The 72,089-nt window shown below is 38.4% G+C and overlaps 1 long non-coding RNA gene across 1 annotated transcript; it reads right to left on the reverse strand.

The window, feature by feature from the left end:
- Positions 1 to 9,880: 9,880 nt before the first annotated feature.
- On the reverse strand, positions 9,881 to 36,773 carry LOC145245690 (uncharacterized). Its single transcript, XR_013863008.1, has 5 exons — positions 36,690 to 36,773; positions 35,112 to 35,207; positions 20,341 to 20,424; positions 13,329 to 13,424; positions 9,881 to 11,495 (listed from the first exon to the last, which is right to left on the reverse strand). It is a non-coding gene; the product is annotated as an uncharacterized LOC145245690 (long non-coding RNA).
- Between the last annotated feature and the right edge of the window lie 35,316 nt (positions 36,774 to 72,089).

Below are 72,089 nucleotides of genomic sequence, written 5' to 3' on the forward strand. Positions count from 1 at the left end.
CTTGCTGGACTAAAAAGTCATCAGAGGCAAAAGCATAAATGAGTTTTAGAAATATGGGTTGTCTGAACCTCATACGTCGAAATCGACAGGAGAGTCCATCATATATATATATATATATATATATATATATATATATATATATATAGCGACGCTCTTTGTGTAAACAAATCGAGCGGAGGTATTTCGAACGATATCAAAACATCGTTAAACTCACTACTTGTTCAAGCAGCCGCCAATAGCGTAATGGTTAGGAGCCTTGACTGCCGTACAAACGGTCGGGTTTCAATCCTGGCTTGAGGTAGTTGCCTGTCTAGCCGCACTGATGAGCTGTGAAACAGCGAAACAGTACTGTATGTGGATGACTATAGTGCTCCTCACCTTGAGTTGAGCATATTGAGAAGTGAAACTCGAATTACCATTAGCATATAAGCGACGCTCTTTGTGTAAACAAATCGAGCGGAGGTATTTCGAACGATATCAAAACATCGTTAAACTCACTACTTGTTCAAGCAGCCGCCAATAGCGTAATGGTTAGGAGCCTTGACTGCCGTACAAACGGTCGGGTTTCAATCCTGGCTTGAGGTAGTTGCCTGTCTAGCCGCACTGATGAGCTGTGAAACAGCGAAACAGTACTGTATGTGGATGACTATAGTGCTCCTCACCTTGAGTTGAGCATATTGAGAAGTGAAACTCGAATTACCATTAGCATATAAGCGACGCTCTTTGTGTAAACAAATCGAGCGGAGGTATTTCGAACGATATCAAAACATCGTTAAACTCACTACTTGTTCAAGCAGCCGCCAATAGCGTAATGGTTAGGAGCCTTGACTGCCGTACAAACGGTCGGGTTTCAATCCTGGCTTGAGGTAGTTGCCTGTCTAGCCGCACTGATGAGCTGTGAAACAGCGAAACAGTACTGTATGTGGATGACTATAGTGCTCCTCACCTTGAGTTGAGCATATTGAGAAGTGAAACTCGAATTACCATTAGCATATAAGCGACGCTCTTTGTGTAAACAAATCGAGCGGAGGTATTTCGAACGATATCAAAACATCGTTAAACTCACTACTTGTTCAAGCAGCCGCCAATAGCGTAATGGTTAGGAGCCTTGACTGCCGTACAAACGGTCGGGTTTCAATCCTGGCTTGAGGTAGTTGCCTGTCTAGCCGCACTGATGAGCTGTGAAACAGCGAAACAGTACTGTATGTGGATGACTATAGTGCTCCTCACCTTGAGTTGAGCATATTGAGAAGTGAAACTCGAATTACCATTAGCATATAAGCGACGCTCTTTGTGTAAACAAATCGAGCGGAGGTATTTCGAACGATATCAAAACATCGTTAAACTCACTACTTGTTCAAGCAGCCGCCAATAGCGTAATGGTTAGGAGCCTTGACTGCCGTACAAACGGTCGGGTTTCAATCCTGGCTTGAGGTAGTTGCCTGTCTAGCCGCACTGATGAGCTGTGAAACAGCGAAACAGTACTGTATGTGGATGACTATAGTGCTCCTCACCTTGAGTTGAGCATATTGAGAAGTGAAACTCGAATTACCATTAGCATATAAGCGACGCTCTTTGTGTAAACAAATCGAGCGGAGGTATTTCGAACGATATCAAAACATCGTTAAACTCACTACTTGTTCAAGCAGCCGCCAATAGCGTAATGGTTAGGAGCCTTGACTGCCGTACAAACGGTCGGGTTTCAATCCTGGCTTGAGGTAGTTGCCTGTCTAGCCGCACTGATGAGCTGTGAAACAGCGAAACAGTACTGTATGTGGATGACTATAGTGCTCCTCACCTTGAGTTGAGCATATTGAGAAGTGAAACTCGAATTACCATTAGCATATAAGCGACGCTCTTTGTGTAAACAAATCGAGCGGAGGTATTTCGAACGATATCAAAACATCGTTAAACTCACTACTTGTTCAAGCAGCCGCCAATAGCGTAATGGTTAGGAGCCTTGACTGCCGTACAAACGGTCGGGTTTCAATCCTGGCTTGAGGTAGTTGCCTGTCTAGCCGCACTGATGAGCTGTGAAACAGCGAAACAGTACTGTATGTGGATGACTATATATATATATATATATATATATATATATATATATATATATATACTGTTGAATAAAATATCCATTATATGTCTACTAATTCTTTCATTTTATAACTTTGGCTTACACCAAAGCTCTCATCAGGAAAGTTTAGACAATACTTTTTTCTTACTAGCCATGATGGTGTTGGACTGAAATCTTTATCTTTAACACCTATAGATGCATATGCTTAAATGTTCTGGGTTTTTTCTACAAAGGAGTCACCACTTATCAAGGCCCGGAGGCCACTCGAGGATCAGGGTTAAAGGGTATACATTAGTCAATGTGATTATAGCGTAGTAAATATAAGTAGTGGGAATTTTGTAAATTGGATTACTTAGGAGGGAAGGTTCATCAAGAACTTGTTTACGTTGGACTTGAAGACAATCAGATTGTAGTCAGCTGGAAAGCAGACAAACGGAAGAGAGTTCCACACGGGTGGAGTTCTAAGAAAGAAGCTTTGTTCATGGAATCCATGTTTAGGTTTAGACATAGATAAAGAGTGGGGAGAATTATAGATAATGGTTGACATCTGTGTTTTAAATTTTAATTACTACATGCACGTTAATATAAAAAAATAACTTATCTGGCCTTTGATAACATTTATTTTTTTAATCTATGTGTACAGTAATACAAACCCAAAATTTAATTTAACTTGGAAATAGTATTTAAAATACACGTGCATACACTGCACAAACACCCTTATTATTATCATAATAATAGTGATAATAATAATAAAAACTGGTGTAGATGACATCGACTGGCGCCACACCATCTGGTTGTGAAGGGTCAGGCAGGATGGAAAGACCGAGGTGGGAGAGTACTAACCAAATCTCCACATGAAGTGTGCAGTTCAAATCTAGTACCTTGGGGAGGCATTTTGTCACTCAAACCCCAGGAAATAGCCAATGGCCGATGCTAACAAGAAATCAGTGACAACGGCTGTTGCGATAACATGCAATCATCTGCACAAGTGGTCAAGAGGTGGAGAACACTGGAAATCTGGGGAGACTTGTTGTCTCCAGGGAACACCACAGGTTACTGCCAGTGAGCAATCACTGATGATGGCCTGTGAGACAACTAATACGCTACACATTTTGATGACAAACATGGGGAAAAATGGACATAGAAAACCAAAACTTTAAATATATATTAATTTTTTTAAATGTATTTAAAGTAATAGTTATTTAAATATTTCAAAATATAATCTTGTGAGCAAAATCCAGCTTCCCAATAAGGGGCACTCTGGATAGAAACAAAAAATAATCTCAGTTATGAACAATTTCTTCTCCACCGACCGAGGACAGAAAAGGTAAAGTGTAGCATCAAAACAGATACTACACTGTGATCTTGTTCCGAGGGCCAAAAATTATGTGTGTTTAATATTTCTTTAATTGTTTTTTTTTGTGTGTGTGTTTTTTTATTCAATTTTCACCCCAAACAAGGCACAGTGCCACTTTGAAGCAGGCGGCTACTATCAGGGACTTAATTTGCAGGGGCATTATGAAGGGAGATGAGTAGAAAGATGTTTGTTCACATTACACTTGAACTTCTGCATATCAGTACAGTTGGGAAAGCAGAATCCCGGAAGGGAGTTCCAAAGACCTGCCATTCTGGGGAAGAAACTATTGGAGTAAAAGGCTTTCTTGCACCTAGGGATCTCTACTGTAAAGGGGTGAGACTTAGTAGCTTGTCGGGTTTGTCAGAGTTAGTTACGTCGAAGAGGTACAACTGTTTGCAGTTCGTCAGAGCACTCACCATTAAAGTATTTGTAGAACAGGCAGAGGGATGCAATATCTCGTCGATGGGACAGAGGCTGAAGCCTAGATGACAGTTCAGGACCTATCAGGTTGGCGACTCTCTTTTGAACCCTGTCCAGGAGCGAGAGACAAGCAGCAGATGCACCAGCCCAGATGTGACAACAGTACTCCATATATGGGCGAATGGTGGCCTTATAGAGGTACAGGATACTTTCAGGCGTAAGTAGTTTTCTAGCACGGTAGAGGGAGCCAACCTTCTTTGCACCAGCCTTGGCAATGTATCTATTCCAGTTCATATTCCCTGTAAACGTTAGGTCGAGGAGTTTAAAAGAAGTACTTTCAGGCAATGTGTTCTTGGCCATTGCTATTGGTGGTAGAGAAGGTTTCTTGTAGTTATTGAAGGAAACAAGCTTAGTCTTAGCAGCATTGAATGTGACCATCCATTTTAGTCCCATTCCACTACAGATTGGAAGTCATCCTCTAGTGTTTCTGCCATTTCCTTAGATATGTGTTTATTTGTTTTCCCCTCATATCTGTTATAGAGAGTGATGTCATCGGCTAAATACAAGCAATGTTGGGTATACAGACGGCAAGGAAAAAGAATTTCTCCAGCAGCGGACGAACTACAATGAAGAACCCCTCGTCAGACTCGGAAGAAAAATAAACACGGAGCTGTCGACTTCATACCAAATTTTTAAAAAATTCGAGCTCGACAAACATTTTTCGTGGTTTCCTGGCATTACCCTGCAACAAACGCGAGGAGCAAAATCACTTAGGCCTATATACATTCTCTCCCGCACAGCAGATGCAACAACAAAGAAACAATTACAGGATATCTCTATCAACACATAGGAAGAAGTTGAATCAACAATACTAGTTGAGATGCACCACACACACTGATAAACTCACAACTGGAAGTTTCGTTGACAGCCGGCAACTGGACACCCATTCAACACGAACGAATGCGCAACAAGCGCCCGTACAGACAATGTACACACACTACCACAGACTCACTTGCGAAGACAATGGCAACTACACACCCACTGTTCAACACGAACAAATGCGCAACAAGCGTTCATACAGGCAATGTACACACACTACCGCAGACTCACTTGCGAAGATTCATATCAACACGAACAAAATTTTCCTTCCAAACGAACAATTCACTTCACTGTCCAAGCAACTCGTTGCACATGTCAGCACAATAAAAAAAAACAAATGTCACCCTAAAAAAGAGTAAATACCTTTTCCACGCCTAAGTAAATACTTTTTTATGAACACACTCCGTTTTTTAAGCAACCACACCAACAGCAAAAAAACAGGATGAAAAGTCGATTGCCCAAAACATTACTTATTTAAAAAAAAAAAAAATATATATATATATATATATATATATATATATATATATATATATATATACACACTGTATCTTTTTTGTCCTGGTAAGGGGAGTATTGTGCGAGCTTTTCTAGTCTCACACAAAACACGTGTTCACATTTCAAACCACGTTTCTTGTCATACACATACGGGCACACAAACATACGTACGCGCATACACACATGTAGATATATTCACGTTCATGTACATACACCCACATTCACGTGCATACACACACACGCTAATGTACACACATGTACGCACATATACGCGCACACGTATGCATACATAGGCAACGTCACTTCCCCTTAAAGGAAATCCACCCATGCACAAAGAGCATCGGAAACAACTACAAAAGCAAGAGACCTGAGCTGTTTCCTTCTTTTCGATTCAGCTCCCGAGCTGAGCAGTCGATGGACCAAGTGCTCTCTCGGGGCGCGCACCTGCGCGCCTCACGTCCCCTGCTACTGTGTGTGGAGCAAGAGCCAACTGACAGTACGTACACCTTACATGCTTTCTATCTCCATGGCCTGGATTGACTTTCTCTCTATATATATATACAACAATAGACTTTCCCTCTCATCAGTAAGAGACGCGCGCCAAACTGGATAGACTTTCTCACTCTCTCATTCTCTCTCTCTACAACAATTAACCTTCACTCTCACCAGCTAACAGTGAGAGACGTGCACCAAACTGGATAGACTTTCTCACACACACACACACACTCTCTCTCTCTCTCTCTTTCTCTCTCTCTTTCTCTCTCTCTCTCTCCCTCTCTCTGCGACAATAGACTTTCCTTCTCACCAGTTAACAGTGGGAGACGCACGCCAAACTAAACACGTGCTGTACACTTTTCTTCCATTTGTTTCTTCATGAAATTAATTCTAGTTCGTTTATTTCAATAAACGCGTTGTTCGTTTCTTCCTAAATTCAATTCATTTTTCCTATTCTGTACGGCTGGTGGATATATATAAATATCCATCAGTCCGCTTCAAATTGGTGACCCGAACGTGAGATGAACACGCATTTCCTTCTATACCACCAGTCTTCTACAACATATAAACATACGCATATATATATATATATATATATATATATATATATATATATATATATATATCTGTACATACTACACATATATACACATATATAAAAACATATGCATACACACAGATACATACACATTCAATTTCTTCCTTCGCTAAAACAATAACTTTTTATTCCAATTCATATTAAATGTCGACATGATTCTTGGCTATACACAAAGACTCTTCAAGATGTCCTCTACAAAATTCAGGAAACCGCGCCACAAGTCCAAACACCAAAGACTATTTACAGACAAAGTTTGTTCAAAATTCCAACGATAACTGTTTTGTTTATCATTCAAGCACGACGGTGTTTGATTATATGGTTAAGTACCAGTTTTAGTCATTTAGAACTGCTTTAAAGTTTCATCGCTCACTCATTTTCACCAAATTTCAAACAATTATTACAGTTTATAGATCACTTTCTCGGCTATATTGTGAAAAAATTGTTTCAATTTTTGTTCAGTAAAACAAGTTATGATTAATTTACTGGTATTCAAAATCGTAAAAATTCATAAGGAGGTGAGCGACGGTTTTTATGACTGGTTTCTCTAGCAACCACGTCGCTTCAACGACTAGTGTTGCTACTAATTCACCGTTGTCGCGAAGAGAGAAGTAACAAGTGAATCAGAGAGAATGAAAGCAGACGAGTACCGTATATTGTTTTACATAAGTGTATGTTATGTTCATGGGGACAAAAATAAGACTGACTTTAAACAAAGAACAAGTGAATATACTGGAATCCTGTAAAAATCATAGATTGCAATAGAAAAATGAGAGCATGAAAAGTAATATGGTTAAGCTTAAACATGGAAAAGTAAAGGACTAATTATTAAAACTTGAAAAGAAAAGAAGACATTCTAGTAAAAAATATAATAAATTTATAATTTAAAATAAGAATTAAGAATCGATTCTATAATGTTAAATTGAATTTTTTTAATTGATAATGCTGCAATATTTGAAGTTATAAATTTTTTTTTTTTTTTTTTTTTTTTATTACATTTTCACCCCAAACAAGGCAAATTGCCACTTTGGTGTAGGGGGCTACTATCAGGGGCAACAACTACTGGGGTACTATGTAGGGATTTGGGCAGCAAGGTGTCGGTTCACGTTACACTTGAACTTCTGCACGTCAGTACTGTTGGGGAAGCAGGGACCTGGAATGGAATTCCAGAGTCTTGCGGTTCTGGGGAAGAAACTATTGGAGTAAAAAGATCTTTTACATCTAGGGACCTCTACAGTGTGGGGGTGGGATCTAGTAGCCTGTCGGGTTTGTCGAGGGTGCTCGCGTCGTGGGGGCACAAGTGATTGCAGTTCATCAGAGCATTCACCACTAAAATACTTGTAGAACAGGCAGAGGGATGCAACATTTCGTCGATGGGACAGAGGCTGAAGCTTAGATGCCAGTTCAGGGCCTATCAGATTTGCGACTCTCTTTTGAACCTTGTCAAGGAGCGAGAGACTAGTAGCAGATGCACCAGCCCAGATGTGGCAGCAATACTCCATACATGGGCGAATGGTGGCCTTATAGAGGTACAGGATACTTTCGGGTGTTAGTAGTTTTCTAGCACGGTAGAGAGAGCCTACCTTTCTTGCAGCGGCCCTGGCAATGCCTTCAATGTAATTGTTCCAACTCATGTTTCCTGTGAACGTTAAGCCAAGGAGTTTGAAAGATGGACTCTCAGATAAAGGGTCGTTGGCCATTGCTATTGGTGGTAGAGAGGGTTTCTTGTAATTATTGAATGAAACTAGTTTAGTCTTGGCAGCATTGAACGCGACCAACCACTTTTGTCCCCATTCCACTACAGATTGGAGGTCTTCCTCTAGTGTTTCTGCCATTTCTTTAGAAATGTGTTCATTCGTCTTCCTGTCGTGTCTGCCATAGAGTGTAGTGTCATCAGCATATATACCCATCTCAGAGGCAATGTTGTCGGGGAGGTCATTTATGAATATCAGGAACAATAGAGGTCCAAGGATAGAACCCTGGGGCACTCCCGCATTTATATCATATTGTTTAGATGTGCGACCGTCGAGGACTACCTGGATTTTTCTCTTATCTAAGAAGGATTTAATTATGTTAAGTATTCTACCAGTGATACCGTAAGATCTAATCTTCCTGAGGAGACCCTCATGCCATACCCTGTCAAAAGCCTTAGATATATCTAGAGCTACCGCTCTGCCTTCCCCCGCTTTGTCCAGTGATTGGTATATACGTTCAGAGATCACGGTGAGGATGTCTGCTGTGGAACGGGCTTGTCTAAATCCATATTGTTTGTCAGTCAGTAGTTTAGCATCTGTAAGATGATGGACTAGAGCATGGTTAATTATGGTCTCAAATATTTTGGCAAAAAGTGGGAGGAGGCTAATGGGGCGATAATTTGATGGGTCTGTCCTTTCGCCAGAATTCTTGAATACTGGTACAACAGAAGCAGTTTTCCAACAGCCCGGAAAGCAAGCTTCATCAAGACATTTGTTGTAGAGTTTGGAGAGAACTGGAGCTACTTCGGCTGAGCACTTTTTTAATAGCACAGCTGGGATAAGATCGGGTCCACATGCTTTTGAGGTGTCAAGGTTTTTTATGATAGCATGCACCTGAGCAGGGGTGGTTTTCAGATCGTCTAGTGTGGCGTCTGTCCGCATAGGAAAGTCAGGTAGGGGGTGGTTGGAAGGGTCCAGTGTGGAGTTTGAGGCAAACCGACTGGCAAGCATGTTAGCCTTGTCGGTTGCTGAGGAGACAACCTCGTGATTGTTGGTTAGTGGGGGAATTGTTGATTGCCCATTATTTACTACACTGTTGTAGATTTTCCAGAAGTCTCGAGTTCCTAGTTTTTGTGCTTCGATGCGCTTTTTAGTGGTTTCCGTAAATTCTCTCTTAGCTGTCGCTATTTCTTTCTTAACGTTATTTCTAGCTTCTATATACTTCACTCTGTTTGAACTGGACTTATGTCGGTTAAACCTACGGTATGCATGCTGCTTTTGAGTAATGGCAGTTGCACAAGTCGACGTAAACCATTGGGGAGAGTAGGGCTTACTATAAAATTTCCGCATGGGAACATGCGCTTCGATTGCAGTTTTGAACCAGTCAGTGGTCTCGTTTGCACACTGTTCAGCAGGGAGAGAGAAAATATTTTTCCATGGAGCATCTCTAATTAGTTCCCTGATGGCTTCCCAGTCAGCCTTATTATAATATCTCGTTGTTTTGAGCACTGGCTCTTCAGTTTTGGGACTAGAGTTTAGGGCGATTTCAACCATTATCACTGCATGATCAGCGTTCCCGAGTGGGCTGTGGGCCTTCGCTATGCAGTCATCGGGAACTGTGGTCAAAAACAGATCTAGAAGTGATGCGTGTTGTTCTTCCTGGTCAGGGAAACGGGTTTATTATATTGTTTAATAGAATGTATTGTCCTTTTCTTTTCCAGTTTTAACAACTAGTCCTTTACTTTTCCATGTTTAAGCTTAACCATATTACTTTTCATGCTCGCATTTTTCTATTTTAATATATAATTACAGTACACATACAAACCGACAAATACATTTACCTGTTGAATTAAAAAGAAACAAAAACAATAAGCCACATAGTCAAAAAAGAATTAAAATTTATTTAGGAAAACATTACAAGCAGCTTTTAAAACGATAAATACATGCTAAAATACAATTCTGTTAAAATGGACTGAAGTAGATTATTATATAATGAAAACTTTCAATAATTTGTTTCAAAGGATAGAAATATGGTGCTTGGGGGAGTTAGATATAGAGACAAACTACATGACAAATATAAATATATAGATTGAAGCTACAGTAGTTGGATAAGTACATGTATACGTAGATAAATAAATGTAAGTGTATAACCATGTATACATATAGTTAATCACAGATAAATGCATAGATTTCAAATAGCTAGGGTTTTTACACAAAGGAATATTCAAACATTATCTATATTTCTATAAGAATGAAAATATATGTGTGTGTGTGTCTGTGTGTCTGTGTACATTTACCTACACAATAACTCTATCAATCTTTAGTCTGCAGACTCGAGATATGGGGTATAGACATTTGGGAAAATCTTTTGGATAGGGTTTCGGTCAGAAATTTGACTGTTAAGGGATCAAAGTTCAACGATTTGACCTTTGAGAACTTTACCAAACTCCTCTGCCAACTTTGGGTCAAAACACTTTGAATTTTAGATATACGTTCTTTGGACATGGATCAAACTTTATAATTTGATTTGAGCCCTAAACAATAAATGCTAAGGGGTCAAAATTGGGGTCAAAGTTTTTTAAAAAATTGATCTTTGTGGTCTCTACCAAATTACTCAGCCAATTTTTGGTTTAAATATTGGAAATTTTACATAAATTGTATTCAAACATAGGGCAAATTCTTTAATCAGTTTTTGGTCTAAAATTTGGCTGTCAAGGGGTCAAAGTTCAAAAGATTTAACCTTTGCGGTCTATAGCCAATTTTAGGTTTAAACATTTGAAAGTTTACTTAAGGGGTACTCAGACATGCAGCAAACTTCTTAGTCAGTTTTGGGGCGAAAGTTTCACTGCCAAGAGGTCACGGTTGAAATAGCTGACCTTTGCAGACTCTACCAAACTCCTCCACCAATTTTTTGTCTAAACACTTGAAATTTTAAATGTAGGTTTCATGGACATGGGTCAAACATTTTAATTTGATTTAATCCCAAAAGAATAAATGTTAAGGGGTAAAAACTGGAGTCAAAGTTTTTTTTAAATTGATCTCTGCGGTCTCTACCAAATTACTCAGCCAATTTTTGCTCTAAACATTTGAAATTTTACATAAAGTGTATTCAGACATAGGGTACACACAGAGACAATTTCACTTTTATAGATATATAGATGTGTGTGTGTGTGTGTGTGTGTGTGTGTGTGTGTGTGTGTGTGTGTGTGTGTGTGTGTGTGTGTGTGTGTGTGAAAAGAAAGGGAATGAGAGAGAGGGAGAGAGTTGAAAGGACAGGAAGAGATAGATTAACACATTGTACTTGATGTAGATAGATAGATAGATAGATAGATAGATAGATAGATAGATAGATAGATAGATAGATAGATAAATTAAAAGTGGATTTTTTTTCACATAAAAAATAAAATACAATCTTGTTCTGTGATGAATCCTTTGTTTTTCAGTGACAAAATAACAGCTGCAGATATCTTCTGATGGCGTAATAAGCAGCTGTAAAATAAATAAAATATATATATATATATATATATATATATATATATATATATATATATATATATATATATAAAATAAAAATTACAATTAAATTTACCAAAATGATCCAAGATGGTAAAACTAAAGTATATTATAAATAATAAAGATTTAATATTTATAAAGTAATCTCAACCAGATGTAAAAGCTCGATAAAGCCAAATAGGAGATAGAGCTTATAATAAGAGCAAATAGTTAATAAAACATGTTAGAAAAACACTTTGAAAAAGAGTTAAAAACATATTTAATTTGAAAAGGAAACACTAAATAAGTGGACTATCCACTTATTTAGTGTTTCCTTTTCAAATTAAATATGTTTTTAACTCTATTTCAAAGTGTTTTAACATGTTTTATTAATTATTTGCTCTTATATATATATATATATATATATATATATATATATATGATATCCCATCAACAGGATAAGATACTAACCAACATCGACGAAATTATAGTTCTCCTAAAAAAACAACAAGAACATTTAGAACATCTAAAGGAACCACATATCCGGAATGAAGCGCTGAAAACAAAAGAAAAAAACCTCCAAACATGGAAAACTCTTATTAAAAAGAGAAAAATGGCCTACTACCGTGCAGTCAAATGCAGCGACACCGCCCTAACCTACAGGACATTTTTAACCATGGAGGAGCAGTTTATCCCAAACAAATTCCGAGAAAAAGTCACACCACAAGACACAGAGGAGCAGAAAAAAATTAAAAAAGCCCTAAACATATCAAAACTACAAGCTGAAATCGAAAAAACATGCAGAAACAGTGTAAAACATTAATCAAGAAGTTTTTTCCTTAAAATGTTGGTTGAATTTTGAAGAAGAAAAAACACAATAAAAATCATATAGAAAATGATATATAGGGTGGAACGATAAAATTGTTGCCTTAGAAAAAACGACATGATTCCATTTCCGTTTGATGAAAACCGGTTTTCTTTTTTTGTTGCAGACCATCTCCTAGTTGGCCAGTTGTGTACAAGTCCCAAGAGTGATAAGGGCTTTCTATCATGTCTGAAAGTGACACAATGTTCAATGAGCGAGATCAGAGATGTGCCGCTGTATAACTCATGCTCTCTACTGATCCAAGTTATGACAACAGGACCATTGCCTCAAAATGCTAATCTGGACGGTTCAACACTTAAAGACACAGCTCAACACATTGGACGACTCGGGTTATGTTCTTTAATGTGGTTTTAAGTGAGGGCTACACAATTCCACTTTATATCTTCAAAGTCGGCTTGAAAGTGAACACCAAAGTGTACCTGGATGTGCTGAAGAATCTGGTGATCACCTAGTGCAATGAGGTGGCCGCTGGCAGACCTTGGCTGTGGTAGCAGGACTTAGCGCTGGTCCACAACTTCAAAGAGACCCAGGCTTAACTTCAGGAGTGCTACAACTGTGTACTCTTCTTTCACTGGCCCTCCTCCTCCCCTGAACTGAACTCGCTGGACTACTTCCTTTGGTCATACGTAGAGAACATCACCAACATAACTTCCCACGCTGATATCCGCCGAGTATTCACCAAGCTCCCGCCAGTGCTTATGGAAAAGGCATGCTCCCAGTAATTGACCCGTATCAAGGCAGTGCTTGAGGCTGAAGGCAGCTACATTGAATAGATGTCAGATCTTCTGCATAATCAAGTTACCTGAATTGACATTTTCAATAAAAGTTTTAATATAAATCTGTAGTGTTCTTTTCTTTCAGGCAACAATTTTTCCGTTCCACACTATATAGATATAAGAATATTGACCCCAAAACGTGCTTTTCAATGTGTCTATTATACTCACAGCGAAGGTTGCAACGTTTTTTACATCTGTTACACTTTGAGCTGGGTTGGCAATTATGAAAACACTTCTTGTTATAATACGACGTGCGTTGTTGACCTGTTAAAATATATGAATTAGTGTTGAAATGATAAATCGGATTCAGAAAAATCAAAACTTCTGGGGCTATCAGAATCGGTATTGGAATTGGTATCAGACTCGGTATCGAAATCGGCAAAAGATTTAGCCTAATTTCCGATTCCAAAAACGATACTTTTGCTAATTTATCTACTTATTTATTTAAAACTTAATTTTATATTGTTGGCACAAATGAAAAATATAAAGGCAAATCTTTGAAAGAGTTTATCCAAATCTTGGATATGATACATGAAGGGAAAATATTAAAAAGTTCATAAAAATAAAAAAAAGAAATTATATATTTAACAGTAGATAGTGACATTTTGGTTTGTCCCCTTCCCCATCCCCAAAAATTAAAATTAAAATTTTTATAGTCGGGGAATGAGAATTAAAATCAGAATCGGTAAGTATATCGGAATCAGGAAAAATATTGGAATCGTCCCGTCACTAATAAGAATCGAAATTTCTTTTCGCGGATAACATACTTTAAGAAACATAACCTCAAATAAATGAACGCTTTTACAACTTTCTCTTTTCTTTTCCTTTTTTTCTTTACTGTTTTTTTTAAAGCTACTAAGACTTAAAACTATTTCGAACTACAAAAAACCTTTCTCAACCACCGATTGTCATGATTAATGACACTTTACCTGAGAGTTCAACGTTCAAATTCCTTGGTTTAGCATTCACAGGAAGCATGAGTGGGAACAAATACATTGAAGACATTGCTAACATTGCTACAAAGTAGGTGGACTCTCTCTACCATACTAGAAAACTATGCATACCTATCCTATACCTTCTACAAAGCCATAATTTGCCTAATCATGGAGTATTGTTGACATAGCTGACTTGGTTCATCTAACCTTAACCTTCCCTTTTACACAAACTCCAGAAAATACTCTCCAATCAATCACTATCAACCAAGCTTCAATTTGTTCCATTGCTGCAATGTTGGGACTCTGTACCTGTTTACAAATACTAGCAGAGTGGAGGGGGGGGGCTTTGCCCAGTCGTAAAATACGCTTAAATATGATATTTTAATTTATCGAGATTTCGTATATATTTGTGAGACTAACCGTAGCCCTCGGCGCAAGAGGGTCCGTGTGTGCCTGGCGTGTGGGGTGGTGGCTGATCCTGTGGTCGGGGCAGCGGAAGAAAGAGTTTCAAGATGGCGCCTGCCTGCTTTTATTAGAGACGGAATCTCGCAGAATCGCGCGAGATCTCGCGGGGATGCAAATTAGCTAGGCCATCTTGAGGAATAAAAATCGGTCCATTGGAGGTGCGAGGCAGTCGGGTTCTGACGTTCGTGGCGATTAGTACAGTGACCGTTGGGTTCCGTTTCTATTCGTGCAGTCAGCTGAGCTTTGTTAGTTACCTTCGCGCCGTGGCTGTCATTGTTTGTTGGTTTGCTGTGTGTTGCTGTGGTTCTTCAGTGAAACGCTTCGTCGCCCACGACGAGACCCCCCGTCTCCTACACAAGATACTCTTTCAAGCTATTTCGGCCCCCCCCCACTCCGAACTTGGTTTTCTTTTCTTCAATGGCGGATAGGTTCGATCTAAAGTTGATACCGGAATTCGACGGATCCGACCCGGTACTCAGCTGGGTTGAGAAGGTCGAGTTACATTGTCAGTTGTCCGGCGTGAAAAATGTCGAGCGCGTGATTCCTCTGCGGCTGACCGGCGGGGCCTTCGCTATATATCAGCAACTCAGCGCTGAGGAGAAGTGTGACTACTCGAGTATCAAGGCGGCGTTGTACAGGGCGTTCGCCACTGACCCCGCCACTGCATGGGAGCAGTTTGAGACGAGGTCTATACGCTTGGGCGAAACTGTGGACGTGTATCTCGCCGAACTTAAGAAGCTGACGGTGTTGTTCGGCGGTCTTCCCGAGAGGGCCCTAGCCTACAAATTCCTGTCAGGACTCCCCGCTGGAGCAAAGCAGCTCCTGCGAGCAACCTCTACCATGTCCTCACTACCGCTGAGTGACCTAGTGGACAGAGCCAGGACAATAATGAAGGATGACTCGACGGTGCAGGAACCGGTAGTCGCCGTCGCACAGGCCCCACCAAGTGGCGAAGGACCGTCTCAGGGACCCAGCCCGCAAGGTGATGTCATCTGCTACAGATGCAACGGGCGGGGCCACATGGCAAGAAATTGTAGAAGGCGGTCGACGGCTGTTCGCTGCTACCGCTGTAACAAGACTGGGCACATGGCCCGAGACTGTGCAGGAAACGGGGACGGGGACAAGGTGCCAGTGCCGACCTCTTCCCCGAACAGAAAATAAACAAGGCGCTCCCTGTCATTCAGGTCCGAGTTAATGACACGTTATGTTCAGCCCTCCTTGATTCTGGTTGCTCCCGCACCATAGTGTGTGCGGACTTCTGTTGGGCGTGGAAAAAGAAGAACGTCAGGATAACTACCATTACTGGAAAAATACGAATGTGTTGCGGCGTGGGTGTGGTACACATTCGCACAAGAACTGGGAACTCGGCCAACGTCGAAGCGCTGGTGACACGCGAAAAGCCGCTGAGTTTCGACCTGTTGCTAGGCTACGATGCCATCAAAGCCCTGGGCGGCGTGCGCATAACGCGCGCTGGCGTTGTAAAGTTTCAGGATAGGCCCCCGGTGTGCGCAGCACTAAGAGTCGACCAGCCGGACTTCAGTGCGGAATTCGACGACCAACAGAAGGCGTGGACTGCCACTTGGAGGTGGTCAGAAGACAAGGAACCGGCCAAACTACAAAACAAAGTGGCAGAGTACCATATGCCCGACCAGATAAGGCCTAAATACGAAAGCGAGCTCCGTGAATGGATTAAGAACGGTTGGCTGATTCCATACCCCTATGACAAACTTGGACCCCCCAAGGGCTTGATACCGCTGATGGCAGTTGCCCAACCTAACAAGTCAAAGGTGAGGCCGGTAATGGACTACCGTGAGTTGAATGCGCACGTTGATGCGTTCACAGCGGACGCCGACGTCTGTGCCAGCAAGCTGCGAGAGTGGCGCCGGCAGGGGTCCAATGTGTCCCTACTGGACTTGAGAAAAGCATACTTGCAGGTCCGGATCGGCGAGGCGATGTGGCCTTTCCAGACAGTGATGTTTTCCGGGAAGAGATACTGTCTTACGTGACTCGGATTTGGGCTAAACGTAGCACCCCAGATAATGAAGGCTATCGTCAATGCTGTGTTGTCACAAGAAGAATGGATCAGAAAGGGAACATTGGCGTATATTGACGATATATACGTGAACGAAGATATCGTGTCCTCTTCGCGCGTAAGATCCAAACTTGCCGAGTTTGGTCTAAACTGCAAGGACTCTGAGCGGCTTGAGGATGGTGCCCGCGTATTGGGCTTGAGCGTTCAAGAGGAGCGAGGGATCCTGAAGTGGAGGCGTGGAACCGCAGTTCCCGACGTACCCGACGTTTACACAAGACGTGCCGTGTTCTCCCTGTGCGGGAAACTTGTGGGGCACCTTCCAGTATGCGGATGGGTTCGTGCAGCGACAGGCGTCATAAAAAGGAGGGCAAATGCGGTCACCAAAGGCTGGGACGATGAGATAACCGACGAACTATTGGTTCGAATGTTAAAGGAGACCGTCGCTAGTGTGAAAAAGAATGACCCCGCCACAGGGGACTGGTGCGTGCAGGGAGACGAACTGAGCGTGTGTGTGGACGCAAGTTCTCTAGCGATCGGTGTAGTTTTGGAGAAAGATGGGGCCGTAGTTGAGGATGCCTGCTGGCTGCGACCGGCGAATGATGCTGCCCATATCAACCTGGCAGAACTCGACGCTGTAATAAAGGGCATTAACCTGGCACTTCAATGGGAAGTGAAGAAACTGCGTGTGCACACTGACTCACTTTGCATGCACCACTGGGTGTCGGACACACTCACGAGCAAGGCCAGGGCACGCACCAAGGCAGCCAGCGAAATGCTGATAAGACGGAGGCTCGAGACTGTGAAAAAACTGGTGACGGAGTACAACCTGTCCGTAGAAGTAGTGCTCGTCACCTCGGACTACAACCTCGCCGACAAGCTCACTCGGGTACCACGGAGATGGTATGAGGCTATGAAGAAAGAAGCTAAGCCATTGCCTCTGTGTGCTGCCTCCGTCGAGGAGGACGAAATCAGGAAGATACATCACGACAGTGGGCACCCCGGAGTACAACGGACCTACTACTTTGTGAAGTTGGCTAGACCATCAATACCAAAAAGCGCAGTAAGAGCAGTGGTCAGGGAGTGCCAAACGTGCCAGTCAATCGACCCCGCCCCAGCCAGATGGCGGAAAGGACAGCTGGGAGTGGACGCGACTTGGAGTCGGTTGGGTATGGATATAACCCACTACGGCAGCCAACACTTCCTCACGCTGATAGACTGCGGGCCAACGAGGTTCGCGATTTGGCGCCAATTAGCGAGGCAGGATTCCACCAGTGTCATCCACGAATTGGAATCCATATTCTACGAAAGGGGGCCGCCTGAGGAGATCCTCACGGATAACGACACGGCGTTCTGCAGCAGGGAATTTAGGCATTTTATGGACAACTGGGGGATCCGCCTTCGACACCGATGCGCGTATGTGCCGAGCGGCAACGGCATAGCGGAGCGATGCCACTGAACCGTGAAGAAGATTGCGGCCAGGAAGAAGTGTACGATCGCGGAGGCGGTTTACAGATACAAGACAACGCCTAAGGACACCGTGACTGGCGGCAGTGCGCCCGCTGATGCGATTCATCACTACCACGTGCGCGTCAAGGACGTTGAAGTGTGTCTACCCGACCAACGAGAACCCCAGGGGACGTACCAAGTGGGAGACACCGTCTGGGTGAAGCCACCCGGCGGCCGGTGCACCAGCAGCTTTTGGAGGGGGCGGGTCACCGGCGTCATCAGTGAACAGGCTATACTAGTCGATGATACTCCGCGCCACGTAAGGGATGTCCGGCCCGCTCTAAGCGCTGACCAATCGGCAAGCAGTGGAAGTAGCGAGTCATCCGACGATGAGCGATGGATCCAACCCGTGCCCCACGAACCTGGTGACTCAACTGCGAGCAGTGGAAGGAGCGAGTCATCCAACGATGAGCGATGGATCCAACCTGTGCCCCATGGACCTGATGACTCAACTGCGAGCTCTAATGCTGATGCTGATGCTTCCGATGCCACTTCTGAGAGCTCCGATGAGGAAGTCCCGGCAATACCCCTCCGCAGGAGTGCTCGAATGAAACGGCCACGTCCGCCGTGTCACGCATGTGATCTGGAGATCAGGGGGGAGTGTGAGACTAACCGTAGCCCTCGGCGCAAGAGGGTCCGTGTGTGCCTGGCGTGTGGGGTGGTGGCTGATCCTGTGGTCGGGGCAGCGGAAGAAAGAGTTTCAAGATGGCGCCTGCCTGCTTTTATTAGAGACGGAATCTCGCAGGATCGCGCGAGATCTCGCAGGGATGCAAATTAGCTAGGCCATCTTGAGGAATAAAAATCGATCCATTGGAGGTGCGAGGCAGTCGGGTTCTGACGTTCGTGGCGATTAGTACAGTGACCGTTGGGTTCCGTTTCTATTCGTGCAGTCAGCTGAGCTTTGTTAGTTACCTTCGTGCCGTGGCTGTCATTGTTTGTTGGTTTGCTGTGTGTTGCTGTGGTTCTTCAGTGAAACGCTTCGTCGCCCACGACGAGACCCCCCGTCTCCTACACAAGATACTCTTTCAATATTATTATAGAATCGTGATTTCAAAATTAAAGAAAAGTATTTGGCTGCCATCATGTAGAATCGAAACGGAAAGCAAAACTGTAGCATTCAAAGCCAGTGATGTTACCACAGCACCAACATAACATGCATATGAACTGTACACGGGCGAATGGTATAAATTCTGACCACAAAATGCCAACGACTAATAAATCTAAGACTAGACAGAATATTGGTGCAAGAACAAGGTCCATCTGTTTCTAAAAACATCAAATCGGTAGAGAAATCCCCGACTGGAAATAACGAAAACCCTGTTGATTATGTGGACAGATACTCTATGCCCATTTTTGCCTATTTAAAAGACACACATGTCAACACTGTTCACGTCGAGAGCACAAGGACGGATTTTGTGGTAAAAATAACAGCAACACTTCCAGAATGAATACTGGACAGTCAATAGGTAAAAACCACAGAAAAATGTCGAGACGTTACCAGAAAATCACATCGAATTCAATTTTTGCCACTTTTAACGTACATTTTGAAGCTCGGAGAAAATATATACTTGTTATGATAAACAACACGCAAGTGTATCGGCTTCATAAACGTTCCAAAGCTGCCGGGTAATATTGATCTGTTCATTTTTCTCTGCGTATTGCAATTCAATGATGCATAGATAACATCTAAGTTGTTAACGATACAGACTGGCAGCCTGGGTATGCCAAGTTCGAATCCAGTTCGCGACGCAAAACACTTTCACTTAGAGAATATAGCAAACTTCACATGGTCCCTGCTGTAAGTACCTGGTACTTTTCTAGAAAGATTTCTAACTGGAAAGATATCAGGGAAAGGAATGCCAACAATAATCTTTTTATTCATACAAAATGAATGAATGGTGCTTAATAACAAAAACAGACGATAAACAACACATACAGAAAAAGGCGTGCAAACATGAAAACAAACTTCACATGGTCCCTCCTGTAAGTATCTGATATTCTTTCAATAAAAAATCTAACTAGAAAGATATCAGGGAAAGGAATGCCAACAATAATCATTTGATTCATATAAAATGAATGCTGCTTGATTTCAAAACCAGAGCATAGCCAACACATACAGAAAAAAAAAAACGTGGCAGCATGAAAACAAATATTTTTTCTTTAAAAATGTAAAAAGAAATGTTGACTGCATTCGTAAGAAACCTCAAACTACGTTGTTTTTTTATGTCTTAAATATACTTACAACGAATACCACATTTCGTCGAACTGATTGCGGATCGGCATTTACGAAGACAATAGTTGTATGAAATACTTATCCGTCGGTGACCTGTTAAAATATAAGAATAGAATTTGTTTTCCTGCATGATGAGCTTTAAGATGGGTTCAAATATGCACGACTATCGTCACTAAAATCTATACATAGAATGTCTCCATGTTTTATCTAAACCAGAATACTTTGCTGCTGTGGCCCTGGAAGGTTCACTAAGGAGAATACGAAAACAGAGATGAGTTAACAAAGTAAGTATAATGTAAACAAAAAACAGCATATACAAAAAGAAATTGTCATAGTAAGTAATAACTCTCACTGTTTGGAGTTAGTATAGCTTATTTACCATAAGTAAAAGTATATATATATATATATATATATATATATATATATATATATATATATATATATATATATATATATATATATATATATATATATTGTGTTTTGTGACGGTATCCTCGGGTAGGGGTCTCCTAAGAAGATTCCAATACCGAGAGCGCGTCTTGAAAAAAATAAATATAGGGTGCCAGCTGAAAGTTATTCAGCCGAGATAGCACCTGTCCAAGATCGGATCAGTGATATCGTCGTGGAATACTTCGGTGACATTCACATTAACAAATGCAAGGCAATGAAAAATGATGAGGAACACGACGACATTTATATAAGTGTTATGAACACGACAATTTATTTATAAAACAAGGCTGGAGAGAAAATAACGGAAAACAAAACAGGGCAACAAGACAATAATTCAAACAAAAAAAAATCATGCAGACAATGTTATGGGATAAAGAAAGTGGGGGGGGGTATGTGATACTTATAATTGTTCAAAGAATATCGTCTCTTATCCTCTTTTCCTTCCTTTTCTTTTTCAAATGGAAATCAATGAGGTGCGTAAGTAATGTTCCATGGGAGGGTTTATAATGAGAAATTTCAAGAAAATAAAGATTGCCTCTTTTCACTACTTTTATTTTTCTAGGAGTCAATAATAGATTGTTCATGGGCCGGCCAAAGGGAGGGTCAAGTGATGGGGAGAATTATTTAGAGAGTTTCTTTTTATCTCTTTCTTTTTCTTTTTATATGAGGCACATAATAGTTCAACGTAGTTAGCTATTTGTACGAGATGGGAGTTGGACAATTTGAAAAGTGTACTTATCTTTCCTTTTTCCGGAGTTGCTGGTCCGTATTCCGACGGCGTGCAGTTTCACTAATATTCGTTTCTTGCTTTTCGTTTTTCTTTCCCTTTTTATTTGTTGATAAGCAATTCTCATGTTTGTTATTAGATGTACAGGGAGGGGGTTGGGGTATAAGGCAGAGGTATAAGGATAGGGTAGCAAAGTTTATGGAGGTTGATAAAAGGACAAAAGAAAATTTAGGATGTGGCCGATGGCGTGGTGGAATAATAGGGGGAAATGTACTATTAATAATAATAATAATAATAATAATAATAATAATAATAATAATAATAATAATAATAATAATAATAATAATAATAATAATAATAATAGCGAAAAGGTAAATAAAATTAAGGGATAAAGATAAGATCAAAAATAACACATGAAATAAAATTAAAGGATAAAAGAGTAAAGTAAAAAGGAAAAAAAAGGAAAATGAAAAAGATAAATTAATGAAATAATAAAAAAATAACAAAATAAATAACTAAATTGAATATTAGTTAAATGGGGACAGAGTTGGATAAATAGGGTGCATGCATACAAGAATTAGGCACAAAGGAATAATATATATATATATATATATATATATATATATATATATATATATATATATATATATATATATATATATATATATATATATGGGATTAGCCAGCAAAGCAGAGAGTTTGGTAGAGAATATCCCGGAGGATACAAATCTCCAAGACAGGAAAATGTCTGCAGAAGTCAACAATATCGTCCTGATTTCCCGACTGCAAGGACTAGTGATCTATGCTATTTATGAACAAGCAAGATATAAACAACAGAATACATATATGCTCGTTTATACAGGAGAAAGGCTTCCTCCTGTGTGGCGTTTCGGTGAATTGTTTTATCTATATATATAAAAGCCAAAAATCTGTGTGTATGTATGTATGTATGTATGTATGTATGTATGTATGTATGTATGTATGTTTGTTTGTAACGCTAAAACTTTTGACAGACACAACCAGAGTTGACAAATTTGGTATCATATTGAAGCTCCATCACCCGGATGACAAATATCGAAATTTCACGTCAAACGGACCACTAAAAGTGGGTCAACTGATCAGTTTTCTTCAAGGGGGGCCCCCCAAATCCCAAACATCTGTGTGTATGTAGGTTTGTATGTAACGCTAAAACTTTTGACAGACACAACCAAACTTGACAAATTTGGTATCATATCGAAGCCCCATCACCCGGATGACAAATATCGACATTTCACGTCAAACAGACCACTAGAAGTTGGTCAACTGATCAGTTATCTTCGAGGGGGGGCCCAAAAAACCTGTCATTATCTATATATATAAAAGACAAATGTTTGTTTGTAACGCTAAAACTTGAGATGAAAGATACCTCTCTCCTAAGAATAAAACATATATTCAATATTTGCTTTTGTTTTTTCATTGTTTATACGGTCCCGAGCAACGCCGGGTAGCCCTGCTAGTCTATATATATAAAAGCGAAAATGTGTGTATGTATGTATGTATGTATTATGTATGTGTGCTTGTGTGTCCGCTAAAAACTTTAGACAGACACGACGAAAATTCACAAACTCAGAATCATATGGAAGCTCGATCCTTCGCTCGAAAAATATCGAAAAATTGGCCAAAAACGTTCATTTTTTTCACCCTGAAATCGACAATTTTTTACTGGGAGGTCAACAAAAACGGTCCTCTCGTGACGACGACCGGTTCTACGCATGCGTCAGATGACGTCATGACCTGATTTGCTTTAAATAGTTGAAGAACTGACTAAATTTCATGTATGTCGTGTTAGCTTAGTTGGTTAGCGCGTTGGTTCGTTATCTAAACGTTTTGGGTTCGAATCATGGTGTGAGATGTCTTTTTTTCGATTTTTTAAATTTAAATATTGGACCAGTGTTATTTAAGCCATTTTACACGTAACGTTCGTTTTTCTGGTTTTTTTTTTTTTTTTTTTTTTTTTTTTTTACATCGCTTATTCTTAGCGACACCCAAAAACACCCGGGTACCCACAGATTTTTTAAATTTTAATATCGAAACAGGCTTATTTAAGCCATTTTTCACATGTTTTTTTTTTTTGGGGGGGGGGGTTAACGTTCGTTTTTCTGTTTTCTTTTTTGTTTTTTTCGATTTTTACATTTAACATCGTTCGTTTACCTTACGTTAGTTTTTTGTGTTTTTTTCGATGTTTTGATTACCCCCCCGCTTAAGTTTTAACGTTCGTTTTTATGTTTTCTTTTTTTACTTAGCTTATAACAAACATACCTGGTCATTGACCTCATTTGCTGAATAGCTATTGTCTACGTCGTCGTCGTAACGCTCTACGACTTCCGTGCGGGCACCTGTCAATTTGGTTCTTACTTAAATAAATTCAAATATCTTTCAGTAACTCATTCTGGCCGGCCGAACGGTTCATATTTTTTTCACATTTTATTTTCAAACTTCGCCTCAGGGCTTCGGGTTCGATCCTACCCTCACCCCCCCCCCACCCCGGTTTCTTTTTTATTTAACAGCACACACACCTCCAAAAACACGGGCAACGCCAGGTACCCCCGCTAGTATATATATAAAGGCTTCCTTCAGTCTGGACAAACTATAGATACCCACTGTAAGGGTGTCTGCGTGTGAAATAAGTCGACATTGTTGAATACCAGTAGCAAGTAGAGGTTCAGGACGACTGGAAAGAATGCCGAGATAAGCGGAAAGCACATACAGTGTATAGAATCCCCAAATGCTCACCCATCTGGTATATATATATATATATATATATATATATATATATATATATATATATATATATATATATATATACTATCGTTGGAATTCAAAATATTGGACAGTTAAAGGCGCGTTTCTTCATGTTTATTTACTGTTTATTTTTTTATTTTTTTATTATATGTGTATATGTACTGTGTGCATGTGTGCATGTGCGTACTTATATGAATATGTATTTAAAACTGATGTGGTACCTTCTCATTAACTATATCTCCTCCTCCTTTCTATTCCGTTCTCCTTTCACTACACTGATCGAAAATATGCACTTGAAAAAATAGTTTTTTAAATTTTTTGCATATTGTTTTGTATTCCTGCACGTCACCAATAGAAAAACGAATAAAGAAAAGTTATAAGCTTTTATACTTTTCGTATTCTTTTTTATACATTTTCATATATATATATATATATATATATATATATATATATATATATATATCTATATATATATATATATATATATATATATATATATATATACTAGCATTTCAGGCCGGCGTTGCCCGGGTGTTTGAAGCTGTGTGCTGAGCAAAAAAAACGGTCAATTTTTTTAACTTTGACCCCTATTATGACCTCTTAACATTTATTGTTTTGGGTTCAAATCAAGTTATTAAGTTAGATCCATGTCCACGGAACCTATATCTAAAATTTCAAGTGCGTAAACCCAAAATTGTCGGAGGAGTTTGGTAGAGTTCTCAAAAGTCAAATCATTGAACTTTGACCCCTTAACAGCCAAATGTCTGACTGAAAATCGATTACATAGATTTTTCCAAATCTCAGTATCATGTATATCAAATTTCGAGTCTGTAGATTAAAAATTGACAGAGTTATTGCGTAGGGAAATGTACACAGACAGACACACAGGCACACAGACACGTTCACTTTTATAGATATACTAGTATTTCAGCCCGGCGTTGCCCGGGTGTTTGGATGTGTATGTTGAGTAAAAAAAATTTTTTTAAGTGGTAGTAGGAAGGCAGGCTCGAACCCGTACCGCAAAGGAGGAAAAGAACGGGGAAAAAAACTGACGTTTATGCCGTTAAGACCACCGCCAAACCTGAAGTGACATTTTTTTAGACAATCGAAAGGAGAGGATGACTTTAAAAAATATCGGCGAAAAAAGTGACCCCCCCCCTGTAGAAAAGTGCCCAGTTTAAGGTTAAGATATTAATGTTTTTAGCCAATTCTTCGATATTTGTCGTCTGAAAGGTCGGACTTCAAAACGATACTGATCTTGAGAAAATCCGTCACCTCTGTTGAAAGTGTTGGGCAGACATGCAAACATACATTTATATATTGGTAACTAAAATGTTCGCCCCAAACCGATGAAAAAGCTTGACCTATCTCTGAATACCCTTTATGTCAAATTTCAAATGTTTAGACCAGAAATTGTCTGAGTAATTTGGTAGAGACCGCAGAGGTCAATTTTTTTTTACTTTGATTTTCTTTGCTGGATATCGTTTGCTTCTTCCTGGAGACAATGTTAGGCAACATTTTCCATATTGATCAACATAGTGTTTCAGTACGTAATCGAGACAGATCACAAATAAAAATGGAGCCAGAGTGTCATCTTGTAGTACACCAGCTTTTATTTCAAAGAAGTCGGCATCGCCGTCCGGAGAGCGCACCATGACTTTAATATTCTTGTATAGGATTATTATGGCTGAAACAATTTCTTCAAGTATACCATATGTCAACAAAGTTTGTTTGGTCCTTTCATCTGTGAACCGAATCAAAAGCTTTAAAAGCATCTACAAACAGTAGTGTTGCCAGTAGTTGCTTTGTTTTTACTTCTTCAATAGCTTCCAGCTAACACCGCTGGCTACCCTCGTGACGAAAAGGGAGCAGCTATGCATAAGTCTTCCCCGTCAGTACATAGCCTCTCTATCATCAAGACTCCGACAATGCCTCCACATTGGCGACACACGGTAACTGGGTGCCTTGCAGCCCCAGGCATAACCTGTAGATCTCGGAGTTGTAGGGGACCCCAGAGGTAGTGCGTTATGGCCCACCGATGTGTGGACACGCCCTGGCACACTACCAACCCCTACCCTACTGTATTGTGGGTGCCCTTGGTTGGGCGAAGACTAGGAGAACCAACTCCAAAATCAAACACCACTGCCTTGTGGGCCTTATCACAGCAAAAGGATAAGAGAGACTTCAAATCCTACTGCTACCTTGCAGTTTTCTTTAAAAGGCTATGGAACCTCATCCAGAATGAAAAGGCGTAGTAGCGGACACGATAGGGCGAGTGTCTACCTCACTGAGACTACTTTCGGCCAGAAGCTGCGGCCTCCTCTGCTGCCAGTCGTCGTGAGTTCGCTTCACTGGAAATGAGCATTGGAGGTTCAGAGGGTGTTTATCTGATGTGCAACATATACTACACCTAAACTGCGCAAGCAAGTTAGGAGCTAAGGTGGAAAGTCCTGTATCGGATAAAGCACTGAGGCCCCGACTAGTCATCGTCAAGGCTGACGGACTGCATGATGATGATGATGATGATGATGATGATGATGATGACCTCTTCAATAATTCATTTAACAGTTAAAATTTGACTGATTGTTGAGCGGCTTTTTCTGAATTTATTTTAATTTCCTCTAAGCATCCGTTTCAGATTATATTCTATTGAGGAGCATGCCGTTGTTTACTTTTGCTGCTATTGGTGTAAGTGAGATGTTTCTATAATTATCTGCCTGAGTGAAATCTCCTTTCTTTCGGAAGGGCAGTGCAAAGTATAACATTTAGGAAACAAAAACTAAGTTATGGGAATATTTTAACTTGTGAATTGAACGTATCTGCACAGGATCAAGACAGGAGACAGTGACAATAATAAAAATCATTGGCTTTGTAAAGAATGGGGTTTATCGAATTCTTCAAAAATGATAAGATTCATAGACAAAAATTGGAATCTATGTGAATAAGAAGTCTTTGTCTAACGCAAAGCAACAAAATAATTTTGGCTAAAACATCAAACAGAGGTTCGCTAGTCACAAGTTGAGTCGAGTAGAGTTCGTTGTTCACAACACGAGATACACGTCGACGTTCTTTATTCGCATGTCTTAAACGCTTCTCCCACTCCTCCCAGCGACTCGCCTTTTATAATGTTTCGGGTACACCCAATTTGCATATACCACACGAGTGATAGAGATCTACACGTGACCGGAGATTTTAAAAGACAACAGCCGTCATCTTGGGCCTCTTTTCCTTTTTTTTTTCTTTTCTTTTTCTGTCTTTCAGCCTACTTCCGAGAGATTACAAAAATGGCAATGGGGTGGTGATCGCCGTCGCCGGGTGCTTCTCCGAAGGGGAACGAAGCATGCCTCTTCTTCGCTTAAGCTCTCGTCCGTGGACTGGGGGTTGAAGAATACCGCTTCTGCTGGAAGGTTACTGATATCAGTCACCTTCTGAGGGAGCTGCTGTGAATCAGAGCGATGTCTCACTGGTCCTTGACTATGAATCAGACTCAATCCCGTTGTTCACGGGTAGCCGCGATTGTGTTGTCGGCTGTAAGTCCTTAATCACACACTGCTTGCTTGCTGATCACGTCAGTGATGGGTCCAAGCCCATACTGAGTCATTAATTTGCCACGTCGGTACTTGATCCAGACAACATCCGATTTTTCCAGCCTCCCTCCAGTTACTTTCGTGTCAGGTGCTGGGTTCGTTTCTTTTCTCTTCACCCTAAAGTGATACCTGTACAATGTGTCGGCCTGTGCTGTAGAGGGTGATACAGCATCCTTTGGGGTCACTTTGTATAAATAAACTGCTTCAGATACCGCACAGCCCGTTCTGGCGGCGATAGTTTTGACAGTCCTGTGGTTCCGCTCAATAATCCCATTCCCGTTCGGTACGTAGGCACATCGGAACCACAGATGTACTCCCCAGCCATCGGCAAACTTTCTGAATTGTTCGCTGGTGAAAGCGGTGCCGTTGTCAGTTAGTATCTCCGTTGGGGGGGGGGCACGTTCAAGGAAGTGCCGTTTAGCTGATGAATGACTGCTGCCGTATCTTGCCGACGGAGCGGCCACCATATCGCAAACCTAGATGGGCCGCAGTCAATGAGCATTAGGTAATCCTCGCCGTTTAGGTGAGTAACATCTGTCGCCAGCCGGTTCCAGTGACTCTTTACATCCAGTTTTCCTTTTTCCCAGCGAACGGATGCCGGGGCGATGGATTGGCAAGCCACACAACTCTCAATCACTCTTTTAACGCCTGTTTTTCGTACTTCAGGGTCATCCAACTTTAAAAAAATACAAGATTAGTTTAATCCCTGGATGTCCTTGATTCGATCAAACTGAGCAGAACACGTGGCTGTGGTGCAGGCCGGTTGTATGAGTTCGATGGTTCTTCTAGTGGCGTCAATCTGCGGGGAACTCTTGTTAAACAATCAGCCTTGTTCAGGCTGGATCTGACCAGAGAGATTTCCATTGACAGCGCATATTCTTCTTTGATCCTCATGATGGTATCGAGCCGCCGACGGATAAGCATCTCACTCGTAGCTATAGTTCGTATTCTGGCCCTCCCGGTAAGGTTGTCCGAAATCCACTTGTGGATGCAGGTAGAACCTGTAAACAGCCGCAGGTTAGCCGATTTTCAAAGAATCGCCAAGTTTATCCCCTTGATGCCGACATCAAGCTCTGCCAGGTTTATATGCTGGGGGTCCCATTCTGGGCGTAACCAGCAGGCATATTCTACCACGGCCCCATCATGGACTATTGATACGCCTGTGGCAAGAGAGCTCGTATCAACCCATACACTCAGGTCCCGGCTGTCGGCGAACCATCTGCGCCGTGAAGGGTCCTCCTTGCGCACTCTGGTGAGGACATCCTCCAGCATTGTGCTGAGAGGGGCGTCGTGTACCACATCTTCCCCTCCAGTGGTGACCTCAGACGCTCTCCTCTTTATGAACGCCACCGCAACACGAAGTCAGCCGCCCACAAGGAGGTGTCCAACCAATTTTCCGCACCAAGAAAATACGTTTCTTCGCGTGACATCGCGGGGTATGTCTGGGACATCATTTACTCGCTTCCAATGCAGGACGCCGTCTTCTTCCTGGACCTGTAAACCGAGAACCCGTGCGCCATCCTGTAGTCTCTCCGGCTCCTTACTGAGAAGTCCAAAGTTGCAGAGATGCTCTTCTACACGCGTCGCGGATACAACCTCTTCATTCACGTGTAAGTCATCAATATATGCAGATGTTCCCTATCATACTCTACGCGAGCACCGGGGGGAAATCTTGTACTCTGGCACTCTTGAACAAATTCTCTGGCGGTTGTTCGTCCGACCACTTCCAAGCCACAGTCCAGCGTGCACTGGTCGAACTCCGCACGGAAATCAAGCTTATCTAGGGTGAGTGCCGCGCAAACGCACTCTTCGCGTTGGGAGAATGTCACGTTCCAGGCTCCATCTACTACGACTCAGCCCAGCTGTACAATTGCGTCCATTCCTAGGAGTAAATCATACCCAAGTAGCTCCTTGTCCATAATCAGAGCCTGCATGGCTACATCAGGCCCGTTACCGATGCTTATGTGGATGATACCCTCTCCACAAGAGGACAACGAGCTCCCGCCTACAGTCAGCACTGGAGTTCTTGTCGTTTTCCAAGTGTCGCAACGTTCTTTGCGCACAAGTGTCTGAGCACAACCCGTATCCACAAGTGCGTAGCACTCACGCTAACGCGTACGCTCACCAAAGGTAGCGCCTTCTTTAATGTCAATCTGGGGAGAAGACTGGCGCTGTAACTTCCCCCTAGCCCGTTTCCCGGACATGCGCGAGCCAGGTGTCCCCAGGTTTTGTATTTGTGACACCACGGTCCGTTGGGCTTCTGGATCGTTGACTACGACGAAAGGCAATCACGGGCCCAATGGTTTGGGCCCCCACATCTGAAGCAGTTAACACTTCTGGTGTTTTCGCTAGCTGTAGGCAGTGGTGTAGGTGCACATGCGGCCTCTCAAGGTTGCACCACGGCGACGACCTCCTCATCTCTGGTATCTATCAGCATGGAACGAGCCCTCTCAAGCAGCTCTTTCAATGACAGCTTGTCCATTCTGGTTGAGGCTCGCAAAAGTCCCTTTCCATGGCATGGCAATCCATTCACGAAGGCTCTCTTTATCCAACACTCTGGTGGCATTTCACCTACCAGGCGTGCTAGCCGTTGCAAATCTATCAAAAACTCATCCACGATCTCTCCTGGTCAAAGGCGGCGGGCGATGAACTGTTCTAATGTCGTAAACGAATCCGTCCCATAAGTCTTTACAAGAGCACACTTGATTTCCTCGAAGTCACTCCGTTGGTTCTCCGAGAGTAGCCGATACGTCTCACAAGCCGCACCCTTCAGCCGCAGCGGCAGTACTTGCTCCACCTTAGTTACCTCGCACAGCTCACACGTTAACTCTACATCCTCTAGCCATTCTACGATTAGGACGTCCGTTGCTGCGCCACTGAACTCGGGGATGAATCGGAGATCAAACTGTCTTAGAGACATGATTAGAATACAGCCGAAATAGCTTGAATCAGAAGTCTTTGTCTAACGCAAAGCAACAAAACTTTTTGGTTACAACGTCAAGCAGAGGTTCGCTAGTCACAAGTTGAGTCGAGTAGAGTTCGTTGTTCACAACACGAGATACACGTCGACGTTTTCTATTCACATGTCTTAAACGTTTCTCCCACTCCTCATAGCGACTCGTCTTTTATAATGTTTCGGGCACACGCAATTTCATATACCACACGAGTGCTAGAGATCTACAGGTAACCTGAGACTTTAAAAGACAACAGCCGCCATCTTGGGCCTCTTTTCTTTTTTTTTTCTTTTTCTGCCTTTCAGCCTACTGCCGAGAGATTCTCACCCGTTTCTGAGGTAGGTCCTCTCTACGTCTATCACACTATGAATTATTTTGACTTTCAAGTTCTGATGTATCAAAAAGTAAGTATAAAATAAACCAATACGCAAATATAAACAATAAAATAAACCAATACGCAAATGATGTAAACAATAAAATAAACCAATACGCAAATAATGTAAACAATAAAATAAACCAACACGCAAATAATATAAACAATAAATAAACCAATACGCAAATAATGTAAACAATAAAATAAACCAATACGCAAATAATGTAAACAATAAAATAAACCAATACGCAAATGATGTAAACAATAAAATATACCAATACGCAAATAATGTAAACAATAAATAAACCAATACGCAAATAATATAAACAATAAATAAACCAATACGCAAATAATATAAACAATAAAATAAACCAATACGCAAATAATATAAACAATAAAATAAACCAATACGCAAATAATATAAACAATAAAATAAACCAATACGCAAATAATATAAACAATAAAATAAACCAATACGCAAATAATATAAACAATAAAATAAACCAATACGCAAATAATATAAACAATAAAATAAACCAATACGCAAATAATGTAAACAATAAATAAACCAATACGCAAATAATATAAACAATAAAATAAACCAATACGCAAATAATATAAACAATAAATAAACCAATACGCAAATAATGTAAACAATAAATAAACCAATACGCAAATAATATAAACAATAAAATAAACCAATACGCAAATAATATAAACAATAAAATAAACCAATACGCAAATAATATAAACAATAAAATAAACCAATACGCAAATAATATAAACAATAAAATAAACCAATACGCAAATAATGTAAACAATAAATAAACCAATACGCAAATAATATAAACAATAAAATAAACCAATACGCAAATAATATAAACAATAAAATAAACCAATACGCAAATAATATAAACAATAAAATAAACCAATACGCAAATAATGTAAACAATAAATAAACCAATACGCAAATAATATAAACAATAAAATAAACCAATACGCAAATAATGTAAACAATAAATAAACCAATACGAAAATAATATAAACAATAAAATAAACCAATACGCAAATAATATAAACAATAAAATAAACCAATACGCAAATAATATAAACAATAAATAAACCAATACGCAAATAATGTAAACAATAAATAAACCAATACGCAAATAATATAAACAATAAAATAAACCAATACGCAAATAATATAAACAATAAAATAAACCAATACGCAAATAATATAAACAATAAAATAAACCAATACGCAAATAATGTAAACAATAAATAAACCAATACGCAAATAATATAAACAATAAAATAAACCAATACGCAAATAATATAAACAATAAAATAAACCAATACGCAAATAATATAAACAATAAAATAAACCAATACGCAAATAATATAAACAATAAAATAAACCAATACGCAAATAATATAAACAATAAAATAAACCAATACGCAAATAATATAAACAATGAAATAAACCAATACGCAAATAATATAAACAATAAAATAAACCAATACGCAAATAATATAAACAATAAAATAAATCAATACGCAAATAATGTAAACAATAAATAAACCAATACGCAAATAATATAAACAATAAAATAAACCAATACGCAAATAATATAAACAATAAATAAACCAATACGCAAATAATATAAACAATAAAATAAACCAATACGCAAATAATGTAAACAATAAAATAAACCAATACGCAAATAATATAAACAATAAAATAAACCAATACGCAAATAATATAAACAATAAAATAAACCAATACGCAAATAATGTAAACAATAAATAAACCAATACGCAAATAATATAAACAATAAAATAAACCAATACGCAAATAATGTAAACAATAAATAAACCAATACGAAAATAATATAAACAATAAAATAAACCAATACGCAAATAATATAAACAATAAAATAAACCAATACGCAAATAATATAAACAATAAATAAACCAATACGCAAATAATGTAAACAATAAATAAACCAATACGCAAATAATATAAACAATAAAATAAACCAATACGCAAATAATATAAACAATAAAATAAACCAATACGCAAATAATATAAACAATAAAATAAACCAATACGCAAATAATGTAAACAATAAATAAACCAATACGCAAATAATATAAACAATAAAATAAACCAATACGCAAATAATATAAACAATAAAATAAACCAATACGCAAATAATATAAACAATAAAATAAACCAATACGCAAATAATATAAACAATAAAATAAACCAATACGCAAATAATATAAACAATAAAATAAACCAATACGCAAATAATATAAACAATGAAATAAACCAATACGCAAATAATATAAACAATAAAATAAACCAATACGCAAATAATATAAACAATAAAATAAATCAATACGCAAATAATGTAAACAATAAATAAACCAATACGCAAATAATATAAACAATAAAATAAACCAATACGCAAATAATATAAACAATAAAATAAACCAATACGCAAATAATATAAACAATAAAATAAACCAATACGCAAATAATATAAACAATAAATAAACCAATACGCAAATAATGTAAACAATAAATAAACCAATACGCAAATAATATAAACAATAAAATAAACCAATACGCAAATAATATAAACAATAAAATAAACCAATACGCAAATAATGTAAACAATAAATAAACCAATACGCAAATAATATAAGCAATAAAATAAACCAATACGCAAATAATATAAACAATAAAATAAACCAATACGCAAATAATATAAACAATAAAATAAACCAATACGCAAATAATGTAAACAATAAATAAACCAATACGCAAATAATATAAACAATAAAATAAACCAATACGCAAATAATATAAACAATAAAATAAACCAATACGCAAATAATATAAACAATAAATAAACCAATACGCAAATAATATAAACAATAAAATAAACCAATACGCAAATAATATAAACAATAAATAAACCAATACGCAAATAATATAAACAATAAAATAAACCAATACGCAAATAATATAAACAATAAAATAAACCAATATGCAAATAATGTAAACAAAATAAATAAATCGAAGTGGAAAAGAGCTTAAAACTTAAATCAAATATGTGTTTTTCTTTAAAATGTCGGTTACATTCATACGAAGAAAAAATCAGATAAAAAAATTATACATAGCCATAGGAATATTAATCCAAAAAATACCATGCTTTTCTGATGTCTATAGTATATTCATGGCAATGAATGAAGCGTTTACTACTTTTCTTGTGCCTGTACACGCAGCTCGTTTGTATTTCGGACGAAAGGGGAGGTAATTCATTGTCACAAAGGACAAAGGGAGAAAATACATTTTATAAAAAGGAACGAGCATGCACGGAAGCGCTCAAAATAGTACGCCAATGTTTAAGTCTCGCACACCTACGGCGAAAATGAGTTCGTCCAAAGGCTATAAAAAAGGCCAATAACAGTCATTCAGAGATGAACTCCTAAGGTTGCTCTGGTAATGTGTCGTGTTGAGTCATAGCATTCGGAATCGTGTCGAATCGTCGAGGGTGTTCGGGTTCGAATCGACGGTATTGTCCAGGATCGTGTCGGGTCGCGTGGACAAAATTGTTCGGAACCGTGCTGCCACGTGTGATATTTTTGTTGTAGTTGTTTTCTATTCCCTCGTGATACAACAACAATCAGCTTATGAGATAACACATGGCGTAAAACATTAATCAAATGACATAAACAAAATAAATAAATCGAAGCATCAAATGTGTTTAATATCGGTTGCGTAAATAAGAAGAAAGAAGACTCTTAAAACATCAGACATAAATGAATAGATAGATGCAAGGGTATTAACTCTAAAATATGGTGCTTATTTTTATTGTGTTTATTGTCATACTCACATTGAGGGATGCAACGCAGTCTATCTCCGAAGTAGCTGTATGAAGAGTAGCATCCGAAGACACATTTCTTGTAAGAAGATATCGACTTTTGTTGACCTGTTAAAATATACGAATTATTATGTTAAAATATACGAACTATTATGTTAAAATATACGAATTATTATGTTAAAATATACGAATTATTATGTTAAAATATACGAACTATTATGTTAAAATATACGAATTATTATGTTAAAATATACTAACTATTATCTTAAAATATACGAATTATTATGTTAAAATATACGAATTATTATGTAAAAATATACTAATTATCAAAAGTAGTTATCCCAAGCCAAAAGTAGCAGTATCAAACCAATTAGAGAAATTTTGAATCCTAAATAATTCTAGGACGAATTTTGGAGTTGAGAGTTTTGGGCGGCAGTGTAGAATAGTTAACACTTGGTTGTTTTAACCGCAGAAATTGAACAGCAAAAAATACAAAAAAAATACGATTCATAGTAAAATAAAACGGTAATTTTTCGAATCTTTTATATTCTTGGCAAATTCACTTGAGCTCGCAAAACAAAAACTTAGTATTTAAGCAGACACCTTTGATTCAGTTAAAAATGAAATAAAGCTTTTTTATTTATTAATTTTACTGGAAATACTGCATGAAGCCATACACATGCGGATCATTTAAAGAGGTTGTTGTTGTTGTTGTTGTTGTTGTTGTTGTTGTTGTTGTTGTTGTTGTTCGTCCGTCCGTCCGTCCGTCCGTCCGTCTCTACGCGTCACTACAGTTTTATTCGAACTTGATATATCTTTAATACAACGTTTGGTTCCCTTGAAATACTATTTCTAATCATCCACTCATTTTATTCGTCTTTTCTGAGTAGAGGTCCATTCTTATAATAGGAAAATGAAAAAACATGGATATCAAAATAACTATCACAGAGAAAAGAAAAGAAGCCAATTGCGAATATTTAATGTAGCTGTTCCAAGCAAAAATTAGAAGTATCATTCCATTTAGAGAAATTTTAAATTGTAAAGAATTCTAGGTAAAGAATGGCAATATCAATCCAGTCGAGATCAGCAGTGGGTCTCTCTTCGTGTCAAGACAAAAGCTATGGATAAAAAATTCAAAGGGATTCAGTATATTGGTTCATCTTCGCTACCCATGGCTATAAATATGTAGCTATCCAAATCTTTGCGATCATATTCAGTTTGAAATTTAAAAAAAAACGTTAACATTTACTTCCTTAGTTAACAAAATATAACTCGAATTATTATAGGTAAAAAGGAAAACTAATGTACATACATTTATAATACTTCTAATAATATTACTGACAATGGAAATAACTTTTTTAAAAATAGCAGGACCCGTGGAAATTCCACAGAATAAGAAATATAATTTATCAATATGTTTTTATAAAGCTGAAGTAAAAAAAATAATAAACGAAAACAAACAAATAAATAAAATAAATAAAAACAAATAAATAAATAAAAACAAATAACTAGAATAAGACAAACAAATAAATAAAAACAAATAAATAAAAACAAATAAATAAAAACAAATAAATAAAAATAAATACTCACAACACTGTTCACATGTCCCATTTGTGGACACGAGGTGACATCTACGGAGGCAATTATTGTGAAAAAACTTCGAGCGATGTCGACCTGTTAGAATATAAGAGTTTATATTCACGGATAAGATACGTTAAGATATGGAGCCTTAAATAGATGCACGCTTTTACGGCTAGCGCAACAAAAACGCGACATAGAGTGTTTTAATATTTCGCCCAAATCCTCGCGTGTACCTGTTGCGTTTCTATTAGAAAACTCGTGGGAACGTAAGATGTGTCCTGGTGTGCCAGCTAACCACTCCCAAACACGCCAGCAGCTAAAGCATGAAACTCACAGAAATATGCAACGACTATGCGTGCTAAAAATAGCAACACCTTTTTTTTTTTTTTTTTTTCAACAAAGAAAAACAAAAACGGCAACTTTTCTCAACGAAACAAAATAACAAACTTTTTATGGGGGGCGGGATATATACGGGCAATAAACGCCACAGACATTTTTACACGTAAGAAATCCCGTCTAAAATTAATTACAGTGCGCCAGTCGATTGCAGCATCAACGGCTTCACATGAAACAAGTAGCTTTCACAATTCCTCAGTTCAGCTCAGGAATTAGGAACACTGGTGTTCCAAGTCGCTGTGGGAGACAAGGGACAGTAGAATGCGATGCATACTCCAATCTCTACTGTTGCCTTCCTTTTGGGACTCTCCCACAGTCTGGCTCTCCAGTTCCTGAACCTGTTTCAACTACAGCTCACGTCCCGCGACACCAGATTACTCTACATTGTCAAGCGCTTCCAGCTCACTCCTGCGGCGATTCAGCTTACTTTAGTTGCTCTCCAGCTTAATCCCGCGGCTTCCAACTCACTTCTGCAGCTTCTAGCAACTCCAGCTCACTTTTGCAGCTTCCGGCGACTCCAGCTCTATCCTGCAGCTCTAGCCAGCTTCCGACGTCTAGTTATTAATTTCCAGTGCCCATTGACATCTAGCTACCCGTTTCCAGTGCCAACTGACGCCCAACTACCTGTTTCAGTGCCCACTGATGTTCTGCTACTAGCTGCAGTGTCTATTGACGTCCGGTTACCAGTTTCAGCATCAAATCTCATCTAAATGACTCAGATCAACCCAAAGACGTCATCCTACCCCCCCCCGGGACGCAATAGCGTGAAGCCCGCGAGACGCTCATTCTCGCTCCGGCTAATCCTAATATCCATTTCACCTTTTTCTTGTCGAAAATAAAACATGATACTTATTGTCTTTAATCAATCATCTGTGTTTGTCATTCTTCTTTGCTATTGCCGTTACCTCTTTGCCTTGCGTCTACTTTATTAGTTGTGCGGTCGATTGGCAGCTTCAAAAGCCTTTAAACACTTCCACAACACGTACATGCTTCGTCCTGTGGATTAGATAAAGGGTTTCGTTCGAAATTTAGTGCAGATTCATAAATTCGACAGAAAGATTCCCGAATTTGACACGGTACACCTGAAGAAGGTCGGAGGTTACATCGGGGGAAATGCTGTAAAAATGACATTCAAGATGAGAACAGTAGTTCGAATCATCCAAGTAATACAAATTATCAATTCTCATTTTTAAAATTTCAAAACAGAAAACGTTTTGATTTTTTTAAGAGGGGGATATTATTTTTCTTATCGGGATGACATTTTTTTGGGGGGGGTAGAATCGCTAAGGAAACCTGTTAAGACATGTCCTGATTTCATTGTAAATAAGAACATAATGATTTAATAAAAATGAAATAAAGACTGAATTTAGTAAACAAAAAAATTGTCTTTATAGAATACTAGCTGGCCGCGAGAACGGTGTTGCCCAGTTGTATAATACACTTAAATATGTTATTTTAATTTATGCAGATTGCATATATATTATTATAGAATCAATCCTCTATTGATTATTATATATTATGAGGAATAATTTGCCTGGTGGACTAATTCGCAAAATATTAAAAAAAATTTAAAATAATAGTGATAATGTCGTTCATCAAATTCTGTCTTTGTTTACAATACTACGTCAGCTGATATTTGGGTTTGACGATGAATACCCTGGAAATATCACTTCTGATTAATATTTAGTTTTAAAATATGCAAATGTATAAATGATTTGCGGCGATTTTAAATGGTACTCTTCTTTATCATAAATTAAACTCATTAATAAGAAAAAATTACAATTAAATGGTGAGGTACACCCCGGCTCTAACGAGGGAACATTTGATCTGTAGTAGAATGCTCTACCGCTGACTTATATTTCCAGATGACAATCAATCCGGGTTTTTTTTGGGGGGGGGTTGCTTGTTTGTTTTTTTAAGAAGAAATGATTTGATGAGATTTTATTATCTCCCTTAACGTAAAATATTCCCATATAAAAATACTTTTTTATCTATAAGAGAGAAAAGCTATTTTTAAGATAAGCTTTTATATATATATATATATATATATATATATATATATATATATATATATATATATATATATATATATATATCGGATAAATTTCTGTACAAAACATATTTAGGAACACTGCCAGACATAAATTAGCTTCTTGTGAAATTTGCAAAAGATAGGCTTACCGTTTCGGGACCTATGAGGAAGGAACTCACACACACACACACACACACACACAAAGTGATTTTTATATAAAAGTGTAGATGTAGATGTCTTGCTTAATTGAACTAGAAGATCACGATGCTGCTTTCCAGCTGACTACAACACGGTAGAAGCAACTTTTTTACAGTGTCATATCCAGTCGACACTACGACACCAAAATGACTAAAAACGTAAATCAAATTTGGGTTTTCACTTAAAATGTTTTAAATTGAGTTTTGCAAAAAAATAAATAAAATAAAAAAGAATAAAACTGGAGAGTTCTAATTATAACAAAAGGGGAGGTAAATATTGTCTGAAAACTGAAAATCTTTCGCCAATTTAGCAAAACTTAATTTTTGCTAATTGTCTCCGAAAACTGTTTTCATTAAAACTTAATTATCTATCTCATCGGTTTTTCGTAATTTTTTAATATGTTCATTACTGTGACATGACGAATCAGTATATATCATTGGTTTCACTTGAAATTCAATATTTTAATTTTCGAATTTCGCTAAAATAACGAAGAAGAACTGAAAAAGATATTATAAAAATAAGAAACATTCTACATAGATACAAGATTTTTAACCTACAACGATCGTGCTTTTTTAATGTCTCTGTTATACTCGCATAAATAGGTGTATCAGAATTTTGGGGGAAATTTTGACACCCTAACACAAAACTGCGAATAAAATATAAAAAAAACTCGTAATTTCTCTTTTTAAAGTGAGTTGTTTACTTTCTTTATGGAATATACTTCCAAAATAAACTATTAAAGTTGTTTTAAAAATAATAGAAATATTTTTTATTTAAAAAAAAAAACAGTGTTTACAAAGTTCCGGAGCGCGTTCATAAAGCCATTTTTTACGTATGAAATCAATTGAATTTTACGAGTTAAATTTTTTTTCAATTTTTAAACTTTAAAAATCTATCAAAATTTTTCTATTGGTTCGATTTTTACGATATTTTCAGGGTTAATGTGAAATTTTATGCTCTTTTCGAATAAACTGAAGATAATATTTTCGACAAACGTTTTTTTTATTAACCCCCCCATTTTGAAATGTCTATTAAAATTTAAATAATTAATTTACTCACCAAGGTTTTATATATCACAAATTGAAGATAAAATATCAATAAATAAAATATTCTAATTTAAAACAAAAGAAAAAGTTTTTTGGGAAATTTACCTGTACAGTCCAAAGTGTAAACCCTTTTTTTAGAACCACTTGATTTTTTTTTTAAGTGAAAGCTCATGTTATGATTAGACTGTCAAGTAAATATCGGACGCTGACGACAATTTTTTCTATTTCATTCAATGTTTTCTTTTTAGATATTTAAAAAAAATCACTCGATGAAGTAGAAATAAAATGTATTAATCAAAAAATCATGGATTTTATTAAGAGAATAAAAAAATCGGTAGAGTGGGGTTTTTAACGACAAAAACTGATAAGTGAATGTGTTCATTTTTCAAATAAGGTGGCCCAAAAATACTAATTTTGGTTTACAGCACGCAATAGAAAGAGACATTAATTGTGGCGATTCGAAGCCACCGGAAGATAAACGCGAAGAAAATCAGACATTTATCTCCTTTTATTTGAACAGTGAAAAACATCTGAGTTCGTATTTTTTTATCCTTGTTTAAAAAAGCATTTTATTTAAAAAGGACATGGACTATAAGTATAAGTATGAATAAATTCTTAACAATGAAATACCCATTGAATAGTATTTTTATGGGTAAGTGATTTTTTGGAATTTATATATAATTTTTATAATCGAAGTAAGTAAAATTTCGTTGATTTTCTTTAAATATTTTTTAAAGAAAAACGATTTAAAAAAAAAACAACAAATATTGCATCATTTCCTCTTAAACCTTTTATTTTTTTTTAAATTTGGTCTTTAATCCTTTAATAAAAAAAATAGGATTTGAATTACATTTTTCAAGTAGCTATAAGCTTCGAAAGATAGTAAGTTGAATTATCAAGTTCTTATCACGAAATTTTAATGGCCGCTTCTGATACACCTATCGCATCGATGGCTGCAACGTTTTCTACTTTTCTGATATCTGTACACTAGGGATTGCCAAAAATCACCACAGAATTACCCCCTAATGTAAAACGATTTAACTTTATTATAAATTAATATTATCAATATAAATGTTGTACCATTTCAAAGAAGAAGGGCAAAATAAACTAGTAATAATTTTTTTAAATTTTTTTTCATTGTACGAAAATAATGAAATTGCGAGACGAAAATCGTATTTACATAATTGGCGCTTTAAAATAACGTTCCCATGTAGTAGGTATTCCGAACGTGAAAACATACCCGTGTTTAATAAATCTAGCAAAAATCAACTAATGGTTAGATTTTCGTAAAATTTTCGATACTTATCCATTTTAAAATGAAATTACATATAAAATGCAGTTTCTGAAAAATATATGAGAGGAAATAGTTATTTAGTGCGTACTCCTGCCCCCCCATATTTATTTTTTCGAAATTCGAAGAAAATATAATTAAATCTATCGAAATATCTATTTATTATGAAACATATGAGTTCAAATAAGTAAAAAATATTTATTTCTTTAAAGTTTAAATACACATATTGAACAAAAACTTACCTTGAAGTTGCAATTAAAAAATTGATATCAATTTAATATCATTGTTTTTAATAGCGTTTTTCTAATACATATTATAATCAGTTGAATTGGCAAGAAAAAGTAACCTCTTAAGAATTAACTGAATTTTAAAAGATTGAAACGATTAAAATTCCATTATTTCCAAATCTCCGCTACAACAAAGATTTTTTAATTAATTGTGTAAAAAAATTCTTTTAGATATAAAGTTATAAAATTTACATGGCTATTGCCAGCTATTTTATGGCCAGATTAAAACCGATTCAAAATTAATATTGCGTTAAAATCCAGTTTTTGTACATGGACTGCGATATTCTTGTATGCTTTGTTTTATTAAATAAAATACGGAAGCTGGCACGGATTTAAATAAACTAGTTGAAAACATCCATTTCCGCCGTTGCGTTCGCCGTTCCAAAACTTAACAGCTTAACTCGATTATTCTGTTAGTGTTTACTAAAAAGTAACCAAATTATCTATTAAAAGTAACTTGTTAAATTATTTTTATAAATATTTTCTTGTTTTACGGTTAATTTTAAAGTTTATTAAACTTTTTCCAATTTTAGTTACTTAAAAACTCAACTTATTTCGTTAAAGTTTTGTTATGGCTTGCAATAAGCCCCAAAGAAAACAAAACGGAATAGAGTTTAAACAATGTATTACTGGAACAACAACGTAAAAAGGTTACAACTGAAAAGAATAGTAAACGTCACCGAGCAAGCGAAGGTCGTTCTGGGATAAAAAGGTCTATGGTTTATATAATGGAGGGTGATTCCCTCACAATGCCCCCCTCCTAAGCTGATTTCCGCGGTTGTGAAAATCAGTATTTCTTCCTTTTGGGGCAGACCACCAACGGGTCTGTACGCTTCCTCTTTCTGCCGGAGCGTCTCGGTTCTGGCATCCCTTTTGGAAGGTCTATGTCAAAACAGTCATACACAGTTTCAATCGCCTCACTACCGTCCTGCGGTGGTTTCATCTTGGTCCTCGTAGAAGCGTTTCCTGATTTGGTTCAGTTGCTTCTTATGTTGAAATTTTGGGCCCTGAATGATGTATGTAACATGGCCGATTCTTCGTAAGATCGTGCCTTGTTCCCAAAAAGAAACGTTATTTCTAAAATGTCTAAAATACATGTTATCTCCGCTGTTGAACCGTTTCGTTGGCATTGTAGAGGTTCTGTTGTGTACTCTGTGTTTGGGTAGCAGTTTATCAAATACGGATTTTATTTTCCGTCCAAACATGATTTCTGCTGGGGATCCCGCATCTGGTTTGTTCGGATTTTTCGTGATTCTGTAAACCTGCAGAAATTGCTGAAGGGCCTTTTCTGTCGGTGTACTGGACGCCTTTTTTAATGCCCTTTTAAGCGTGTCAACGAAGCATTCGGCCTGGCCGTTGCTTCTGGCGTAGTACTGGGGTGTTGTAATATGCTTGACTTGATACGTCTCGCAGAATTCTCTCAACTCTGTCGAGGTGAACTGTGTAGCGTTGTCGCTAACCAGACAGTCTACAACCCCAAACCGAGCAAACAATTCGAATTAAAAATTTGTCGTTGTTGCCGTGGTCGGTTTTTTGCGCATTCTAGTACCTCTGGCCATTTAGAGTAAGAGTCAACTACTATCAGGTAGTAAAAATCCTCAACAGGTCCCACATAATCGATGTGGATCCTCGACCATGGTTGTTCAGCCTTAGGCCAAGGTTTATATGTTATCGGTGGTACTTTTGCAGTCAAAGCACAGCCTTTGCATCTGTTCACCATGTCGGTAATATCTTGGTCCATAGCTGACCAATAAACAAAACTTCTCATTAGGCTTTTCATTCTGTTTATTCCTGGGTGTCCCATGTGAAAATCCCTGAGAATTCTTTTTGAAAGGTTTGTGGGATAACAACCCTTTCACCGTATAACAGTATTTCGTCGCAACAAGAAAATATGTCTGATCTTATGTCACCCAATGCTAATTTCTGCTTCGTGGTTTGAATGAAATTGTCATTTAGGGATTTTGACTTAATTTGCTGAAGTGTGACCGGCAGCTCGCGGATAATATTGTTTATCATGGTTTTTACATCACTATTAATACGTAGTGCCGCGATTACTGAATCTTCAAGAGGTTCCATTTTGGCAGGAATCAGTCTCGATAGACCGTCTGCATGGACTAGTTTTTAGGGGAGATTAAATTGTAAAATTATAGTTCAGCAGAATAGTTCCCCATCTTAATAGTCGGTTCATAGTGAATGTTGGAAGTCCTTTTTTTTATCCAAAAATGGATATCAACGGCTTATGGTCGGTTTGTAAAAGAAAATGTCTTCTGAACAAGAACCGGTGGAATTTTTAAACTGCAAATATAATTCCTAGGGCCTCTTTCTCGGTCTGAAAATAATTCTTTTCCGCTGTCAAGAGAGTCCGTGATGCGAAAGCAATAAGCTGTTTCGAGCCATCTGGCATTCGATGTAGTACGCACGCCCCGACGCCATATTGACTAGCGTCGCTAGCTACTATTACGTCCAACTCCGGGTTGAAATGCGCTAGGAATAGTTTTGAAGTCAGGATTCTTTTTATTTCTTGGAATGATGTCTGGCAATCTTCTGTCCACTCCCAAGCCTTATCCTTTTTCAGCAATTCATTAAGTGGTGCGCGCAATTGTGCATATTTGGGATGAACCTCTGGTAATAATTTGCCAAACCTAAAAAAGGTTGCAATTGAGTTATGTTTACTGGTGCATTTCTTTAATAGCGGTCGCCCTATCTGGGTCTGAGCGTCTGCCATCTTTATCGATTATTTGACCCAGGTATTTAATTGTTTGTAAAAAGAACTCGCATTTATCTGCTTTGATCTTAAATCCATAATCTTGTATTCGACTGAATACTTGTCTGATATGTTTTTCATGTTCCTCCCTGCTTTTGCTCGCTATGATAATGTCATCAAGATATGGGATTGCGGTGCCCAAACCAGACAGCATAGTATCCATTACTTGCTGGAATATTGCGAGGCCACCTTGACACCAAACGTGAGTCTCTTGTATCTGTACAAATCCCGATGAGTGTTAATACAGAGGAGGTTGGTGCTTTTGTCGTTTACCGGAATCTGTAGGTAAGTGTCGCTTAGGTCGATCTTAGAAAAAAACTTGCCGCCATTTAATTTCGTGAACACTTCTTCTGGACTAGGTAATGGAGAGTGAAAATCTTCTAAGGACCCGTTTAGTCCGGTCGCGAAGTCAGCGCAAACGCGAATTTCCCCGAGCCTTTTCTTTACGTAAACTTCGAAACAGCCCACTCACTATATTCAATTTTAGTCAGTATACCGATGCTTTCTAATCTGTCTAGTTCCTGATTTATTTTGTTCAGGGAAGCGAACGGGAGATTGCGTTTCTTTTTAAATACCGGTTGTGTGCCAGGTTTCAACTTAAAATCTGCGGCCATTTTTGTACATCTCCCCAGGCCAGGAGTAAATACGTTTGTGAATTCTTTTTTAAAACACGTTATAAGTTCCTCCGTTTTTGCTGGGCGGGTATCTGTTTTCTTGCAGAATGTGGATATAGGAAGATCCCAAAGACGAAACTCCTCCATGCTGTCAGAACCGAACAGGTTCTCACTATCTTTTAGCACATACAATCTTAGTTTTTTTGTTTTTTTTCCCCGTAAAGTGATGTTTATAATTAATTCACCTTCAAAATGACTTTTTGTACCATTAACGGCCGTCGCCGTTCTGTTAGTTTTCAACATAGTCGGCTTTCGTAATATTTTCCACGTTTTGAGATTTATTATTGAAAGATCCGATCCACTGTCTAATTGGAATTTAATAGCTACGTATTTGCGTAGATTTTTATCTACGACGTCCTTAGTTCTGGTTTGACGTACACGGCTTCTATTCTGAGTTTTCCTACAGTGCGAACTTTTATGACCGATCTTATTGCATAAATGGCATCTTTTTGTTAAAAATGGGCAATCCCTTACCCAATGAAACAAGCGCTCGGTGCTTTTAGTTTTTCTAAGTTTCGGTGGTTAGTGTCTGTGTGCTATTTCGACGGTTTTTTTCTTATTTACTTTTTTATATTCGCAATGCCTGCTTCGATATTTCTTGCATCTTTTTTTATAATTTCTACTTTTTGACAATCCTCAGTCAATTTTTGAAGTGTTAAGTTCGGTTCATTTTCTAATTTTGTAAGAACTCTGCGCCTGATTTCCGGATCTTTTTCCGAAGTTAACCCTTGCGCAAACACAAGACATTTAAAATTGTCTGCTGTTAGTTTAGACAACTTAAAGTTATCAGAGTGTTTGTTCACTACAGCTGCGTAGGTGGCAAAATCGTCATTATCGTCTTTTACTACATTCAAAAATCTCCAGCGCTTATGGAAAAGAGACATTTTCGGCGAGAAAAGTTCTGTTAATAAATTTACCGTCTCATTGAATGATAAATCTGCTGTTTTCCGAGGCAAGATGTAATCCACGAATTTATCATGCTCAGCCGTTTCCAATTTTCGTAGTAGAAGTCTGGTTTTCTTTTGATCAGACTTGTTGCTGCAGTCAATATTTAAAAAAAATTTCATAACGCCGAAAATACGCTCCGAATGATTTTCCCCTTTCTCGTATTTAAAATTGTCTAACGCGGTCCATATTGTATTCTGAGAAAATTCTGAATTGCTTTCCGCTTTCGCATTATTCTTAACCATTTCTGTAAGCAATTCCTCTGTTCGTAATTGACGTTCGGCTGTTTTTTTTTTTACATGGGGATCCCCATTTATCAAGGCCCGTAAGCCACTCGGGGATAAGGATTATTTTGTGTACAATAATCAATGGGATAATATTGTAGTAATATTTGGTATTGGAGATTTGATAAAGCGTCTTAAGGGGGCGATTAATCAGGAATTTGTTTATGCTGTACTTGAAGACGTCCAAGTTATAGTTAGGTGGGAAGCAGGCAGACGGAAGAGAATTCCACAGGCGTGCACTTCTCAGAAAAAAGCTATGTTCATGGAATCTACGTTTTGATTTAGGCACAGATAAAGAGTGGGGGAAATTACTGACAGTGGTTTCAGCTAGACGGGTGTTTATCATGAAGAATTGGCAAATGGGATCAGAGATTGAAGCTCGGACGAGCACTTGCCATGGAAATACGATAAAAAAATACAGGCTCGCAACATCTCTTCTGTGGGAGAGAGGTTGCAGGGAAGAGAAGAGAGCATCCCCCACTAAGCGACGAAGTGTGGCAGCAGTACTCCATCTTTGGACGTACTTGGCTTTTATAGAGATAGAGAATTGCATCTGTTTGCTTGGCTGTTTTCTGAAGCTCCATCCCAGATGTGGCAGCAGTACTCCATCTTTAGACGTACTTGGCTTTTATAGAGATAGAGAATTGCATCTGTTTTTTAACTTCTAACTGACGTTCGGCTAACTGTTTTTGAACTTCTTTTGCTGTTCTTCGGTTCGTATTTGACATTCCACTAACTGTTTTTGCAATTCCTTTTGCTGTTCCTCGAATCGTATTTGACGGTCAATCCAATGTTTTTCGGATTGTGACTGACGCTTTGCGGCATTGATATGCAACTTGGTCAAATGTTCCAACGCTACTTTCAATTCGTCCATTTTGCTTTGTCAGCATTAGCAATTTCAAAACGTTCGCTGAATTTTACAAAACCGTTTTTTCTTTCTTATTTCTTCCTCCAGGCAATAAAACGAACAGAAAAAAAACATAAATATATAAAAAAAAGTTCATAGTAAAAATCAAGTGCATATTTTTCTCCAGAGAAAAAAAATAACGCCCGATTTTAGCAGCGAAAACCACAAGTGATGAATTCTTTTTTCAAAATTATAAAAATTTACCTTTCTAAGTCGCGACGAACCTTTTTCTTTTTGCAAAAGTACAGCGCTATCTTTGAAAGTCTTGCCGAACATTTTTTCTTTTCAACTCTTTTTTCCGTAATAATCTGCGTTTTTTTTTTATTTTTTTTTTTTTTTAGTTACCGTGAACCTTCCAGTTGCAAGTGTTATGTTAGACACTTCCTTAGGCTTGATAACATTTGAGTCCGACGTCGTTAGTGTTTTTAGAATACTATTTCAACGCGAGTACCTTTTTTTTAAAATGTCATTACTGGTTTCGATTTTAGTATGCTCCTTGAATCCAATGTCGTCAGTGTTTAGTTTTTTAGAACACTGTTTTTAAACGTGAGTATGTTCTCCGAATCCAATGTCGTCAGTGTTATGGCTTGCAATAAGCCACACAGAAAACAGAACAACGGAATAGAGTTTAAACAATGTATTACTGGAACAACAATGTAAAAAGGTTACAACTGAAAAGAGTAGTAAACGTCACTAAGCAGGCGAGGGTCACTCTGGTGTTAATATTTATTTGCATAAATATACACAAAATGTGGCACAAGGCCAAAAATAGGGGGGGTTAATGTGGACCTATCTAACATAAAGTTAACTTAACTAGACTCTTTCACCATAATCACTCTATGGGAATCCTAATTATAACCCGAAAAATGATATATACGTGATGTGGGGGTTTGGGGCTAAAAATTTTATATACAAAAAGAATGAAATATTTACAATGAAAAAAATAGTAGTTAGTAAAAGAGCCCCCCACTACTAATTGTGGCAGATAGAAAGCTTTGTCAGTCGAAAAGACGCAGGTCCACACGAAAACTGACTTTATTGAATAAACTCCACAAAGACGACCTGCATCACTGACAAAGCAGTCCATCCGTCACCTAATTGGGGTCGAGAATGGGGGTTATCGAACCTAAGGTGGGGAAAAAAAAAAAAAAAGGGGGGGGACAAGGGCAAACTAAAAGAGGGACTGGGACGATGAACACATACATACTCTAGCTAAGTTAAAAAACATCAAACAATAAAGCCTAACTAACCCATACTAAACTAATCGGTCCGATACTGATGTCTTGTTAGTTCAGGATACCCAAAATCCTTTTTGACCTAAATCAAATCAGAAACGAATTCAAGGCCAGCTCCAGTCACTCTACACAGTCGCGAAGCTTTCACCCACCTTTCGTTGAAATTCACAGGAGTGAGTTTCACCTTCTCCAGCTTAATTCGCATTTTCAACCGATGCTTGAACATGAGAACAAGCTGGGGAGCAGTGAAGGTCTCATCTCCGTAAACCTCCTTCTGTCGTGTCGACCAAATCACACCTCTCATAACAGATAGCAAACACAGAAAAACATAACGTTCCTCTTTCTTCATACTCGGCGCCCAATTGCAGCACGGGGAAACCGCATCCAGCACAAAAAACGCCCGTTCAGTATGCGAACCGTGAAGCTCTCAACTAACTCACATAATGGTCGAACGATAGCGCAGCGGAAGAAAGCATGGCTTAGGTCTTCCTCCCATTCTCCGCATCGGACACAACTAGGTGTCATTGTAAAACCCGCTATGAAAAGTTTTTTGTGAACCCAGAGGGCATCTCGGATTACCAGCCAGGTGAGCGATGCCTCGTAGTTATCAAAACAGCTCATCCCGGGCGCCCAAGGCCATATCGAGCGACGCTCCTCATTCGTGAAACCGAACTCCTCAATCTTTTCGTCTCGGACAGATCCCCTCACTAAAACCCTATATAGCGCTTTGCGAGACAACAGCCGGGTGTCAGAGAGGCTTTCATTCACCCGTTGAAGGAATCTCAACGCCCGTCGACACTCGCGATAGAAATGACATTCATTTCGGGGCCTCTTGCGTGCCTCCCCCTCAGCCGAATGCACACTCTCCAAAGCCGGAAAGGCTTTCTTAGTGTCTTCCATCCAGAAGACACCGTTCCCTAAGTCAGGTGTACACATTCGGTCCAGGTATATCAGCCTTAGAGTGTGTCTACGTATTTTGATATTAGACATACCCAGACCGCCTTCAGATGGATGCAGGCAACAGATCTCCCGAGCAACCATGGCTTGCTTTCCGCGCCATAAGAACGCGAAAAGAGCACACACTAGTTCAAGTAGTGAGGACTCCGGGAGTGGAAGCACTGATAGACGGTATAGGATCATGGAGTAGATATGAGTATTGCATACCTCCGCCCGACCCTTTAAAGTTAGATTTCTCAAAGACCACAAATGAGCTGTGGTCTTGACCGCTTTCAACACTTCCGACCAATTTTTCTCCAGCTGGAGGTCGGGGCCAAACCAGACGCCGAGTAGCTTGCAGGGCCCATCAGTCCAGCCAAAGGGCCCCTGGAGGGGCGTTCCCCTCCAGGCACCAACACGTAAGCCAATAGACTTAACGTGGTTGATTATGGCCCCTGTTACCTGTGCATACCGTCTTGTTTCCATGTCGACGACTCTAATCTCGGCATTGCTCGTTACAAGCACAGTCACGTCGTCGGCATAGGCAGTATACTTTACTGAGGTAGAACCACCTGGCAAAGTAATCCCGCGAAGAACCGGATTCACCCTAAGCTGGCGCAAAAAGGGCTCAAGCGCGATGACATACAGCATGGGTGATAACGGACAACCTTGACGGATAGATCTTGTTAACCTGAAGGGCTTCGATCTCACCCCATTCACCTCCACCATAGCACCGGGGTTAGCATACAAGAGGCGAATCCATGAGCGAAACTGGGGTCCAAACCCAGCCGAGCAAAGAACAGCCCCTAGGTAACGATGGTCCACCCTATCGAATGCTTTGGACTGATCTAAATTGATCAGCGCGGCTTCTGTGTCGACTTTCTCTATGATCAAGCGTATCGCGTGCAAATTATCTTGAATCGTCCGGCCCTTAACAGAACACGTCTGTTCGGGACTTATGAGACGATGTAAAACAACCTGCAGACGATTTGCTAAGATCTTGGCCAAAATCTTTAACTCTGTGTTTAACATCGTTAAGGGCCGGAAATTGCTAATCCCATCCCCTCCATTTTTATCTTTGCGAAGCAATTTAATGATCCCCCTGGTAAAGTACTGAGGTATAGACCCGTTCCTAAACCAGGAGTTGAAGAGTGTGGCCAGAAAAGGAATAAAAAAGGGCGACAGCCTCAAGTACACCTCGTAAGGCAGACCATCAATTCCAGGGGTCCTGTCTAGCCCGACTTGTTTCAGAGCCTCAAGGACCTCTTCCTCTTTTATGCTACCTTCACACGTAGCTGCTTCGGTCGCTTCAAGGCGAGAAAAGTCAGCTAAATGCGTGTCAAACTGTTCAATCTCCAGACCGGGCTCCATGGTAAAAAGCTCCTGCAAATGAGCTCGAAAACCCTCCAGGATTCCATCATTTGATGTTACGGTTCGTCCGTCCGGCAATGTGACACTGGCGATGTGTCGGTCAGTCGCACGTCGACGCTCCTCCGCACGCATTGACGCGGCCATGTTTGTTGCCTCGTTCGGCACTCTTTTTAACCTAGCCCTAACTACTAGACCCTGGTCCTTCCTGTTATCCAGGGAGTCCAGTTCAGCCTTTATTAAAGTATAACTATCACTATCCCCCTCCTCCACCGCCCTTTTTAATCTATCATCTAGTGCCGCTTTCGCTGCTCTAGAACTAAGATTGAGTCGATGACTAAAATCAGCAGCGAAGGACCTAATTACTTGTTTAAGTTTTCCCCACCACTTATTCCCGATAATGGCTCCCGTCAATTCCCTCTGTATTGTTAGTAAAAGCTGTTCCCGGAGCCCTTCATGTCGAACAACGACGTGTTGAACTTCCAGTAACTAGCCATCCTAGGTTTAACGCTATCTAAGTTTACCCGAACCCGGACTAACCTACGGTCCGAATAAACTATGTTATGAAAACTTGGACAGTCTAAAAGCCCTAAGTCGACTCTCCTAACTAAGAACCGATCGATGTAACTCGAAAGTTGCACCGGATCGGAGCCGCGTCTACCTGTCCAAGTCCAAACTACATCCCCGGGCTTTTCGTTTCGAAATTTATCGACAAGATCAAACTTGTCAATAAAGTCTCGAAACGCCTTAGCATCCCGGTTCTGGTTAGTAGCCCTTGAAGTATTACCCCAGCGATCTAAATCGGGATCCAGGACCGCGTTCCAGTCTCCCGCTAAAACTATCCGCCGAGACGAATTCATGAAGGGCTCGATCTCCCGGAAAAAGGAAACCCTCTCGCCATGGCTATTGGGAGCATAAACCCCAATAAATCGAAATGCCACATCCTTTACGGTAACATCCAGCACGTGCACTCTTCCCTCTGGATCAGCATAGACTGGGTCACACGAAGCATCAAGAGTGCGTCTAACTAGCCAGGAAACACCCCTCGAGTGGGAATCAAAATGTGCTGAATAGAGCTGAAAGTCCCCAAGCAGCACACCCTGATAATCACTGGGAATGAAGTGAGTTTCCTGTACACAGCATATATCCACCCCGAGGCGTTGAAGGTCGCGTGCAACTCGAAGTTTACGAGAGGCGTCCCTCAACCCTCGGACATTCAAAGTAGCTAACCTTAAAGCCATTGTGATCTATCTAGGGTTGGGTATCCTTAACAAACATGGACGGTGTCAAGACACCGACAGCTGTCCCCAATGATCCTGAGGTCATCTCATTAGTGATGGCCCCATCAGGGGACAGACCACCGATGTCTAGAGGAAATGTTAACTTAATCGCTCTATAAAGTGAAGGGTGGATTTTTATGGGGACCCGTCCAACACATAGTTTCTCCATTTTAAGTATGTCGGAGTCGCTAAAAAAGGCTGCTGGAGGAATGATATTAAAAGCAGAGTTTGCTTCCTCCAGCATAGTCCAAACTCCTTTGGCCTCTTCACGACTTCTGACCACAGTTAAAAGTCTTTTGGCATTAGGAAAATTTTCTGGGTTTGTAATGTCCAGTTTGCTTATCTGCTTCACCGCGTAGAGGTTTCGGTAGTCTTTTCTACCGTGATTTTTTGATAAGGTCTCTATATTAGCCGTGATCTTACACACGTCTTTGCCCTGAAAAAAAGGGGGTCTTTTCTTTTTTTGGTCTTTTTCCGCGGAGGGACTTCTTTGTCTTTTCTTTTCAGAAGTAGAAGGGCGAGGTGATGGAGGAGGGGGCATGTCAATTTTCATAGGGGAAGCGGGGGGGGAGTTTTGGGGTGTATTGTTTGGGGAGCAGAATGGAGACGGTTTAGGGGACGGTTTAGGGGTCTTTTTGGATGGGGAGCCTAGGGTTGTCAACTTTGGGTCTCTTTTTGGTACGTTTGCGGGAGAGATGGGTGGCGCTTTACGGGGTGATCTTTTCTCTTTTGGAGGAGGGGCAGGCTTTTCGGGGAAGAGAGATTCGGGGAAATCTAATATTTTTTCTTTTTCTTTTTCTTTTTTCTTCTCGCTTTGCTTGCGCTTTTCATCAAGCGAGTCCTTTATTTTTAGCAGGGCCTTAAACTTGTTGCCCCCCGGGTCTTTACTGGTCCTAATGTCTAATATCTGCTCTTTGGTCAGTTTATCCGCGTACGTTTTACGAGGCGATTTAGAAAACGGTACCAGTGTCCATTCTCTCTTTTTGGGCGATTCCATCTCGGAGTTGAATTTTTTCTCAAATTCTTCTGTTGTGATTTCTTTAATCACTTCAATGTTTTCTCTTGTATTTGGCGTTCTAGCCTCAGGTTCAACAATCACCTCTTTAGGGTTTGTTGTGTTTGTCACATTGGTTTTGTTCTTTTTCGGACAGGTGTAGGTTAAGTGACCTACTTCACTACAAATCCAGCAGGTCGGCCTCCTCCCTGTGACCACAATGGGGAGTTTTTCAGCTCCCGCTTCCAGGAAGTAGGGTATTTCGAGGAAAGCTTCTTTGTTTAATAGGATGTCGAAGGACCAGACTCTGTTGTACTGGTCCACCTCTATACCAGTAATATCACCGAATTTCAGGAGGTAGGCAGCTAGATATTCACCTGGGACCGCCCCTGGAACTTCGAAAATGGAAACAGTTGTTCTCCTCCGTCCTAGGTACTCCATTCTTAAAATGTAGTCTTGTGTAATGATTTCCTTTTTGGTTAGTGCGACGCATTCTTCTTGTTTTAAACAGGGCAGCCTAGGTATTGTAGCCTCTGCATTTCGTTACACGTTCCGCACGCATTCCTGCCGTTGCCACTAATTTGGTCACCGTTTCCTTAGTTGACCTGATCAATTTTTTGGTCTTGCGATCAACCACAAAAAGTGAGATCGTTTTCTTGGCAAATTCCTGTAGCCGTGGTGCTTCTAAAGTAACTCCTGTTTCTGTAACATATTGCAGACATTTCCTTGCTTCCGTTAAAAAGTTGTTAACGTCAATTTTAACTTTGGGTGGTTTTGCCCACCCATTCTTTTGTTCGCCACTTTTGTCCTCTTCCGACGGCACATTGCTGGCGGACGCCATGGCCGACGGGTTAGAGAGGGGGAAAAAAAAAATAAAAAATAAGGTAAAAATCCCGTTCAAAAATAACAGCAGGAAGATAACAGCAATAACAACTTTAACAAATAAAACAAATTTAACACGGCAATAACAATAATAATAACAATATGTAAAACAATCGCAGGAAAAATAACAAACCAACGTGACGATAAAGACTCCGGTCGTTCTGGTGTTTAATCCACACCTGGGATCAAAAGGTCTATGGTTTATATAATGGATAGAACAGTCTATTTGGAGGGTGATTCCCTCACAACAAATAAATGTTATCAAACGCAAGATAAGTTAATTTTCTACCAAACTGGATAATTTTATAGTGTTTTTATTTAATGTAAAATGTTTAATCGGTTCGGAAAAAGACAGTAATGTTGAAGGTTGTCGGCGAACAAGAAAAGATGGTCTCGATGTCTTTTTTTTATTTCTTATTTTGAAGTGAATATCGAGTCTTTTTCGAACCGAATAAACATTTTACATTAAATAAAAACTTTAAAAAAAACTTACCCAGTTAGGTAGAAAAATTACTTATCTTGCCTTTGATAACATTTATTTGTTATATATTTGTCATTTGACAACGTTTTCGAATCAACGTGTATAATAAAACAAATCTATGTATATATATATATATATATATATATATATATATATATATATATATATATATTTGGAGGCACCAAACTGGTAAAAGGGAAAATTATTCCCAAGCAGCTTTCAGGGAGGGGGGGGGGGATGTTCTTTCATATATATAATTTAAATTGTTCTAAACTATCGAAAACTTAAATAAACAAATAACATTTGTAGTGAACTAACAAGCTATTTTATTGTCACTTTTGCTCTTCCGTAGATGTCAAAAAAGTCACGTAACATTTTATTTTTGTGTTATGTTTTCTCCCCCCACTGAAAAAAAACGGATTTTACTTAATTATTTCTAACGATAATAGTGAATCTTTTTTTACATTTCGATAATTTAATCTTTAAGTAAATTATTTGAATGTAAAATAAATTCCTATTAAATTAAATTACAGTAGTAAATAATAGTTTTTTAAAAAAAATCGTTCGCTGTGGCTGGCATCAAGCACATCAATTGATGACGTCACCAGATCATGTGTACATTTTGGAAAAGTTCACATAAAAATGGTAGTCCCTACTGTACACGAAGCACTCTGCTTTCAGAATACAGGGGAGGTAATTCATTGTCACAGTGAACAAAGGGAGATAATATAATTTAGGAAAAGAGGAAATAACTATTTCATGATATAACACACGCAGAAAGGCAATAAAACACTAATCAAGGAATATAAACAATATAAATAAATCGAAGTATGTGGACAAGAGCCTAAAACCTGAACTAAGTTTGTGTTTTACTTTAAATTGTTGGTTACACTTATAAGAAAAAGCAATATACCAAATCAGACCAGGCATATGTGACAAAAAATGTCCAATTTTGTATAACATTTACGGTAATTGAGCATAACACTGTAGCTTATTTTTCAAATACGTCGTTAGAGGGCGCTCGCATCGCTCAATTAATGTATGGAACCACAAAATGGAAACAATACATCCGCTTTCCCCCAAAACTGCTTACTTATATATTTGGGCAAAATATTAATTATTTTGTGTTAATATATTTGTTTTAAAATATATTTATTTACAGCAAAAACAAAAACCATGAACGTATCACATTTTTTATAGTTTTAACATTAAAGAATGATGAATTCGCAAGAGAAAAATAGTTTAACAATTGTACGAATAATCTTATTAGAATTCTAAACAATATTTTACATTTCTATAAATAAATATATTTTCAAAATATCTAGATAGATGAAACGAAAACTTTTTTGAAAAGATTTTGTAAGCTATAGCACAACGCGACACACTCATTTATATATTTCTGTAAATAAATACCTTTTTTTATATCTAAGCAGTTTACCAAAAATATATAACATATTAACTTAAATAAATATAGTTATTAAAAAAAAATATGTGATAAAAGTAAGTAATAAAAAATAAGTAAGCAGTTTTGGAGAAAAGCGAATGCATTGTTTTCATTTTGTGCTTCCATACCTCAACTGAGCGATGCGAGCGCCCTCTAACGACGTGTTTGACATTTAAGCTATCATGTTATGCTCAATTATCACCTTTTCTCTTTACCTCCCACTGCAATCTCGATAAAAATAAGACAGGACTATAATTAACAAACCGATCACGTGAATGACCGCTAAGTCAGCACGGCTAAACCCATTATAAAAGTTGGCCCTTGTTTCTTGACTTGTTAAAACCTATTTTAAAGCAGAGCACTCTTGTCCGTTGAAAAAAAATTCTTAATATAAACATCTAGATTTCATTTACTTTTATAAGTTTTCACTGATGACGGAACGGTTTTATTTATTTATTTATTTATTTTAGCAGTAGCTATTCGGTCCCAGTTCTGAAAGTTCTGGCATGTGTAACCACATCAAAAAGACGTTATACAACAAAAGAGTATATATGTGTGTATATTCTCTTCTCTCTTTTAAGAAATCTCCAGATACAGCTCCTGTTGAGTGAGGTTGAAACCGGTCGACTGACTTTTTTATTTATGAATAAAAAAAAATGCATTGCTTTTATAACTGCAGTAGTTAAATTCTGTATTAAAAAAAACACACTTTTACTCTAGAGGTTCCTCAATGCTGGAGAGCCTTTAACTTTGAAAGTTTTTTATCTCGAATTTCTAGACATTTTAATTCACGCTAACTTTCATGTTCATTGTTGCAGCTAAGTTTGGAGTATTACGTGATTTGAATAAATTACATATTTTAAAAACAAAAAATGCCTTATATTATTGAATTAGTTTGGAATTATTTTGGAGATGAGTAAATTGTATAATTTTTTTAATTTAATTATTTGGATTATTATTTTCATCTTCTGGTTGATGTTTTCACGACGTTTCGGCCAATTATTCCTCTGGCCTTCGTCAGGTTAACCGCGACAGGATAGGAATGTCGAATCCTCCGACTACATCCACAGCAATTGCTCACAGCAATTGTCAGAGGATTAGTTGGCCAAACCGTGGTGAGATGAGAACAGCTATTGGAGGTAGCGGATGTAGTCGGATTCGACAATCCTATCCCGTCGCGGTTAACCTGACAAAGGCCAGATGAATAATTGACCGAAACGTCGTGAAAAGAACAACTAGATGATGAGGATAATAGTAATTAAATATAAAAAAATTAAATTATTATATTCTTTTGGCAGCGTAAGAATGATCAAAATCTAATTTATTCTGAACAAGTTTGTTTTTTTTTTTTTTTGTGACAGTTTGTTTATAGTATTGAACCAAGGCAAAACGATATAAGGCTTTAGAAAATGAAAGGCCAAAGCCGGAGAACGCGTCATCGAGGCATTCGAAAATAAAGCAATGCTTAACCTGTATGAATATATCTTCTCTCTTTTTATGTCCCTTTCTCGTTCTCTCTCTCTCTCTCTCTCTCTCTCTCTCTCTCTATTTCTCTCATTCACTCCCTTTCTCTCTCTCTTTCAATGAAGAAAGAGAGAATTGAATTATGATTGTTGTAAAAACAATTAAAGCTTGCACCCCATGCGCGGGGGGCGTGGTAGTTTGGTGTGCACGAAATGGGTCGACTCAATATGCTTCCTACTTGTTAACTATTAAATAATATATATATATATATATATATATATATATATGCATTTGTTCGCTATTTTTGTGCAAGTGTTCGATTTCAGTCTGCGCCCCCCCCCCTATGAACACACAAAAAGCGACCCATGCCAGCCAGTTATAGCCGACGACATATCGACCCGTTTTTGTTGATGTTTCCAACATGTGCCTATCGTTGGATATCGTTGGATATCGTTTATTTCCTGGGTAGCTAGTTGCGTTCCCAACACGTTCCTCGACCAAGTAACCCTCCCCGGGGAGGCAATAGTACTATATTAACGATATTTTTAATAATTATTAAATAGAACAAGTAGGTTTTTAATATCAATGTCAGCGCGAGAAATAACACTTTATAGATATATAGATAATGGGATTTTGTTGTGTCTTCTAAAGGGCACGTATGTTCTATTGTTTCAATTAAAGGTTATGCCTAAACATAATTTATTTTAGATACATTTTAAATTTCTCTGAAAAAAACACATAAGTTTTTAAAAACTTGTAACATTTCTTTTCTTTTTTTATCTAAACTTCTGCATGTGTTATTTATATGGCTATGACAAGAGAATATTCTTATCATTGTTTTGCCTCTCGAGTATATATCCGACACAGTTAGCAAAGTTAATCAACCGAGAATCACATTACTCTATCTAAAAGCATATAAGATATCAACGGATACACACTCGAGAGTCAAAACAATGAAAAGAATATGCTGTTGTCCTAGCCCTAGTTATTAGATATAACGAGGTAATATTCTCTATAGACACCGCTACTGAATTAAACGTAAGTTTTCTTCTCTCTTTAAAACTAGCGGGGGTGCCCGGCGTTCCCCGGGTGTTTGGAGCAAAAAAAAGACAGGCGGAAAAGAAAGCGAAATAAAAGGTCTTACCTCTACGAGGCGAGAGGAAATGAAAAGCGTTCAAATTTAACGATTCAAAAGCTGACTTGCAGAAATGAGTTCACGCAGGCCCAGAAACGTAGATATTATGATCTAGAGTGTATACAAAATGTTAAAAAAATAATAACCCTCTCGAGAAAAAAAGCCTTTCGCGGACATACAAAAACGCGCGCACCACTTTTGTCGTTTATACATATAGATGACGCTTCAATTCGTAAGAAATAAAAAGAAAGACTGTTAAAAATCAGATAGAAAAATCATACATCAATACAAAAATGTTGACCCCCAAATATCATGTTTGTCTTTCAATATTTTTTTTATTGTACTCACAGAGACGACTGCATTGTTGCGTACTTCCTTTGTACCTAGGGCAACACCTGCGGACACATTTCCCGTAGAAAGCCATCAAAAGGTACTTCCCTGTTCAAATATAAGAATTAGAATAGTTTCACTGATAATATGATTAAGATACGAGGTACGTTCCAAAAGTAATGCCTCCTAGTTTTTATTTCGACAGAATGGATCAAACAGGATTGCAAATTGCATTGTTATGATGACTGAACGCATGCATTCATGACCTGAAAGTTTCATCTCTTTGTTGCAGATATTGACGTTGTAAGACTCTATGAAAGCAATCCCTGTTATGGACGTGTGTCAGACGCAGAATTGCGACATTGAATTCCAGACAAAAGTGCATTGAGAATGGTGGCGACTATGTAAAAAAAAATCTGAGGCACAAAGGGTCACCCGTTTTAATGATACCATTCCCGTCTTTGTAGCTCTTAAACTTTTTTAGTAAAAAAAAAAAAAATAGGAGATTTTTACTTTTGGAACAAGCCTTGTATGTACCTTTGGGATTCGAGATGCATTTTTATATTTATTAATAGGAAACGAAAACGTAGTATGAAAGAATAACAAAAACTTTTTTTAATATAAAAACGAAAGGGTTTATATCAGAGGCAGAAGGTTGGGTAGTGTGCGAGCGAGCAAAAAAAAAAAGACTTGAAAAGTTCTTTTGGGCTGTCGCAAATCGACCAGCAGTTATCTTCAGGCGAAGATTGTCAATGCCAGAGCGTTCAATGGACAAGAGCATAAGAGAGAGAGTGGGGGGGTACTTTTATTCGATACTGCATCGGTTCTCTCTGCTGACCGGCTGTGATTCTGAAAGGGGCTGAAGAAGTTCCTCGGGGGACAGATAGAACCAATATGTTTAGTAAGTTGATTGGTCAGGACGACTAGAAACAATGCCGAGATAAGTGGAGGGCACATACATCACCTGGAAGTCCCAAATGGTCACCAATTTAGTACTGACCAAGTTAAACGGTGCTTAACTGCGGTGATCTAGCAGGAACCGGTGTGACAACGTGATTATGCCGTATATATATATATATTTGCGAAATAAAAGATATATGCCGTATATATATATATATATATTTGCGAAATAAAAGATATATGCCGTATATATATATATATTTGCGAAATAAAATAAATCTTTATTTTATTAATGACTGCTACATAACGATAAATAGATGCACAATTTTGACAGTACCGTTTAAATAGAAATTTCCTAATTATCTTCCTTTATTATTCCATTAAAATCAATGTATTATAGTATCTTCAGTGTTATAAGAAAGTAGACATGTTTCTGGTGAATTTAGGAAAATTGTCCCTGGAAAACTCGTCTCCGGAAAACTCGTACCCGGAAAACTCGACCCCGGAAAACTCGACCCCGGAAAACTCGACCCCGGAAAACTCGTCCCCTTTTGCTAGGTAGGAAAACTGGTCCCTTTTTTTTACAAGGTGGTCACCACTTATCAAGGCTCGAAAGCCACTCAGGGATAAGGGTTATTGTAAGTACAGTACATTAGTGTGGAGATTTAATAAAGTGTCTACTTAAGGGGCTGTTCATTAGGAATTTGTTTACGTTGGACTTGAAGACATCCAGGTTGTAGTCAGGTGGGAAGCAGGCAGACGGAACAGAGTTCCACAGGCGTGCAGTTCTAAGAAAGAAGCTTTGTTCATGGAATATACGTTTTGATTTAGGCACAGATAAAGAGTGGGGAAAGTTTTTGAAAGTGGATTCAGCTAGACGGGTGTTTTTCGTAAAAGATTGGCGAGGGGAGACCAGAGATTGGAGTTCAGACGAGCACCTGCCATGGAAATAACGATAAAACAAGGATAGGCTCGAACGTCTCTTCTGTGGGAGAGGGGTTGCAGGGAAGGGAAAAGGGCATCCCCACTAAGCCACGAAGTCTATTTTGTACTCTGTCAAGGCAGGATAGGCTGTTTTTAGCAGCTCCTGCCCAAATATGGCAGCAGTATTCCATCCTTGGACGTACTTGGCTTTTATATACATAGAAAATTGCATCAGTAGTGAGATATCTTCTGGAACGGTAGAAGGATCCCACCATCTTTCTAGCGACCTTGGCAACAGACTTGATGTACGTGTTCCATTTCAGATCAGGAGTAAAGGTCAAACCCAGAAGCTTGTCAAAACATGGGGCTTCTCCTAGACGAGAGCCATCCATTTCAATTGATGTCAGCTGGGGATCAGAGTGTTGATGATGTAAAGATAGGAGTTTGGTTTTAGATGCATTAAAGGTAACCAGCCACGTCTTCCCCCACTGAACCACTCGCTCGAGATCAGAGGAGAGAGAATCAGAGAGAGCTTTGTCATTTACAGCCTTTGATGTGTTGCCGTAGATGGTCGTGTCATCAGCATAAATGTCAACGAATGATTTTAGTATGTGTTTAGGGAGATCATTGATGTAGATCAGGAAGAGAGTTGGGCCCAGGATGGACCCTTGAGGGACTCCAGCATTAATACTGCAGGCCTCTGATTTTTGTCCATCGACCACTACTCTTATGAGCCTATCAGAGAGAAATAATTTAATGATAGAGAAAACATTTCCAGTTCTACCGTAGCTGGAGATCTTGTGAAGTAGGCCTTTGTGCCATACCTGGTCGAAGGCCTTTGATATGTCAAGAGCAATTGCCCTGGAAAGGAAGCCTTTGTCAAGAGATTCACTAATCCTATGAGATATAACCGTTAGCACATCTGTAGTAGATCTTGCAGAATGGAAACCACTAAGAAGGTTATTTCTGCTTAGGTGGTTGATTATTTCTCTATTTAATATGGATTCCAGCAGCTTACTCATCACACACAGGAGACTTATTTGTCTGTACTGAGAGGGAGATGACTTATCACCTGAATTCGTAAATACAGGGCATACTGATGAGGTTTTCCAGGGTGTTGGAAAGCACTTCTCCTTAAGACAACGCTTAAAGAGTTTCGTAAGTATGGGAGCAAATTCTGGTGTAAGCTTTTTTAACACTATAATTGGGATGCCGTCAGGGCCAGTTGCTTTACGGGAATTAAGGTTCTTGATTAGCTTGGCGACCTCATGCACAGATATTTGTATGTTACCTAGCATGTTCTGTGTTATAGGAGGAAATATGGGGAATTGATGACCTTCGTCGCATAGGGTAGAATTAGCTGTAAAATTCTAGGCAAATAGTTTGGCCTTGTCTGAAGCTGACAAGATGACATCTGGTCCATTGATAAATGTTGGGATAGAACGCACACTTCTGTTCAGTATCCTATTTGTTATTTGTCAAAACTGGTGGGAACCAAGCCGCTGATCAGCTACTTTGGATTTAACAGACTGGGCATATTGCTCTCATGCATTTTTAATTACTTTTTTACAGTGGTTGCTGGCGTTCATGAAAGCGGCTTTAGTCTCAGTGAATCTATTACGTTGGTAGCTGTGGAAAAAGTGATTTCTGTGCGCGATGGCAGCAGCACATTCTGGGGAGAACCATGGCTGGCTGTTAGGTTTTTGTTGGAATTTTTTAGATGGTATGAATTGGTCTGTGCCTACAATTTACCATTCGGTCAGGTCTGATACTATAGAGGACACATCCTTTTTAAACATGGAATGCAGAGATAGATCAGATATGAATGTACGGAAGCTATCCCAGTCAGGCATGGAGGTTTGGTATACAGTACGGTGGAAGGGTACGTCTGGGGGCTTCTTACATTTCATTTTTATCTTAACTGATACGACGGAGTGGTCGGAGGATCATAGAGGAAAAAGAACGGAACATGAACATAGCTACGGGCAAGTTGAGAGAAAAAGGTCTAGGAGGCTTACATATTGACCTGTAGCATCGGGCACACGGGTGGGCTCGCGAACAATCTGGGTGAGGTCATAAGCAATGGCAAAATCATGATAGAACCTCCCCTCATCGTCTGTCTTATTTGAATGGGTCAGCCATTCCACGTTATGGACGTTGAAGTCACCACAGATGTGGATGTTAGCCAAGGGATGTGCAGACAGGACGTTGTCTATTTTCTCAGATATGCTTTTAAAGATAGTAACTCCGCTGTTGTGGGGCCAATAGAGGGCAAATATAAAAGCAGTGGTGTAAGCAAGTACAACCCGGAAGCACATATAAGGTAAATTGGGATCTTTTCTAGAGATATCCCTGCCACATGGGAAGCCATCTTTAACGTAAGCACATATTCCATGCCCATGGTGATCTTGGGGGTCAGATTTAGATTTTAAGTTAGAGTATCCGTAAATTATAAACTCATCTAGGGAAGTGGTCGGCCCTATTCCAGTTTCGCTTAGAAAGAATATGTCCGGTGTCGTCTCCTGTAATTGGGTTTCAACCTCTTGAAGGTTGGAACGTAGACCCCTGATGTTGGAGAAGGAGAGATGGTAGTAGAGGTCTACGTTGGAAGATGAGGTTCTAGGTTTATTCGACTTCTTTTTTCTGGGGATGTTTCATGTTAAGGTTTTGGGATTTGTGGAACAGGTCGGCATACTTGGTTAGAGCAGGATAGAGAGGGAAAGTAAGAAAGAAAAGGACAGGAGTTTTTTTTTGTAGCACATGAAAAGGTAAATCCGTAACAATTACCCACTAGTATGGCATTGAGAGGCCCCACCAGAGACTACTGCATGATCCAGAATCCATTCACCAGATGGCAATACAGCAGTCCCAGTACTTTGCGCCTGCTGATAGGACAGCCTGCTTAGTGGTTAGCCAAGGTTCGGGTCCCTGACTATCAGGCGGATAACGTCAGCCCATACGAAACGTTTACCTCCAGCATCCTTACTAGTGACATGGCCACAAGGATAGACATAGAGACAGAAAAATTTACGACATCTCAGACTACTGTTCACAAAGTACTACCGACCTTTAAAGCAGCTTTTTCTTCTCTCTTTGTCAGAAAAATCACTAATTTGAATGAGGACTGAGGGACAAAAATGAGAAGCGAGAGTTATTGGAGCTGCCGATAACACATCCACTGTATTATCTACTCTCCATTAAAAAAGGGGGGCATAGGTACGAGGGACTTATTAATATCTACTTAGTATAAGTCCGGGGCTCAGTTATCAATTCAGGGCGCTTTTTGAAGATAATCTCCTCTCACATATTAATGGGTGGATGTTTTTGGCGTTATCAATCTCGAGTTTGAATCATTCAAGCTTCACGTTATAATTAAAATCCAAAAATAAACTTTTATCAATTTGTAAAATCAGCTGTGGACGTTGTGTGTGTATGTTTGGGGGGTAATGCTTTTATTTTATTTTTTTCTTTGTCTATTTTTATTCTTTTTTTTTTTTTTTTTAATTTTTGCTTTATCTATTGGGTTGGAATCTTCGAGCTTCACCTTATAATTAAAATCCAATAATGAACTTTTATCAATTTGTAAAATCAGCTTAATATTAATTCACATTTGAGTTTAGATAATTATTCAAGATTTTAATTTGGGAGGTTATCGTTTTCATAGGTGACTTTTTCCCGTTTTATGTAAAAAGACCATATTGGTTAATAGCATATTTGACAAAGATTTCAGAACAGAACAAAAAAAAAGCAAGACAAGATAGGTAAAATTTAGTTACGAGTTTTTAAGTCAAAGCTGTAATAAGAAAACAGTTAGCGGTAATTAGCACAAATTAGATGTGAAAAAACATTTTTTAACCTTAGCTTAAGAGTCTGGAAACAGCGACCTACCCCTCTTAAGGTCATATCGGAAGTGGGAAGCTAGCAGACTTTAATTCTAGCTATATAAAGATATGGTGGACGTTGCGTGTGTATGTTGGGGGGGGGGGTAATGCTTTTATTTATTTTTTTATTTTTTTCTTTGTCTATTTTTATTCTTTTCTGTTTAATAAATATCGATTGAAAACACATTTTATGACCGTTCTTGAAGAAGATGTTGTCTTTAAAAGAGAATACACATCCCATAATATTTAAAATATATATATATATATATATATATATATATATATATATATATATATATATATATATATATATATATATATATATATATACTTGTTTACTGCTGTTTTAAAAAAATTAAATTAATTTTTCTAAGTTTTCGTTTTCTACCTATCTTTTGGTGTTTCAACTTATTTTAAAGAGTTTATTTAGTTAAAAAAAAAGTAATGTCGAGTGTTACTCATGAACAAAATATGTCCGACATAAGAGGATCACGTCTTTGAAGTCTCAATAATGGCTCAAAAATAGAAAATTAAAGAGGTAGATATAGTTTTAAAACGAGCCCCCTCCAAAAGAAAATAAATGTGTATATTTTTAGGGGTAAATGTTTACTTTAACTGCAACAGAACACCGACCAATAAAATTTGCTTTTGTGAGGTTTTCGGGGTCGCTGACAACCAATCTGATATTCGAACCCGTCGCAAATTTACCGTTTGCATGGTATTAACTCCTGAACCCTCGCACTATTTTGTGCCAACTCATCGCCATCGTTTATGCTATTTTTACATGATGCGTTCGCGCATGGACAAGTATAGTAAGGTGACTTGTCACATCGCGGAAGAATTTTTTAGCAGACATTTGAAATAACAAGTTTTCAGAAACAAAAAAATGTGGTTCATTTTTCTGTGTTGCGTAGTTTTTTAATGGACCTAAAAAAAAATAAGATTTTACGAGAGATTTACAAAACCATTTTTATTTTTGTTTTGGGTTTTTTTTTTTTTAGGGGGGTTATTCAATGTACAACATTTAACAGGTGCTTCTGCAGTTTAATTTACTGTTTTTCCTAATGTAACGCCCCTCCCCCACCATCACCACCACGAATTTACCGTAAGTAACGCGCCGACATACACCGAGCAGAACTGTTTATTTTTCACAAAAATTCTATTTACACTGGGGGGTAGGGCGGTAGAGGGGCAGGGGCAGGGGGGACGGGTGGTGTCGCTGCAGTTCTGCTCGGTGTATGTCGGCGCGTTACTTACGGGAAAAACGGTAAATTAAACTGCAGAAGCACCTGTTAAATGTTGTACATTGAATAACCCCCCCCCCTAAAAAATGCTTTTGTAAATCGCTCGTAAATTAAAGTAAATACTGAGGTAGATACAGTTTTAAAACGAGCCTCCCCCACCTCCAAAAGAAAATACATTTGTATATTTTTAAGTACTGCACAAATGCCCCCGAAATGACTTTTAAACGATACCCTGCGCAATGGCTTTCGAAATAATAACGTTATTATTTCAGCGCGGTACCAAAATTACATAAGACCGTGTTTTCTTTTTTGTTGTTTTGTAATAACACAAGAATTATTTAAACTGAATTAATTCTTCTAAATAAAATAATTGCTTTCTTTGATAATACGTGCTTTCTTTCTTTATTTTTGCTCCGTAATGACACAAAAAGTGTTAAAACTAGGGTGCAAGTCTATTATTGGGCCGAAAATGAAGTCGGTTACATGGAAAATCTGCAAAAAAACAGTATAACGTACGTACTTGTCATTGCATGTACATGTCATATTCCAAAAATTACGTAAATCGATCAAGTAGTTTTTTTTTTATTTAAGAAAATCAAATATTAAAGCACAGTTAATCGAGAATAAGTCGAGCGCCATGTTGGATCGACACTATGTCAGCTAACGCCACCTAACAGCCAAATGCGATCCACGGATCAAAGAAGGGGGAGATAATCGCCTTTTTTTTCATGTCCGCTTAAAGTCTATTAAAAAAAAAACTGATTCGGACATGAAATCAGTATTTGAAATTATTAATTTGTTGACTCTTAGGAAAAGAAGTCGTTGTCTTATTTTATCAGTTTATATTTTTTTTTCATTCCAAATAAATAACTGATTCGGACATTTTATTCCAAATAAATAACTCGGACATTCCTAAAAAGGAAAAGAAGTCGTTATTGTTACTTTATTAATTTGTATTTGTAATAGGAAAAAGTTTGTTTTCGGCATTTCAGGAAAAAAATAAAAAAATAAATAAATATGTCAATTATCTCCCCCTTCTTTGATCCGTGGATCGCATTTGGCTGTTAGGTGGCGTTAGCTGACATAGTGTCGATCCAACATGGCGCTCGACTTATTCTCGATTAACTGTGCTTTAATATTTGATTTTCTTAAATAAAAAAAAAACTACTTGATCGATTTACGTGATTTTTGGAATATGACATGTACATGCAATGACAAGTACGTACGTTATACTGTTTTTTTGCAGATTTTCCATGTAACCGACTTCATTTTCGGCCCAATAATAGACTTGCACCAAAACTAGAGTATATTTTTAATAAATATTTGGTTTCGTTTTTCGTGTTTTGACTCCGTGATCAAGTTTATTTTTTTTAAGCAAGAGTTAAAAATATTTTTTAAAAATATTATGGGGGTGCATAGTCTCTTTTAAAAACAATATCTCCTTCAAGAACGGTAATGAAATGTGTTTTCAATCGATATTTATTCAATAAGGGGCCAGTTTTCCTACCTAGCAAAAAGGGGGATTTTTCCGGGTACAGGTTTTCCGGGCACGAGTTTTCCGGGTACGGGTTTTCCGGAGACGAGTTTTCCCGGGACAAGTTTTAATAGTAACATCAGTTCAAACTTTTCTACAGTCTCATATCTAATCGACAATTCGACATCAAAAACTTTATCAGAAGTTATCAGCTAAACAAATAATAATAAACTTCATTTACTGTTTAAACTTGTGCTGCTAGTTATGTTATAAAAAAAGTAAAGTTTACGACTGTAGAAACTTCTGAAGTATGGATGTGCAAGAACAAAAAATACAGAAACGTGGAAGGAAAGCGAAGTTAGTAGCATACTTACATAGAGTTTTCGTGAATTTCCTTACGGTTTTCCATACGTTTTGGCCTTTACGGCATGTTATTTGTATCATGATGTAAGTTATATTTTTTTTAGTTGGGTGAACTGTTGTAATTATGGCGTCATTTGTTGGAACAACTGTCGAAATTGTCATTGTTTGGAAGCTGGGAGAAACTGTAATTTCTTTGGTTGTAACATTTGCCGAAATTGTTGTTTGCAAGCTGGGAGAGACTTTCATTTTTTTGGTTGAAACATCTGTGAAAACTGTTGTTGACAAGCTAGAGGAAGATGGAATTTTGGGGGTTGGCACATTTGTTGAAATTGTTGTTGGCAAGTTGGGGGAAGATGGAATTTTGGGGGTTGGCACATTTGTTGAAATTGTTGTTGGCAAGTTGGGGGAAGATGGAATTTTGGGGGTTGGCACATTTGTTGAAATTGTTGTTGGCAAGTTGGGGGAAGATGGAATTTTGGGGGTTGGCACATTTGTTGAAATTGTTGTTGGCAAGTTGGGGGAAGATGGAATTTTGGGGGTTGGCACATTTGTTGAAATTGTTGTTGGCAAGTTGGGGGAAGATGGAATTTTGGGGGTTGGCACATTTGTTGAAATTGTTGTTGGCAAGTTGGGGGAAGATGGAATTTTGGGGGTTGGCACATTTGTTGAAATTGTTGTTGGCAAGTTGGGGGAAGATGGAATTTTGGGGGTTGGCACATTTGTTGAAATTGTCGTTGGCAAGTTGGGGGAAGATGGGATTTTGGGGGTTGGCACATTTGTTGAAATTGTTGTTGGCAAGTTGGGGGAAGATGGAATTTTGGGGGTTGGCACATTTGTTGAAATTGTTGTTGGCAAGTTGGGGGAAGATGGAATTTTGGGGGTTGGCACATTTGTTGAAATTGTTGTTGGCAAGTTGGGGGAAGATGGAATTTTGGGGGTTGGCACATTTGTTGAAATTGTTGTTGGCAAGTTAGGGGAAGATGGAATTTTGGGGGTTGGCACATTTGTCGAAATTGTTGTTGGCAAGTTGGGGGAAGATGGAATTTCTTTGTTTGTTACATCTGTCGAAATTGTTGTTGGAATGTTTGAGGAAGGTGGAATTTCTTTGGTGTAAACATCTGTAGAAATTGTTGTTGGCAAGTTGGGAGAAACTGTAATATCTTTGGTTGGAATATCTGTCGAATTTGTCATTGTTGGCAAAATAGAGGAAACGTTGATTTCTTTAGTTGTAACATTTGTCGAAATTATTTTTGGAATGCCGGAAGAGATTGTAAATACTTTGGTTGGGATATCTGTCGAAATTGTTGCTAGAAAGCTTGGTGAAACTGTTATATTTTTGGTTGTAACATCTGTCGAAATTTTCGTTGTTGGCAAGCTGGAGGAAGATGGAATTTCTTTGATGGTAACATCTGTCGAAATTGTGGTTGGCAGGCTCGGAGAATTTTCAATTTGTTTCGTTGGAACATTTGTAGAAACTGTTATAGTTGGCAACCTGGGAGAAACTGTAATTTCTTTAGTTGAAACATATGTCGCAATTGTTGTTGTGGGCAAGTGAGAGGGATTTGTAATTTCGTTGGTTGGAAGATTTTCTGAAATTGTTGCTGATGGCGATCTGGGGGAAAATACTACTTCTTTGGTTGGAACATCTGTTAAAATTGTTGTTGGCAATCTAGGAGAAACGGTAATTTCTTTGTTTGGAAGATTTGCTGAAATTGTTTTAGTCGACAAGCTGGAGGACAATGTAATTTCTTTGATTGGAAGATTTTGTGAATTTACGGACACGGTTGGTACTGTGTTTGTACTTGTTGCGTTAGTGTTTTGTGATCGATTGAATTGGACATATGAGTTGCTAGTACTGAAGTGGTCATTTGAAAAGTCGAATGTTGCCGTGGAATCATTCTTAATGAAAAGACTTTCCTCTGAATGCATCGAATCGGAAGATGTTTTAGTCGTAATCGTTGAACACTAAATTGAAATAAAAGAAAGAATAGAAAGTGAATTATATTTGTGGTGGATAAACGAGAATTACGCAATTCTTAAGTCGTTTTTATATTCAATCTGCCGTTTCAAAACTATAACCGGTGAAGAGGCCTCCATCCATTCCATCCATCAAGCGCGGCTATAGCCGAGATTGAACTCACTACACGAGTTTGTAGTGTAATTAAAATCTTCTCTGTAGCTGAATACTTGATGCTTCGTCAGGACTATCAAGGGTATTTTTATCGTGACGCCATCACTAGATGGGATGCCTACCACGGCTTAAGAGTCCCATCTACGCTCGGAAGAAGGATAAACTGCGCCAGTTTCTCAACCAGGTATTTTACCTCGCTGTACATACAGAGCCTTGCCTTCCAAATGGTTACCCATCTGGTACTAGCCAGGCTCAACGTTGCTTAACTTCGGTGATCTGGCGAGAACTGGTGTGTCAACGTGATTATGCCGTATATCGAAAGAGGCCAAGACGCACCTGTAATGTGTTTAATGATGAAACTCCTATTTCAAACTTAACCGCCACAAACAAACAGATTAACGAACTAATTGGCTCTTAAAGAAATGTGAATAAAACGTAATAACAAAAATAAAATGCATTCAATAATAAAAATCTATTATTACACTAACTGGACGCCCGGAATTGTCCGGTCGTACAATACGCTTAAATATGATATTTTAATTTATGCAGATTGCGTATGTATTATTAAAGAACCAAGCTTCAATTAATTATTACATATTATGAGAAATTGTTACGTATTACGAGAAATTATTACATATTACGAGAAATTATTATATATTACGAGGAATAATTTGCTCGGTGGGCTAATTCGTAAAAAAAAAACTAATGATATAATAATGATGATAATGTCGTTCATCAAATTCCGTCTGTGTTTGTTTACAGTATCACGTCAGCTGATGTTTGGGCTAGATGATCTTAAAAATAATATTTCTTTTTTTATAGATTAAAAAAAAAGAATTTTTACATGTGAATATTTTACGTTACACCGGCCAAGGTTACGTCTGTGTAACGTAAAATATTCCCATGGAAAAATTCCTTTTTATCTATGAGAGAAGAAATACTGTTTTTAAGATCGGATTTTTTTTCGACTTTCGATACTTATCAGATGGATGTATGTACAAAACAAATCTAAGAACACTGCCAGACATACAAATTGGCTTTGTGTGAAATTTGCAAAAGATAGGCTCAGCCATTTCGGAACCTATGAGAAAGGAACTCACACACACATACACATACACATACACACACATACACACACACATATACATACACACACATATTACATACACATACACACAAAGTGACTTTTATATAATAGTGGAGATAGAGATAGAGATTAAAGTTGGATTAATCAACGTTTGTTTCCATACAGCATTTTCTTACATATTTTAATAACAGAAATTCTTAAACACTAAATTGAAAACAGAAAAAAATTAATTAGACTAATTGTGAAGAAACAAGAATGACAAGAAAGTCTTTCTTAAGTGACTTGAACTCAATCTGCCATTTCAAACTTATGAGCGACGGATCATCCGGTGAATTTAGAAGCACCTTGTTTTATCGTTATCTCCATGGCAGGTGCTCGTCTGAACTCCAATCTCTGGTCCTCCCTCGCCAATCTTTCACGAAAAACACCCGTATAGTGAAAAATGTCCCCCACTCTATATCTGTGCCTAAATCAAAACGCGGATTTCATGAACAAAGCTTCTTTCTTAGAACTGCACGCCTGTGGAACTCTGTTCCGTCTGCCTGCTTCCCTCCGGACTACAACTTGGATATCTTCAAGTCCAATGTTAACAAATTCCTAATGAACCGCCCCCTTAAGTAAACACTTCATCAAATCTCCACACTAACGTAATGTACTTGCAATAACCCTTATCCCTGAGTGGCTTCCGGGCCTTGATAAGTGGTGATCACTGTGTAAAAAAAAAAACCTGAAATGGGTTTACTGATGCAAATCCTACCGCAAACATAAACGTGACAACAGACAGGCAGACTAATTGTTGTGATCCCGTATGGGCCCGGAAGAAAAACACAACTCGATAATTAATGGAAACAAAATATATTAAACAGAAAAGCAAATACAGCAAATAAAGAGTGTAGGTATACGTCAGTCCGACTACCAAGTGTATATGACTTGCGCATAGCGTGTGTGTTTATTCCGAGACATATTCATCCGGCCCTTATAGTAAGGGAATGAGTTCATTATTATCCGTAGTATGGACAAACCACAACATTC

Source organism: Euprymna scolopes, chromosome 23 (assembly GCF_053919585.1).
Source record: "Euprymna scolopes isolate OS-2025 chromosome 23, ASM5391958v1, whole genome shotgun sequence".
Lineage (NCBI taxonomy): Eukaryota > Metazoa > Mollusca > Cephalopoda > Sepiida > Sepiolidae > Euprymna > Euprymna scolopes.